Source organism: Glycine max, chromosome 20 (assembly GCF_000004515.6).
Source record: "Glycine max cultivar Williams 82 chromosome 20, Glycine_max_v4.0, whole genome shotgun sequence".
Taxonomy (NCBI): Eukaryota; Viridiplantae; Streptophyta; class Magnoliopsida; order Fabales; family Fabaceae; genus Glycine; species Glycine max.
In genome coordinates, this window is record NC_038256.2 from 45,019,553 (window position 1) to 45,091,641 (window position 72,089).

The following is a 72,089-nucleotide window of genomic DNA, read 5'->3' on the forward strand; positions in this document are numbered from 1 at the left end:
TGCCTAATAAAGGGATATTTTTATATGTTGGAGTCTTTTGGGAGGTACAGATGCGAAAGGGAGGTGCAAGATATAAATGTCACCCATTTATCATTGAGAGATTTTAATTGTGGGCTTAGCTTTCCAATTGTTTGGGATTCGCATTTTTTTTATAATAGGCTTTATTTTATTCCATATATTTAAGAGCAATGGTTAGTATTTGTCAAATATTTAATATTTTGATAATATATTAATCAAATGTAATTTTTTATGCAATTAATCAGAATCAAAACTATTACCTAAAACTGAAAGTAATTTAGACAGTTTATATTTTATTAATATATACAAATAAAAAAACTAATTTCACCACAAATCCATAATTAAATTTTTAAAAATTGCAAACACATAATTAATCATTCAACAATTCATTTTTCGGAACTTATCCTATCTTTTTCATACTACACCAATCCGATATTCGAAGGCCGTAATAAAATATCTAGTTAGGGAACCAATGGTTTTACGTATTTTTTTTCTAAGGAACCTTTTCATTTTTCAATAGTATTTATATTTAAGTTTTTAATAATTGCATTATGAAATTGACTTCTTTGGGTTCGGCGGTACCCTACACTTAGTTGTTGTGTTGCTGTGCACCCGGTGAGCGGTGACCTCTTCCGCTTTGATCTTCTTCTGTCCAGGGTAACCAATGTACCCTAATACCCATTTTCTGTTTCTGAATTTTGAATGTAAATTTATTATCTTTTTGTTGTCGTAGTGTTGGGAAATGAGGTGGAGGAGTTGAACCTTTTGCATGTGCATGAAGCTTGATGCTTATTCGTATATTAGAACTAGATAGCCAATACAAGTTTGTTACTTGAGTTGTAGCTTGTTGGATTGGTCACTTGTTCTATGTTGCTTGCAAAAATCAAAGGGGTATTTTGCAGCTTAGTAAGACAGAATACTAGTAATTGCTTTCTTTTCATTTGAAACTGAACCCCTTCATTATCAGGATTCTCATCGTCAACTTTAACGTTTGAGTGCTTAGTGTTAGTTATCATTCCTACAATTTGTTCTAATATGAATCATGGTTCCTTTCTTTTGTTTGATGCCGATATTAAGCTGGTTACTTGGGTCAAAGATTTCTGGCATCTCTGTCATGGCAACTAGTAAGTGATGATACGTTTACATTTTTCTCTTTTGTTTAGTCTGCATTTTCTGAGGAATTTGTTCGTATTGGTTATTTAAAATAACCAATATATTATGCGCTCTTCTTTTGTGGAAAACATTTTTTCTCCTTTAAATAATATACTCTATGGTTATGTGTTTCCTGCAGGACTTCAGTTTGAGAATAATTGTGAAGTTGGAGTCTTCTCAAAACTTACCAATGCCTATTGTTTGGTTGCTATTGGAGGTTCCGAAAACTTCTACAGGTTCTCATTCATTTTGGACTAGTGAAAATAGTTCCCTTGTTGATTTAAATTCTTTGTGCTTGGTTTCAAATGGATGGAAATTGCCATAACATTTCTCCATATGAATAAATTAGTGGGTTGTTTGATACAGTGCATTTGAGGCTGAGTTAGCAGATGTTATCCCTGTGGTCAAGACCTCCATTGGTGGCACTCGTATTGTTGGTCGTCTTTGTGTTGGTAAAGTTTTTTAGCCCTAGTTGTTAAATCTTAATAAGTGTCACTCCTTACCTTGGACTATAAATTAGTTTGGGTAAATTTTTCAATAAGCATTTCTAGGAAAAGAAAAAGAGGTCAAATGAATCAAACTTCTCCCAGAAGGTACTTCAGCTTTTTGTGTAGTTAAACAAGAGAGTTTCTAAACAAAATTTGATTCATTGAACTTCTTATTTTCTTCTAATATAAGTACTTTTAGAGGAGTTTATTCAAACTGGATCTCTGTCATCGCCTTTAAGTGATGGTTCCACACACTCTTTCTGTCAGTGGCATTTTCTTCCTTTAGTAAAAGAATAAAAAGATAGTTACACTTTTTTTTTGTTTGATCAGCAAAAATATATTATATATATAATTGAAAGTACCGAGGGCGAGCCCTGGTGCAGCGGTAAAGTTGTGCCTTGATGACTTGTTGGTCATGGGTTCGAATCCGGAAACAGCCTCTTTGCATATGCAAGGGTAAGGCTGCGTACAATATCCCTCCCCCATACCTTCGCATAGCGAAGAGCCTCTGGGCAATGGGGTACGAAGTTTTTATATAATTGAAAGTACCAGGGGTACTAGGGATACAACATTAGTGCTAGGTAGCAGCTGGATCCAATGGTATTAGGATCCAAGCTGATTGCCAAATGTACTGTTACACTGTCCAACACCTGCCTTGCTGTCCTAGTTACAAAAAGCTACTGGTAGATTACTAGACCAGTAATTATAATGCATTACAAAACCTTTCTCCAATTCTCTAAGCCAAGACCATACTAGGAACACTGCATCTTCCAACATCTTGGTTCCATTGAATGGTTCATTTAAGAAAATAATCCGATTTCTATGCTGTCAGATAGTCCAGGTTAGGGCTACCCACCAGCACTTCCATCTGGTGTACTGCTTCCCTCCATGTAGTCCATTTGTTTGCTGTATGAAGTGTTGCCTTGGATTGACAGAAAATGCTCCCAGGGTTTTAATCCAAGATAGGGATTCCCACCATAGTTACACTTACATCAATATATTTTATTTATTGATTTATCATTTATTAGATTTAGACCTATCACAATTAGCTTCCCTATTTATTGGTTTGCAGGAAACAAGAACGGGCTTCTCTTGCCCCATACCATCACAGACCAAGGTGATTCCTTTTATTCTGCTGTTTGTTTTTATTCACGGTATTGTTTGATGCTATGTTAATGTCAGGTTATTTCCTGTCAAAACATCTTTGTAACCCAACCAACCACCACCTCCTAGAGAAAAAAAAAATATTATTATTGGTCAATGGTCACCAATTTCTCCAACCTTTCTTTTAAATAGCATTGTTAAACTAATCCAACCTCAATTTTCTGACATTGTAAATGGTTAAACATTTGTGTACTAGATATGCCTTTTAAGTTGACAAAGGAAAAAGCCAGTTAGTATATGAGGTTCTGTTTGTAATTTATTGACAGTTCATCCACAGTATGCCATACTAAGTACGTTCATATTTTGTAATGGCAGTAAGAGTGATCAAAAGTTGGTCCTATAGTCTTTGATTTCAGTATATCATTGCCTCATAGATGCTAGGTTTTCAAAGTTCATTTAATAAAATGATCAAACTTTTAATTTTTCGAAAAAGACTTTTTGGCAGTACTGTATTTTAAAGTGCTATACATGTGATCCTACTCATTTGCCTCCTCCTCAATAGTACGAAAACAAATTTTTAAGTGGTATAGAATTAAAAGCTATTCATTCTTGATTCATGCAAAGTAACTGTTACTGGTGACATTGAATAGAACTCAGCACCAGTTATGATATTGTACTGACTTATGGTATTGATATTTCTGACATGGCTATTGCTGAAGAGCTTCAACATTTGAGAAACAGTCTACCTGATCAAGTTGTTGTTCAGCGTATAGAAGAAAGATTATCCGCTCTGGGAAATTGTATAGCATGTAATGACCATGTGGCCCTCACACACACTGATCTTGACAAGGTATTGTCTTGTTATAAATTATAGCCTTTTCTTTCACATGCTAATCTCTTTATACTAATTTAGGATTGAAATTTGATATGGAGACAATTATGTTTGCATGTTGGACATGGGTGCTGAGTAAAGACATGGCCAACATGTCACATATTTGCTTGTCATTCTGAATGATCATTTAAATTTTTGAATTTGACTGCTCTAAAAGTAAGAAAGTGTATAATGCGAGAAAGTATGTATATACCCTTGAGAATTAAAGTGTCATGTTAACTTAGCCACTTTAAATCGAGGGGTGGATGCACCCCTGCATTTTAACTTCACTGACTTTCTACTTTATCAGGGAGCTAAATCCTAAATTTTTAGGTTATGATCACAACTAATGAAAACTGCAAATAGTTTTTTAAAAAAAGCATAGACAAATTTGCATTGAAAAGTTTGCTGGCACATGTGGTAAGAGTAGGTAACTTGACCACTCTAATCCGATGATTCTGTCTTGCTTTATTATTATTCATTGTGAAATTTTTGTTCAGGAAACTGAGGAGATGATTGCAGATGTTCTGGGAGTAGAAGTTTTCAGGCAGACAGTTGCCGGTAATATTCTTGTGGGCAGTTACTGTGTATTCTCCAACAGAGGTGGTTTGGTAAGTACAAGACATGATGTAATCCTCTTGAATATCATGATTTCAAAATATGTGTACTATATTTGTAAGCATACACATTGTGCAGGTCCACCCTCATACTTCCATCGAAGACTTGGATGAACTTTCTACACTTCTTCAGGTTCCTTTGGTTGCCGGGACTGTCAATCGTGGTAGCGAAGTAATAGCTGCTGGGATGACGGTAAATGATTGGACAGCATTTTGTGGTTCAGACACCACAGCAACAGAGCTCTCTGTGATTGAGAGTGTTTTCAAGCTGAGAGAAGCCCAACCCAGCGCCATTGTCGATGAGATGAGGAAATCACTCATTGATACTTATGTCTAAATATTGCTCATGTTCTACTGCTTGTTGCTAAGATATTCCAGTTTTGTGTCAGTTTTTCCCGGTGAACAGTTTGTGATAGTTTTATCATCTAAAATATGAATGTTTATTTCAATCAAGAATCATGGTTTCCATTAATTGTATGTCATCTTTTATTTCAATCAAAGATATGGATGCTTTTACGTTACATGGACTCACTTTGCTTCGTAAATTTGTATTTTTTTTGTTTTATCTTTTGAAAAGTTAATATTTAATAACGGGGGCTATGTGCACCGTGCACCACTTACTTGTGCGGCATCATTATTATTAGAGTGTTGTTAGGTGCACCCAGCATTCTTTGAAAATGGCCAAATTATTCCTGTCTTCTTTCTCCCTTTATGGATCAAGTTGATTCGTAAAAGACTCACGATCAACTTGATCCATAAGTCTTAAAAATCAACTTACAAATCAACTTGATCTGTAAGAAGCTTATGGATCAAGTTGATTTGTAAAAGACTTACGGATCAACTTAATCCGTAAGTCTTAAAAATCAAAATCAACTTGTGGATCAAGTTAATTCGCAAGCTTTTTACGGATCAAGTTGATCCGTAAGTCACTTGCGGATCAACTTGATCCGTAAGAAGCTTGCGGATCAACTAAAATCTATGTGGATCAAACTCATTGCATATGCGGATCAACTTGTGGGTGCACAAAAACATTTTTAAAAATACACAAGAGTATTTTTGCCTTTTCACATTAAGTGTTGGGTGTACCTATTAACAATTTAACGATAAATATTAAGTTTTTAAAAACTAGTCAATACTTTTAAGGAATCAAAGTAACATGATAATTTAAATTGTACACTAATTCTGTTTTAAAGAAATAAAAAAAATTAAACGGTTTTCATTAAAATAATAAAAAAAATCAACACTTAGTTTATTCTTAAGTTATCCTTTTACAAGAAAAATATAAAATGTATTTGGTCAATAAAAGCATTTGATTATCTCAAATTATCAAGGTAGAGGATAGGGTTAAATTATAATTTTAATCCTCTTTTAATTCTTAATTTTTAATTTTACTCCGTTTATCTTTCTTTTGTGATGACGTTAATTTTCAGATTTTAGAAAATTCATTATTCCGATCCAATCTTCAAATTTGTTTATGTTTATTTCTTTTTTAATTAATTAATTTTTTTAAGTGTTAAATGATAATTTCCACTTTCACTTGACCCATCATTAATTTAAATGAACAACGTATAGCAAAATTAAATATTAAACCAAGGTTTTGGAGAAACTAAATCATAGAAGAAAAATACAAGACTAAAATCATAAACTAACGTATCTTCTGAGGTCGAAGTCCTTTTCAGGAATCAACGCCATGCGCTAAGGACAACTATTTCGAAATTGGCTTTTCAATGACATTTGGCAAAAGTTTCCGACAAGGACAGACTACGTAACTAAAAAAAAACAATTAAAATGTTATTTTTCAGAGTGTTTACTGCTCACATTTTATTATTGTTAAATAATTGTCTGGGACCCTGGGTGCAATTCGGTGAAGGGAGTCATTGCTAGCCTGCATAGCGCATGAACACATTGAACTTGAAACCAAGAAAATACCGAGACTTCACAGATGAACAATATTACCGTGGCCACAAAATCTCAACATGACAGATGAACAGTCAAACTAACTACATGCTCACCAATACTCAAAACTAAAAGAATGGTGATTAGATTTAAATGATCTCCAAGAACATAGCACATCTTCAATTCTTCGCGTCAAAAAACAATGTCAGTGCAGCTATGTTCTCAATCAGGAAGAATTTGCTCACTGTCAGCATCTACCTCGGTCTCAACCTTAGGCTTTGAACGAGCCTGGCCTGCTCCAGGGGCCTGCCTCTTCTTGATCCCACTCACTACATCATCAATCCGCAGAAGCATGCAAGCAGCTTCAATGGCAGTCTTAAATGTTTGTGCTTTCACATTGTAAGCATCCCAGATCTAAAATCATTATAACAAACATCTTAGTATTCATCCAATCATCTATGCTTATCAAAGTAATCATAGAAACAAGACAGAGAATGTAAATCTTGTATTAGGTGGGGGAGGGAAGCAATGGGAAATTAAATAAAAAGGATTTTTTTTTCACTCTGTTATGTCTTCTGGGAATACCTGAAACGTGTCAAGATTCAATTCTAAATAATATGACTAACTTTGGTGGGCAAAATGGTAATTGATGGATTTGGCAATCATTTGCATGATTTACAAATAAAAGAAAATAAAAGCACCTTGCACTCTTTCATGTCAGTGATGTCACCAGTATTTCCATTTATGCCCATCCATGCATTTTCTCCATTTGCATGCTACAATTCCAAAAACACAATGTCAAACATAATCAGAGAAAGAATCATCCGCAACTGTAACAGAAAAAATTCTTACTTTTCCTTGTAGTGCAGTCATAGTGCGGATCACATTTACTCCACAATTTTGTGCCAAAGTACGGGGGATTGCCTCAAAAGCAATGGCAGCAGCTTCATAAGGCCACTGTTCATCAACAAGAACATGAACATGAAAATGAGAATCAATGTAAGCTACTGCCATGAGACAATAATAGAACTAGTAGGCAAAGTACAGACAATGAGTATTACACTCACCTTCTGTATACCTTGAACAGATGAACTCTTCTGCTTCAGTGTTGCTGATATAGTCAACTCAGTAGCACCTCCTCCAGGAACAAGTTTTGAATTTTTTATTATGTTCCTTGCTACAGACATGGCATCCTGTCATGGGAAAAACTTCAGAAAGCAATGATCAAATCCACAAGCTCTGGGTAGAAATCAACACTTTACCTGGAGGTTTCTTTCAACTTCATTTAGGAGATCCTTGCTAGCACCCCTCAATAGTACAGTGCAAGCCTTGGGGTCCTTGCATTCAACAATAAATGCAAAAAACTCATCTCCAATCTTCTTAACTTCAAATAACCCAGCACCAGTACCAACATCAGACTCCTGTAATTCATCCGGTCTGTTCACAATAACAGCACCACATGCTTTGGCAATTCTATTATTATCAGTTTTTCTCAGCCTTCTGATTGCACTAACTCCATGCTTACTGAGAAAATGGCATGCCAAATCATTAAGTCCTTTCTCTGTAATCACCAAATCTGGTTTAAACTTCAATATCTGCATGCAGAGCTCCTCAATGTATTCTTCTTCCATCCTCAACAAGAGACTCCAGTCTTCTTCTTTAAGCATTTCAGCATTTGTTTGATTTTCACCCTTTTTATACTCAAGGGGACAATCAAGAAGAATGATACGCGGATTAACAATCTTTCTTTTCATTTTGCCAGGGGCAACTACATCTTTGTTTATCATAACTCCTTTAAGAACTCTTGAATCCTCCAGCTGCCCACCAGGTACCTTCTCAACCTTAATATAATTTTTAATATCTACATCTCTCAAACCTAGGCCAAGATCAATATCTACTGTGGTAGTAGCATCAATAGCTAAATCCTGAAAGTTAACCAAAGTGGAATATGTAAAATATAATTAAACAGATAAAAAAGTGTTAACCTGTTGCATAAAAACTACAATAATCATTTACATTCAGTCGCATAAAATTATAATCCTATTCACTGATAGAAAATGACAAGGCTAAAGATGAAAAGAAGAGCAGAAATAATCCAAACATTTTGATACTCCTTTATTTGTTACATTTGCATGTATCTAGACAAATTTTATACAAAGAAAATACACTAGACCACCAGAGCTATGAATGTATAAGTAAGGCACCTCAATTATTCAATAGGCCCACCAAATAATTATATGAAGATAACATGAACAAATTGTATTTATAAAATTAGCAAATGAACTCAAGTTTGTGTAGAAAATTTTCATTTCAGATTAAAGAAACTATATGCTTGACAACTTGCAACACCTTCATACATTTTCCTTTCAAGTAACACTAAAAGGATTATGCCAATTTATTTAGGGTAAGGTTATGTACATCAAATTCCCCAACCCCAAGTAGGTGGGAGACTCATGCAGTGAATTTTCACAAGTCAGAATGAAGATAAAAGAAAAAAGAAGACAAATTTGAAATTTAAAAATCTTGCCCATGCAGTAGAGGATACTCACAGCAACTAAATCCCCAAATTGACTAGTGAATTTGGTACCTATGCAGCTTTTGACTATCCCCAGCATTGTACCTCCTGCAGTTTTATTCATGTTAAGACTGTGTCAAAGAAGAAACTAAATATCAGTAGTTATGTATATATATAAGGATTTACTAACTTATACACCTATTTTTTAGCATGAGTGCGTTAACAAGCTATAACTAAAGATTGTCTTAAAATGCACCAATGGTGTAACTTGCTAACGCACACTAAAAAATAGGAGTGTATACGTTAGCAAATGCTAGTGGGGTTTGCTAACGTACACATTCCTATTTTTTTAGTATGAGTGCATCAACAAGCTATAACTATTGAAGTTGTTGTTTGATAATGTTTTATATTTCTAGCTTGTTGTAGAAGCTTGTAGAAGCTCTTAGAAGCTGTCCTGTAATCTGTCACCATAGGCTAGGCTGCAGCCTTCATCATGAGCTATTTTTTTTTCTCTCTGTCAATTCTCATGTATGTATGTGTATATATATATATATATATATATATATATATATATATATATATATATATATATATCAGCAAACTAAGGCTGAGGATCCTTTTTGTGTGCATATTTTCATACTCAAACATTTCAAGATTGTCTTAAAATACACCAATGGTTAGCTTGCTAACGCACTCAGTGCGTACATTAGCAAATCTCATATATACACAATATTGATGAGTCCCATTAGATGCAATAACCCCAAAAAGTTGATAGCAAATCTATCGAACATGAAGTCAAGAAGCTCAATCTAGCAATCCCCCTCTGGTAGGTAAAAAGGCTGTACTGATGTTTATAAGCCTTTAAGCCACATCAACTAAGCCATTTTGTTATGCAAGTATCATCTTAAAATAACAGAGGCACTGACTCACCAAATCAATAATAAAACAATGCCAATTTGTTAACAGTGCAATTTTATTGTATATCCATGGCCTTCCTAATAATTATTTATTACAAATTGCTAGAGGATTCCAGTAAACTCAATTTCATTACTCTATCAGGAAGGTCCTTAAAATTATCAGGTCCCAACTCTCAAACTATTTAAACAGCCTCCTACTTGGACACTTTTGCTACAAACCAGCACAGTATATTATTGAAAAGGCTCAGCTCATTGTAAATTTCTGCAAATCATAAGGAATAAGAAAAGGATGTTACCCTCCTGCACTCCTAAAAAATGAGAAGAATAAAAAGAAAAAGAGAAATAGCAACAAAACTTACGATCATTGGCATCAACGGGCATAGCAATTTTGTCAAGGACAGCAATGGCATCCTCCAAAGCTTTGTCATAAGCTGCAGATAACATTATTATAAAAGTCATCGTATACAATCTGATATCCTTTTAGAAAAGAAAAGAACCATTGATTAATACTTATAGACAGATTACCTCGGCAAATAACTGTAGGATGATAATTCTTATCTATGAGTGCTTCAGCAACATGAAGCATCTCACCAGCTGCAAGGGGGGAGACAACATATAGCCCAATAAATCAAATAAAGATCTGTCCCTCCATTAAGTACACAACAAAATCTAGCATCATCAATCAAGAGCCATGTCTTGTTACCAAACCATGCAAAATACAGCAAAACTGATCGGTGGAATATTCATCCTTCAGTTTCAATTTCATAATAAAATTATCAATCATATTTAAAAGAAAATTTCGGGAATAGGATGGCAAAAGGTATAGAATTAGATGAAGATTCAATATTAAAAAAGAAAGCATCTACAATTCTACATATGCTCAAAACATACCAAGAATGATGACAGACGTTGTTCCATCTCCAACTTCTTCATCTTGGGTGCGACTCAATTCAATCATAGACTGCATCCATCCAAATAATATAGCAGTATTAGAAAATTGCACACCAAACAGCAATTAAACCTTAAAAAGTCAATGCATAGAAAGAAAGCCATGGTTTCACAAAAGAAATGATCAAGACAGTAATATATATCAATATTTATGCATGGCAAGAAAATATCAAAGAAGTGGAGCAAGAGTGATAAGCCATGCCTTTGCAGCAGGATGAGCAAGATCTATTTCACGCAAGATAGCATTTCCATCATTTGTCACCACAATGCCTATTAATTACAAGGAAATTGGGTGTCAGAACCTATACTTAATGCTCCTGCACAGTCCAGAAACAATGTTTACTAAAGAAATAACGTTTTTCTGGTTGCAATAACCTCCTCCACCCACACACACAAAAAAAAAAAAAACTTTCCCAGCCATTGTAGTCATAACTCGGGAAATATTTTTCTTTTCACAAGTAAATATTAAAGGGTATGATTCACAAGAATCATCAATAACTAAGTTACAAAATAATTTAAAAGATAAATACACTAACCTCCTGAAGCATCAAGTAGCATTTTTAACATGGACCTGGGTCCCAAGGTTGTACGAATTATATCAGCAACAGCCTGATAGACATCAATCATATTAGAAGCGTCAAATGAAGAGCACTAGAGAATGGACAAGAAGATGAACTAAATGACTGAATGGATTCAATGTGCTGTTTGGTTTAAATTTTTTCCATTAATACATAATTACATACATTGCAATGTTTATTTTTTTTAATACCTGGCACATCAATGGACACATAGCCCTCTCAAAAAAGGAGGAAACAAAAAGATACTATAACTACTTTAGAATTATACATACAAAACATGAAGAGTTCATCCCAAATATAAGGGCACAGTTAAGAATGCACAAAATTTTGAAACAGAACCTTGGAAAAATTAACTAACCAAAGAAAATGGGGGTATTTACACATTTTCCAACATACGTTCAGAACAACTAGGAAGTCACCCTGTCAAATTTCATTGTCTGATGATTACAGACCCTTCTCCTAAATGTGAGATAAGCTTGCATTATGATTTTTTTTTCTCAAAAGGTTAGTCATCTCTCTTCATGAGTTTCTAAATTCTATTCTTCAATAACGATGGTTGAATTACATATATAGATATAAAATTTTAATTAAAAAGAAGGACCAAACATGCCACTTCACAAACTCTAATGTACTATAGAGTATGACCAACTATATCTTTTAGAGAAAGATAAAATTGAAACTTAAACAGCTACTTCCCCTTAAGGAGTAAGAACAACTGGCAGAAATCAAATCACTGTATGAAGCCTTTCTGTTATGACAGGGCTTTGGATTCTGCCATTGGAAATTATGAGAACTTGGAGGGTGAAAATGGAATACCAGCAGGAACTAAGCAAGGTAGTGGGGCCTTCCTAGGCTGTGAACTAGGCACTAAGGCAAGGCCAACTGGCCAAGCACTTGGACCAGTACGTGAAGAAATACGAAAGCAAACCAGAAGATTTAGGAATCAGGCTGTGCATTTGATTTGCTTTTTCTGTTCACTGAAGAGTGGCTCTCTCTAGTCTGTCTCTTTTCTTGTCCATTTTCAGTTATCATTACCCTTTCCAGTAACAGGATAAAAGTTTTCCATATAAATTTCTTGGCTATCAGTGGTTCTTTAATCTAAATTAGAGAGGATTTGCCCCTTTGCTGTGGTGTAGCATTTTTATCTCTAGCACTATGTGCCATTACACTTTCTTATGTATGTCTCTATGTTCTAAACTCAGAAACTAAGTTTTCCTGAAAGGAGGAATCTCACAAAGTAAAATATCAAGAATACTATCATGCAAAAATCTAAACCAGCATCAGTGTAGTTAGTAGTTTGAAACAAGTCGTACCTTTGCTGCTTGAATATTAGCATGCTGCACCTTGCGTCCAGACTCACGTTTCAAAGAGTCCTCTGTCCAATTGCAAGCATTTTATAAGTGAATCAACACAAAACGGCAAGCTAAAAACGCACCAAATATAACCTGTATTAATTTATTCAACGAACAAAAAGAGGTGCAATAAATGCATGGAAGTTCAGTGGACCACAGAAAAAATGGAAAGTTTAAAAAAAAAAAATAATCGAAAGGAAACGGTACATTATTTGTCATTTACTCTGAAGACGTCCAACTTAAAAAAAAAATGAAGACATACATTGCTTCCAAATTGAAACCAAAATGGATCAATTCAATTATCTTGAAAACATTACAGTGCACGCATGTAATGGTAGATAATAAAAATGGCAGTGTTGTTGTGTTCTTATGCAAAATGAGATTATGAACAAAGCAAATAAATCCACGAGAAAGAAAGAGAGAAGTTACTGAGAACTAGAACCGGCGACTGCATGATTTCAAATTGTTAGAAACTGAAACGCTGCAAGGACACGATTTCAGTTAGAAGATTGAAGTCGGAGAAAGGTGTTGAAAAGAAGTATGAAGAAATGAGATGAGAAAGAAAAATGCAAGCGAGGTAGCTTACCTTGTAAGGAGCGCTGGCTAGGGTTTGAAGGAAAACGATGATTGGTTCAACACATAACAGGTTGGTGTACGTAACAACGTAACAGAGTGAGTGAGAGTCGAGTCTTCCGCCAAACTGTGCCACGGCCAAAATCCTCCAATACTTTCGCCTTTCTTTTCTCCAATTTATTTTTAGCAAAATTATACTAATGGGTATTTATCTTTTTTTCATTTTATTTTTACTATACTATAAGGAATGTTCGGTAGGAGTGAAATTTTTTTATGTCTGAAAATTATATTTTTGGAAATAATGAATCATGGTATTATGTTTTTTTAGAATGAATAAAATTTGTTTGGTTGATCATTCATAATATCATTTATGTAAGTTTCTTATAAATTAAAGAGTTAGATATATTTTTATTGATTATTTGAATTATTTATCATATTATATAATTTTAATTAAAAATAACAATATATTATTATTATGGTGAAAGAAAAATTAAACTCGTAAAAATAATATTCTCATCTCTTCCGTGGAAAAAAAATTCATGAAAACTAATTAAAGATATTATTAGGAAATATTTTTTCCCTCGAATGTTATATTTTAAAAATACATAATATCAAATATGAGAAATTAAATTTCCTTTATCAAATACCCCTTAAGCATAAAATATTTGAGTTTTACTAAACACTAATCTTTATTAAAAAACGTGACTACCTAATTTTAATGAAATTTCTCTTATGAACTCGTTTTGACATTATTTAAGAAATTTGAACTCAATTTCACTCAAACTAGTGTAATGTTATTTTTTTTATTTTATGTAAGCCTTTTATATTTATTTTGTACTAAAACTATCTTTTGTGCTTTAAAAGAGTTAAAATAATTTACAAACTTGTCACATATCATCCGATTATCTTAGAAATATGCTAACATGATCATTAAGTGAGTAGGTGAACTGAGAATGTGGCTTGTAACCTAATTTTGGCTGGTAACATATGTTTAAGTTTATTTAAATGATGTTATCATCAAAACAATTTCTTCTTCTTTTAGGATGTGTTTGGTTGAGAAGAGAGGGAGAAAAAATAAAGGAAAAACTATGAGTCCCATGGAAGACCAACACCTCCTACACTCTACATTAATTAAAAAAAAAAAGTGTGTGTGTGTGTCTCTCTCTCTATATATATATATATGTGTGTGTGTGTATGTATATTTCTATCCTCTCAATTTTCATCTTCTAAATCAAACACACCCTAAAAGTCAAAGTGGTTTAAGTGCTTGTATTTCGGTTCAATATTCTACCTTAAGTAAGGGTGTTAATGAACCAAATTAACTCAAAAATAATTCAAAACTCAAATATATAATCAACTCGTTGAATTTGGTTCATGAATCAAATGAGTTGAACTTGAGTTAAAAATGAACTCGTTAAATATATGAGTCAAACATGAGTTGCATATAGTTCAACTCATCTGGTTTATAAATCGGCTTGATATTTATATATATATACACATATAATTGATTTTATTTTATATATGCAGAGAGGTAAATTTTATTTATGAAAACTTTGGTTATAGTTGTTTTTTTTAGTCATACCTTGTAACCCTACAAATCTAATAGAATAAGTTTAGTTTTGTCTTTATTAAAAAAATTAAATAATCATTTTATCTAAAATATACTAATAAATTAAAATTTTGAAATGTATAGGATTTAAACAATTTGACTACTGGTTCATGTGATTCAAGCTAATGAGTTGCATCGAGCTATGGGAACTTGAATCAAGTCGAATTCGAGCTAAAAAAATTGATGTAAAGCTCAAGTTAAGTCTGACTCATTTCCAATATACTTGAAAGTATGACTTCATTGAGGATAGAAGCTTATTTACAAATCCGTTTATGAAGGAGAATAATCAACAAACAAAATAGTAGCATACATGAATGATTGCCACCATTGTGTTACTCAAGAATGAACTCACACTTGTACCAAACTTGGAAGGAAATTATGGAGGTGTAGGCATATCAATGTAGGTTTCAATCGTGGCCGATTCATTTTTTGTTTTGTTAGCATGGTTGGTTCATTATTGAGTTAGGACAATTTTTAAATGATGTTGATTAATAGATATTTATTTTGTCAAAATTCGTGTCATAGACAATGTTTATAATTAAGAGTGGGTATAAGATTGATTTGACTTGCCAAACTCGTGTTTTAGATGAATTGGATAAACCTAGTATAAGAAATAAATGGTCTTTATTTCAAAGTCTGGACTACAAAAGCCCATGGATAAATGGACCAGTCAACGGACCCAAATGGTAATTTGAAAAAAAAAATATATAATGATAAAAAAATATTTTTTAAAAGATGAAAGTTGTATAGAATTGGAATAAGAAAAAATTGACTTTATTTTTTAAACTATAACTTATCACACTAAAATATATCAATATTTTGAACATAAAATTTAATAATAACAACCTAAATTAAAGATCAAAATTTTAATACAACAAATTAACAATACTTGCACATTAAACTTAAGCGGATTACGTGAGTAGTCCATGAGTTTGCAATAAAGTCAATATAACTATGCGGATTTTTGAAATGAGACCTGTTATCCGCAAAGTCCACATGTTTAACGGATCAATCAATGAATTTGAATTAACATACTCACCCTTATTTGTAGTTTCTTTTAATGGTATTAAAAAGATGACTCTTCATGAAAGATATGTTTTAAATGGAATGATATGTTTTAAATGAAGATGACTCTTAAAAACACACTATATAACAAAATAAATGCATTTAATGTTTTAAAAATATAAAATGCATTAAATTCTTACCCTACAAAGGAACTGAGATAACAAAAAAAAAAAAGACACTAGCATAAAAAAATGAAGGAATTGAGATTATTAGTAACGGAGTCATAAGAAGATTTAAAATTATTTTTTATTTTCATTATTAAGTATCTTAATATATATACTATAAAAGTAGTGTCTTTGATAATTTCCTCCCACGAGTTTAAAAGTGTAATTATATGAATCAAAATACATCACATTAATTACACTTTATGTCTTAGTATTAATGAGTGAATTTTGAATACTCTTTCGATTTTTGATTATATTTAATATTTTGTATGAATATTAAAAAATATAATTAATTTGTTAAATTTTTAAAAAATATTAACTAATTTCTTAATATATTTTTTATCTCTCTAATTATTGACCATTTATTATTTATATGGAGTATTCTCTTTAATTATTAATTAAGGATAGTCTTAATATAAAAAAATATTTAATGTAATATTGGTTTTGTAAGATGATATATATTTTGAAATATATATTTTTTAAAACGTCATATAATTTAGAACGGAAAGAGTATTAATTTATAGAATTAAAGCTTCCACTGTTACCATAGCACCGTTTTGGAATTTAATTTCCCACTGTAAAAGCCAATGCATAGTTTGAAGACTAATTAATTCTCTATGAAAATGCTTTCAATGCGACGTTTGAGATAATTAAATTAGCTTTTGTCCTTTTCCCTCCCCACAACACAACATAAAACTTTTTGAATTACGCGTTCTTCCTTCTCCACAAATAAAACTCTTTGAATTTCAAATGAAGAATAAAAGAATAATTTAGAGACTGAAGCAATGATTTGGGAAAAAGTTCTTTATTTTATGCTAACCAAATCCTTAGTCATCCTTGCCTGTTATGGCAACTTCACTGTGTTCTAATTCTCTAACGTTGATCCCTGTATTTTTTTTTTTTAGTTTGGACAGGCAGACTTCATTTAGACTGTTTTGTTAATTGTAATTTGTAAGTAGGTAATCATAGATCTTTTTTTTCATTAAATAAAAATAGTTTTTTTCTCTTTAGAATTTAAGATAATTGTGAAATTGGTACCTAAAATTTATTTATTTATTTACTGCAGGTGTTTTTGCTATTTAGACAATGTAGAGTGATTCTCATTATAACAATCAGGGAAGTCAGCCATTTTTATTTCAAGAAACTTAAGATGAACGAAAGTAAGAAAGTCTTTTTTATTAATTTTAAATGTAATTGGTTACCTTATTTGCAGGTGACAAAAACTATATGTCCCAGAGCTTAAAGTAAGAAAGTCTTTTCTATTTTTGGTATACATGGATGAATAAGGTTAATTATGAATTACAATATAGTATAAAACTTGCGAAGAGAACCTAGAGCTTAATTCTTTTATTTTTCTTAATTCAAATGGAGAATATATGCTCTAGACCCAGTTTGAGATTGCTCTGGACTTTTGAGTTTGTATCATAATATCCAAAGTCAATAATTTGAAAGTTCCTCAGTAAAGGTGAGAAAAGGTTTTAAACACCTGTTTAAGATTTCAATCCTAATTGGGACTTATTTATATACCTTATTGTGTTTTTTTTACCTCTTTCAAGTGTTTGATTTGGTCTTTGTTTTCTTTTTTATTTCATTTAGGTACTATTCTATATAACAACGTGAATTCTCCATACCTGGTCATTCAAAAGGTTAGCTTTTGTTTCAATTTTATTGTGCAGTACATTTTTCCTTGCATTATTTTCTGCCTTTCATTGCTTATCCATACCCTGGTCATTCTCCACCTTCAGGGTTGCATGCATCTTTAAATACATTTTAAATTGAGGTTAAAATGAGGTAAGCCAATTTTATAAATATTTTGTTTTATGTTACTTATTGTTATCGTGATTGAATAACATTTTGTTTTTAAATTTTACTTAATTTTACATTTTGTTCATGCAATTGTTTGTTTCCATATGATTAATTAGTACTATATTTTCACTTAGCCCTTGTTAGTATTATATTTGGCAAATACATGAATCTGTATTCAAGTTTTTAAACAATAACTTGTAATAAGAATATAAGGACTAAGGGAAAGCAATGGAAAAGTTATAATATAAAAATTATAGAGAAATTACAGTTAAATTAATGAGGGATTGTTTATAGAGAATTAATCATATTATATTTATTCTAATTAATGAGGGAAAGTTAATTTTGGGAAAAAAAAGACATGCACCCAATTTGAGGGACTAAGGAACATAAAAAAAGCTTAAATATTTATTATATTATTCAATCACATTTAAGAATAATGTACTAAATGGGCCTTAAAATAACTGATGTTGACTTTGGATAACAAACACATCCCTTCTTTTTAAAGAGCATCTCTGGATTTGTTTACTCGATTCTTAAAAATAAGACTTTATTTTTACAAAGTTGTTGGTGAGGTAGACATGATGAGATAAGTGTAAGAATTGTTCTTATGCAAGTAATCATTGCTTGTGATTAAAAAAACAAATTTCAAGATTTGTAACTTAAAATCGAAAAAAAATCCAAAATCAGGGAAAATTTTGTATGTGTTGCCTAGAAGAAATAAAACCCATAATTAAAGAAACATTATACGTAAGGTTCTCATCGTTGAGGAAGAGCTTGTCAATATAATTGATTTTGAAGTTATTGAAGTCAAGGAGGATGATGTTGACGCCGAAGTTTTCAAAAATGAAATAACGAAATCTCCATGTAGAAGTTGTAGAAGTGTCAAACTAGTGGTGGAAGGAAAGAATGAGGTTGGTGATGCCAAAGGTGCATTAACAAATAACAATCAACCAAATCAAATCCGAGATAGAAGAAAGTGGCATGAGAAAGAGTAATATACCAAATAAGAAGTGGACAAAACAAAATGTGTATCAAGGAAGAAGAATAAGGCATATTAGAGGAAAAATAACTATTAAGTGAACTCATAACAATACTTAATCTTGCATATTCTATTCAATCAATGTCTATAAAGATGGAAGACTTTTCCAAGACATGTAATATTATGAATTATTTTATTCTTTTTGGACTTCAAAGCTTATTCAATTTGAATGAATGTAACTCATCATTCTATCACATGCTAAATCACGAGAAATACCTCCACCATTAAGTTAGTAAAAGAAATTTGATATAACTTGTTGAACTTACATGATATTAAAGATATTTTTTTTAAAAAATTACATGACTAACTTGTAGTTAAACTCGTCATTGACTTAAAGGTAAAGAAAATATAATAAGATCTTTAAAACTAAGAAGAAACAAAAGAAAATCCAAGAAGAAAAAACGAAATTCGAATATCACGACCTAATATTCTATTGTGTGAATTGTGGAAATCAAATCCAATTCTTAAAAGTTTCATACACATACATCATGAATAACTTGTAACAACCAATTATAGACACACGCATAGAAACAAATTATCAAAAGCAAAAGGCAAAATCACCACGAAAAAAAATGTAACCATTTAAAACAAAAAACAAAGAGATAAAACTTGAAGCCGTGGATTGTACTTCACTCCAAAGGAAGTATGATGATAATTTCCATGTTATTAATCTGTAAAAGAAAAATCATTGAAGTTGAAATGTAATCACAAGAGAGAGAAGAAAAAAGAAGAAGGAAGAAACCAATTGAGTTGAGCCAAATACATGGCATGCATCTATTAAGCAGCCAAATAGATAGACTGTAACATATACGAAAGAAGAAGGGGTATAAATTTTTTAACTTTTTTTGGGATTTTGTAATAATATTATATTTAAATGTTTATTTTACATTGCAAAGAGAGGACAAGGCCAACTCAAAGCTTTGGTGAAACCAGAAACTAAACTAATTTCGATCCAAAGCAAAAGCTATGAATGAATCCTACGACCGAAGACCCACCACGCGCCCTTGACCGCACCAAAGTATTCTAATTTCTATCCTTCATTTCATAACCATCATTATTCATCACCCTTCTCTTTCATTTCCTCACCCTTCTCTTTTGTTTTCTTCTGTTTTTATTTTCGCTCTGTTCTGTTTCTCACTTCTCTTTAGGGTTTCAAAGCCTCCCATTCCAATTCAAACCCTCCTTTCATTCTATTTCCTCACCTCGATTCCCAGTATTCTCGCTCTAGATTTCGGGTCACGCGGTTGATTTCTGATGCAGCAGCAATTTCAATCTGATTGCCGTTTGCAAGGGTTGGATTCGGTTGTGGATAGCTTAGAATCACTTTTTTTCTATTTATTTTTTATTTTTTGACGAAAGAGGAGGTGCAGTTGTGGAAGTGTTTCAAGGTTCAGTAGTGAGTGGCTTGTGATGATTTTGATTATGATTTAGAAGTAACCCTAGGTATCTGTGTATGTTTAGATATTTGGTGATTGATTTGGGAGTGTGATTTTGATTCCCTAGAGTTTTTTGCTTTGTTGTTTTTGGGGGGGAGTGATTACTGATTGGAGAAGAAGGGGATGGAGAATGGTCACGATGGGAAATTGGCCGATAAATTCTCGGGCTTGAATATCAACCAGCACGCTCAACAACACGTGCATGATCAATCTAACCTCTCTTCTAACAACAATGATAACTTGTATCAGGTCATGAAGGCTGTTGAAGCTGCCGAGGCCACTATTAAGCAACAGGTAGTACTTTGGATTCAACACGTGCTTCGTTATAAGTATGATTCATTGGATGGTGCCTGTTCATTATTTTCGTATTAGGTTTTTTGATTAACGTGTTTTGCCATGCGGTCCAAGTTTTCAATGTCTAGATGATGGCTTATTTAATTATGTATTTGTGTGTTGTGGTGCTTGCTGGGCGTTTTTATTTATGTATTGAAAAGAGAAAAATAATATAATTGAATTTGGGTCCTCGGGATATCATTAGGGATAGAGTATGACTGGTGTTTAAGGTTTTAAATTGTGGCAGTGGTCATGGTTCTTCACCATTCTTGCTACCGTGGGAAATTGCAGACAAATGTGGTCGATGCTGCCACAGTTGTGGTTGCGTTAATGCATTGAGGTTATAGACACCCCAAAAGCCAAAACGTTGTGGACCCCAAAAGCCATAACATTGCGGTCGTAATCACGCACAGACCGTTTTTTAAAAACCTTTGTTGTATTTAATAATATAATATGATAATATGATATATAAACCTGGTTGGTCGTCCCTCATTTTTTTTCACTCTTCCTCTCTTCTGGTTTGATTGCTGTCACAATGGGGTTTTAACTTCTATTCTGCTCTTCTAAGGAGAACGTTACTGTTGCTTGCAGTTGCAGTGGTAGTTTTATGTTGGTAAAATGAAATGGTGGCTTCTTCCATGTCATACCTTGTGAGATAGGGTATTAATGATGCAACATGTTTCTTTTGACAGGTAGAAGAGAATAGCCGGCTTAGGTCTGAACTTCTGAGCAAAATTCAGGAACTGGAAAAATATGTAAGTTCTGTATTCTGTGATGGCATCTGCTTGATTTATCACATATTATTATTGGTACTGTCTGTGTTATAATGCGGGCTTTCTTTTTCTATCCATTTGATTGCTTAGTTGTGTACTAATTGCTTTCTGTTTCTCTGCTCTTTGAATGTGAATTTGTTTTTACTTAGGTAGGAATTGCTAATTGGAACCTTTTTTAGCTGAACTGAGGACACTTTTATGCGTTTCAAATGTCCATGTTCTAGATTCTAGGACAATCTTGGACTACTTATATTTAGATATGAGGATAGGACCATAAGGATGGTACCCGGATTGTATATGTGTGCGTTCCACGCTGATATGCATGTTTTGGATAAAAATGAAATTCATTAACTCAAAGAGAAGATAATTACAAGGAGTTTGGAGGATAAGTGATCCTCCTTAATGTAAAAAGAAGACATAAAAACAAAGAGGAAAAAAAAAGGAACTTAAATGGACTAAAGCTTCCCAATCCCTCAACTATCCCTCCCCCATACCTTCGCATAGCGAAGAGCCTCTGGGCAATGGGGTACGCTAGTTTTATATAATTAGTTAATCACCTTATGTTCTTAATCAAGGCCTTATCCTAACCAAGAGATAGTTGGAATTTTCTCTTGGATACAGTTGTTTCTACTCTTACCTTTTCTTATGTGTCCACTCCCCTCATACATCACCCATGGATCCACATTGGCATTCTTATTACCATTACACTACACTTATTTTCTTTTTTTGCTCTTGTTGGTGCTTCACTGCTCAAACTTCACTATGTTAGGGCATCTATAATGCTAGTCTTATAGCTCTTTGGTAGAATTTTCCTTTGGTAGGTGGTTTGTGAGCACAAGTTACATATAATCTCTGAAGCATTTTTACATTTCATCCACCCAGCTTGAATCTTATGTGTAACATGACCATCAAAATCCTAACCACTTCCTAAGATAGACCCTAGATTTAGATGGGCAGTGATGATTTATGGAGCCTGTGTGGACTTCAGATGATTATTGTTATACACCAACAGGGCAACAATGAACAAGGGGCAGAAACTGTTACCATGTGGGAATAGTTCTTGTATTTGAAGAAGTGCTAATTTCCATGCATATGCAGTAATGTCACGAAGCAGATGAAAGAATTCAATTATGTGCTTCATCTGCAAAACCAAGATGTCTGATAAGCGATGCCTTTCCATGAACTTTTATTTTATAATACTTTATCCTCCATTCACTTTGATGATCATTTTATCCTCTTCCCCTGATTTATGACATGGGAAAATGAAACATTTTTTTTTCTAATAGAAGATGAAATATTATTTGAGAGGAGTATAATAGACTCTTAAAAACGGTAATTTAAACCCCTCCTTACTAAAACGTCTATTTACAAATTACACTTTTTAACAGAGGCAAGAAGATTCAGTGGATCAAAAATCACGTTTGGCTGCTCAATGGAAGGAGCAGGAGCACGGATCTTATGAAGCTCGTCAATCGGCTCCATCTATAGGTAATTGAGTATATAAGCTCAATGTTACAGGGCCCTCTTTTCTAGCTGATCTAACCAGTAAACTAGTTGTCCACCAATAACAAACATGAAATGGATGCGCAGCCAGAAGCAATACAGGTGACCATTCTGAGAACAGTCAAATAAATGGAACATTGAGAGTACAGCCAAATGACCAGTTGCCTATGGATAATACTGGCTACTCTCAGTTGTCTTCTCCATCTACAAGGTCAGTCTCTCCAAGCAGGTATGTGATATTAAATATCAATTATAGTGCTAGAGCTACATGTGATGTCATATTTATTCTATATGTAAGTAGTGTTGAAGAAGGGTCGTGTAATTTTAGAATCCTGTATTTGTCATAGGCTTCTACCAGAAGGAGACCTTGATTCCCGATTTAATTCGCCTCGGCAAGGTTTGATGCCTGTGGTGGAAACGAATAGTAATAATAATAGCTTATTGAAGCAGGTACTATCTTCAGTTCTAAAATTTCATATTTAATAAGAGCTCGATATTTCTGGAGTCATGTGTGTATCTATTTAGGATCTGGCCATTAATAAGGTTCGGGAACATGAAGAAGAGATCATCCTATTAAGGAAACGTCTTGCTGATTATTCTGTAAAGGTAAAAGGTGTAAAATAGTTTTAAGCTGTTTAGAGTATATTTTGTCTCAATGTCCATTTTGGTGACTGATCATTTTTCCATACCAGGAAGGACAAATACGGAACGAAAAATATGTCTTGGAAAAGCGCATTGCATATATGCGTCTGGTATGCATGAAATTTTGTTGAAATCTTTGTGAAATTCCTTAAGCATCTTTTGTGTTTTGCATTTTTCCTTATATTTGGTTGAGCTTCTGCTCAAATAAATAATTTGTAATATTGCTGCTAGGCCTTTGATCAGCAGCAACAGGACCTTGTAGATGCTGCATCAAAAGCTTTATCATACCGACAAGACATAATTGAAGAAAATATACGTCTTACATATGCATTACAGGTTATTTTTCCTACTTTTTTCCTCACTATTAGTGTGGTGTGTTAAATTTTGCATGGTTGCTATAAGTATATTTCAATGAGTCTCCATGGACAGTAACTGTTCTGTTTTGTGTTTCAGAATCAATTTTTAAGTTTTTGCATTTTCTTTTTCTGGTCAGGATGCACAGCAAGAAAGATCAACATTTGTTTCATCTTTGCTGCCTCTTCTTGCAGAATACTCCCTGCAGCCTCCTGTTCCTGATGCACAATCAATTGTTAGCAATGTCAAGGTCAGCTTTTATATGTTCCCTTTTTGAAATAAGTAATTTTGCTACTCCTGTATTAGCACTTACATGTATACCCTACAAATATGGCACCTGGATGTAATTTGACTCTCTCTCTGTTGCTGCCAAGAAGAAAAATCCTTGAAGCTAAACTATTGTGATATAAGACCTATGAAGGGTATTCAAAGATATCCATGAATTTCACTCCCCTTTTCCTCATTTTATTTAATATATTATGCTGGACTCTTTGTTTTTTCTTAATAGGATTATATATGAATAGAAAAATAGTTTATCGAATTAGAGAAACAGAACAATGCAAGACTTGAGGACCAGATATTCTCCTAGTACAATAGAATAGATGTTTGGTATAGCATGTTGATGGATATTGTACAGTATACACATGTTGAGTAGCATTTTCCAGTACTAAATCTGCCATATGATCTTTGGTATCAAGCATTTAAAGGGAAACTCTTAAAATTTGAAAGTGTAATTCTACTTGAGTTGTGGCACTGTGCAGATCTGAATTGATCTGTAACAACCTGACTGAAACTTGCTCAAATGTTGTAGACAACAACTTTTTCTAACTATAAAAGCTCTGATGTGACCTGCATCAAGCTTTTGAAGAGGAAAACACAATAATTTAAAACTTATCATGTCTTTTGCCATTTGGATGCTTACTGATTCTGGGTAGACATATAAAGGAACTTATTGTCACACCATAAAACATCCCACCTCAAAATTCATACATTCTGTTATCTGGGCTTATAACATCAGTTACCAAATTTATGGGGGTCTATATTTATTCTCTGTATAACCCACATTTATCAGCATAGTGTGATTCCCATGGTTCAATCTAACTCACAGGTGCCATACTATGAATCAAAGGGTATACCAGAATTTCTGAGGTTGTGGTGTAACAAAAAAATTCAAAGATTTGTAAAACATATATAATAAATAATTAATATTAATAATGCTAATAATTTTAAAATTTTATACCATAAAAAAGTATATAATAAACAATTTCTAAACTCAAATTTTGAAACCCAATTATCAATCATCAGAGTGTTATAAAAAAGTACCAATAACAGGCATCTTGTAAGCCGTGTTGTTAAAAAGCGGCCATGGTGGATTGCGATGACAGATTTTCACAGGGCTCCTTTGAATGGTGGTGGTGTGGCGGGCCATGGTGGAAGAAGTGGCCCTGTTTAATGACAATCAATGAAAACGAAGACGATGGAACAGAGTTGAGCGGTGTAAATCTGATAAGGAGGAAAAAGAAAAGATAGGTTTTGGGTGTTCTGAGTTCTGACCTGGCGCAACCTAGTTTTAAATTTTAAAAACCCTAAAAACCTGGTCAAAACAGGCCCAAAATTTTAAAAAAATCTAAAAACCCGACCCAGCCTAGGACTCGGAACATTAAAAAAACTGACCACCCGCCTAAAAACTCGACTACACAAACAGCTCCTTTCCTCTCTCGAACATTCAAGGACATGCCGCAAGCATCCAGTGACCTCACCACCCACTTCTAGCAACCACCTAGCGATGATCGTAACTGATGATGGGGATCTCTGGGGACGATGATCTCCGGTGTCTGCCTGTCTCCAGCTCCCTCAAACTTGCTCTTGTTTCTCTCTGACTCAGCCAACCCTCAACGTTTTTTCCTTTGACCTCTGTTCTCTTGACGTCTGCAATTTTATTTCTTGAATTATACACACACATGCACACATATACGCTTTGCTTCTGCCATATGCTTCAATGCTATCTGCCATATTTACATGGCGGATTTTCGGCTGGCTGCCATAGTTTGCCATCCGCCATCGATAACACTGCTTTTACACAACTAAATCAAAAGAAAGACTTTTGTTAGTTTTTTCTTTATAGGAAAAAGGACACTGGTATCATTTACTTAAAATACAAGAGACAGTGATGAAAATTACTAAAACTGATTATAAAAACAGATGTTTTTTTTTGAAAAAGATCTTTTTCAAGTGCAACTGTATTCTGTAGAATAAGATACCACTAACCTGTATGTAGTGTTATTGATGGCGGAAGGCTGAAATTCTGCCATATAAACACGCCATTGCGTCTTATGGCGCCGCCTTGGCGGGCCTCCCTTAACAAATTTCCTATGGCGGTTGGCAAAAATGTGCCATGCCATGGCCACTATTTAACAACACTACCTGTATGTCCCTTTTGATTTCTAAGAGTCAATTTACTGCTCACAAGTCTGTGTTTGATATGTTTTTCCCCCTTCTGATATCTTGACATGTCATTCATAATTAGCATAATAAAGTGTTTGTATTTTACCAGGGGCTGTTTGTTTGAATCTTCTCTATCTTGATGAAATGAATAAATTTTTGCAAATGCATTTGAATCTTCTGAGTATCTGAGTTTAAGTATCTGAGATTAATATTGCAAAATGATGGGGAAATTAATGATGCCACACATAGGATGTATCATACAAGCTGGGTGGTTAAAACGGAGAAAGACATCAAAAGTTATTTATGAACAAAACATACCTATCAAGCTCAAAGGAAAGTTTTATCATACTACTATTATATGACCAACTATATTCTATGTGAATGAATGTTGGACTTTGAAGGGACAAGAGAAAAAAATTGGACTCGGAGTAGAAGAAATAAATATGTTAAGATAGAAAATCGGTTAAAGTGGTTTGGGCACATGAAAAGAAGACCACTGAAGCTTTGGTGGGGAGAGTAGATCGCATTGTTCTTAACCCTATGTAAAGGGGTAGAGGGAGATCGAGAAAGAAATTGTAAGAAATTATTAGAAAGGATCTTATGGTGAATGATATTATTGGAAGATACCTGGGAATCACCCAGATTCTGTAGGATCTCGTAATATATAATTATGTAGTTAATGCTGTACTATTTTAGGATAGTGAGTGATTTATGGAACATGCAGATTAGAAAGGATCTTATGGTGAATGATATTGTTGGAAGATACCTGGGAATCACCCAGATTCTGTAGGATCTCCTAATATATAATTATGTAGTTAATGCTGTACTATTTTAGGATAGTGAGTGATTTGTGGAACATGCAGATTAGGCAGGAATCGGTCTTTATTTCTGTCTATTAGGGAGATTTATTTCCCCTGTTGTACCTTAGATCTGTACGTAGAGAGCATTGCCACGCTCCAGGCCCATAGCCTTTGGTGTGTGTTGGAAAGCCGCTGTAGTTGTGGTCACCCCTAGTTTGCATTGTCTTTGAAAGGGCTACCTAAAGAGGGGTTGACCAGAAAGACTGCATGAAGCTTTATATTGTGGAGCCACTGGACGTCGGCTCTTTAAGGGTTGAGATCCCACATCGATTAGAGATATGGCCTAAGTAGTGCTTATAAGGCTTGAGCAATTCTCACCTTACAAGCCGGTTTTGTGGGATTGAGTTAGTTCCAACTTCCAATGGCCTAATTCCAAGAGATATCCCTACAAATTTGGTTTTTAGTTGAAACCAATGATGTGTGATTTATATAGTTGACCTCAAATAGTGGTATAAAGTTATTGTTGTTGTTGCATTTGCTTTCTCTTCCACTATTTGTGGTCAGGAGTAAGAAAGTTTAAATTGTGCACCTCCCTTTTCTCAAGCAATTTCTTGATATCAGACATGGAAAAGTCTGTCAAATCTCTGTATAGGTCATATGATGATACCAATAACTGTCTCCTTGTCTGTTTTCTTCCAAATTCTAGGATCTTGTTCATCTTGAATTCACAGTGAATTCTTCTATTTGGCAGGTTTTGTTTAAACATTTACAGGAAAAACTTCTTCTCACTGAGGTATGTTGGGCATATATTTGAGTGCTTTGTATTCCTGTATGCCCTGTTATGGTTTGGTTTGTAGATAATTCAATCGAATTAGTTCTTAAGTTTAGTTGGATGAGATAGTAGATATTGTTGAAAGTTTGCAATGTTTACTTTTCGTTTTTGCTATAGGAATTGATCTATTGGTTTGTATTTGTTCTTTGTTACAGTCAAAGCTAAAGGAGTCACAATATCAATTGACACCTTGGCGTTCAGATATGAACCATGCTAATGTTGCCACACAATCACAACCTCACTCGATTGGTGCACCTTTGACAACTTCAGTATGTTCATATTGTGATTTTGTCCCTTTTCCTTGATATGCTTAAATAAATTCTAAATAGTTGCATTTTTTTATCAGAATAAAAATGGCCTTGAACTGGTACCTCAGCATATGTACTCTCAAGTAAAGCCTCAGGTCTCTGTTGATGCTCAGGCAGGCACTGAACCGGATCTATTGGGTCGCCACCAGAATGGCTTGAGTGGTGGTGTGGCAACAAGTGTTGATGCTGATGATTTGGGGAGATTTTCACCTCTTGCAAGCAGGTGAGCCTGGTCAAATGGAGACTGCTACTGTGAACTGAATGTATTGGTGGGTTCTGTTTTCATGTAATCTTTGTTAAAGTGGTCCTGATGCATGCAATGTTGTTCCCTTCCATTTGACTGAAGTGGATAGACTATTCTTTCTAGGCAATCTGTTTGGCACTATTCCTAGCAGATGAGAGATCTTATTATTTAAAAATGGAGACTTGTCTTTTCAAGCTGTTCCACAATATGACATACATTTTTAATGGCTCCATCATTATCTAAACCAATGATATCATCATTATTATCAGTGAATATATAGGTTGACTAGATTTCCTATTGTTATCCTTGAAATATCTGTCTTAGAAAAGGAAACTTGCGGTTTGCAGATTGTTGAGATCTCACATCGACTGTATATATGGCCAAAGTAGAGCTTACATATGCTTGGACAATCCTCACCTCATGAGTTAGTTTTTGGGATTGAGTTAGGGCTAAATCAAATTCAAGATGGTATTAGAGCTTAGGTGATCTAATATAAAAATCTACTTGGCCCCTCATAGTTTTCCTAGTGCAATATAAAAAAACCAGTTTTACAATCTCCACACTCTAGATGCCTAATCTAGGCATGAGGTGTTTGTGTTGAGATATTTTTATAAAGGCTTAGGTAATTCTCACCTCATGAGCTAGCTTTTGGGGTTTATTAGGCCTAGACCAAATTTTAGACAGGTATTATCGGTGGTACTTGAAGCTTTCTGCATGTTATGTAGCTATCCCTCCTCAGTTATAGACTATAAAGTAGAAAATTTGATCTTGTCTTACTTCTGTAATGTTGCTAATTGCCAGCATATAATGGTTCATAATGCTGCTCTTATAGTAGATCATCATAGTGTATAATTGGCTTTGGCATCTAGGTTTCAAGTTGGCTTAGGTAAAAGTTTTTCTGAAGTCTTACATGTAGGATTTGGTAGCTCAGTTCCTATTATTGATTATCTTTGTTGCCTGTTGAAGTAAAACTACTCCAGAACAGGGTGCTTAGCTGATACTGATTTTCGATAGCAATGGGTGCCTCAGGAAGGGATATTGTTCTGATTGCATGGGTGTTCCAATATAGATAAAATGAATTCCTGCTTGGTTATCTATCTTGGCTTATTTCATATCACCTGGAATCCATGTGGTCATTCACAGCTTGTTATTAGAATTTGTTGATTAAAATAGAAATTCTCTCTTAGTTTTTGTCTCTTACAATTGGAGAAGGGGCTGAAGGGCTGTAATCTATTAGTGAATCTTTTAATAAAAAATAAATTCTAATTTATATGATTCTCCTCTCTTTCCATTTATCTTTGCTATGCTATCAGTTCCTTAAGTCGAACTAAGTTCCACCTCCAGGAGGCTGGAAGTGTGAATTTTAGTTGTGATATTTCAACTAGTAATGTAACAGTGTGATAAAATTTGACATTCTTTGGGCTGTTGGAAAATGACATCTTTGCTTAAATATATTGGCCGTTTCATTTCACAGGTATTCATCAGCCCCTGATGCATCCACCCACCTGGTAGTTACTCAGGGTGATAACCATCCTGCTCATTATGGAGATGAAATGACCAACAAACAGGTCACATTTCGTGACCCCATGATCAACAATGAAGTTGATGACCCTGATGGAGATGGAACCCATAGTACGAGAGAAACATCTACTAATTGGAGTTCTGGCAACCCTCCTTATACAACCACTGTTGATGATCCCAGTTCTTCATATTCTCCTTATTTACCACCAGTTCTTGAAGAACCTTCTTCTTCATTTTCTGAGGGTAAGTAATCACCTTTTAAGCTTTACAATACATTCAGAGCCTTGCTGTTGGCCATTCCAAATTGAATAAATCATGATGCAGCTGCAGATGAAGATCCATTGCCGGCTATAGAGGGTCTTCAAATTTCAGGAGAAGCCTTTCCTGGAAGGGAACTTCAAGCATGTGGATACTCCATCAATGGCACTACTAGTTGTAATTTTGAGGTGCATTTTATTTGTGTATAATTTGGAACTTGTTTCTTCTTGCTTTATGTACTTAAAAGAGTTTTTCATTATATGGTAATGCTTGATATCTTTCCTAAACATTTGACATTACCTTGTGTCCCTTCTTGTTGGACTACCAGTGGATTCGACATTTGGAAGATGGTTCCTTTAATTATATTGATGGTATTGTTATACTTCTGCGTAAGATTATGTTCTCCCTTTCTTCTGGTATTGTGATGAACTCAGTCATGATTTGTCCAAAATACAGGGGCAAAGCAACCAACCTACCTTGTCAACGCCGATGATGTTGGTACATTACTTGCCATTGAAGTCCAACCTCTGGATAACAGGAAGCGCAAGGTACTTTTTCCCTCTTGCTATGATGGCAGTCTTACACATGTATGCAAAAAATGAGTGAATTGTTATAATGTGGCTTGTATTTATTTATGTTACGGGTTTTGCCTGATATGCAACTTGTCCCAAAAAGTCACTTGGGCAACCCAACAAGGAATTAAGAATTTCAAGTAGCTCTATGGTGGAAATAAGCAACTACTAGTTGTAATCTTCATTGATCGTACAGTGAATTTGAGTATACTGGGGGCAGGGTTTGAGCTTTGAGTGCACTATAGTGCATTATGCTTAAAAAGTAACTTCTGAAGTGGGAAGCTAAAACAATTCATGAATGTGTATTTTGTAAACTGAGTTAGACAGCGTTTGATTTTCTGCTATTGGATATCTAGTCTTTTTTTATACTATATCTCATGCATTCTGTGGTTATAGGGAGAACCTGTGAAGGTTTTTGCCAATGATAATAAAAAGATTGCTTGTGGTGAGTATCTATATCTTAATATTTCTGAAGTTTATTTGTTTCTTCCTTCTGTGTAACTTGAATGATTTACAGTAAATAATTGCAAGTCTGTGGTGAGTTTTACTGTGAATTGTTGTGCATTGGGGTAATTTACTATAGTCTTTTTGTGATTAAGCTCCTATCATTTGTCATGTGTTGTAGAAAATGGGAAAAAATATATAAAAGGGAATGATGGCTGTTGTGACTTGTGAGAGAGAAATTGTTATTTTACCCGACCAAAGTATTTTTTTTATCTGTGGGAATCGAAGATAGTGTCGGGGGGTTTACAACTACTCACACACCTTGCTCAACCAACTGAGTTAGACTCCACCACAGCATTTATAAAAGAGTAAGGGTATGTTTTAGAGTTAGGAGGGAAGGGAAAGGGATCAAGAGAGAAGGAAGGGTCAGTTAAAGGAAATGAAGGGTAAACCTTTATCCTGTTTTGAGTGTTAACTATGACAAGTAAGAGGAAATGGAGAGTTAGTTAAATTTAAATGATTGTATCATTCTTCTAAAAAAACTAACAAAATCAATCCAATATATGCCCATGCATTTTTTTTTATCCTCAAAAATATTATGTTAGATAAAATTCAGTACAAGTCGTACTGTGATTTTTACAATCACCAATGAAGTCTCCCATGCATGACTTGGGATAAGTCGTAAAAGCATGTAAGATAGGGTTTATAAAAAGTCTCTGTTCCCTTTCCCTCCTTTTAGAAGACTCCCAATCAAGGGGAAGGCTAACCAGAAGTTTTACCTTCCCTTTCCCTCCCAAATCCCTCATCCAAACATGCCCCTGGTGTTCTGACATCTTCAATATGAAGTTTACTTCTCTAATTCACAATTTATACAACATCAGATGTTCTTGGAAAGGGGTATTGTGCCATTATGGTTGTTGGGCAATTTTAAATGGAGTGTGTCTTATTAATTTATATATATTTGAGACAAATATTTATAAAAAGGACGGATGTAATTTCAAATTTTATGCATTCATTGGGCTGAAGTTATAAAAAGTAAATTTAATAATAAAGATGTCTATTTGAACAAAAGATATTAGAAACAAGGAGGATAAGATTTCATCCCAAGAGATAAGTTAAAATCATTTTAATCTGAACTGACTTATATGCTTTGGATGTATCATACATGTCTTGATTTCAACAGTGATACAAGTTTTCTTTTGTCTCCTTTCTTACCTTCCTGTTTAGAGCTGCAAATTTTGATGAGTCATCCTAAAATAGTTTATTGAGTTATTTGTTCTCAGATCCTGAAATGCAGAACCACATAGAGAAGGCTTTTTACAGTGGACATGCTTCGTATAGAGTTTCTCATTCGGTAATTTAATGAAAGTAGTTTTCTTAATTGTTATGAATTTCTTTCGAATGTTAGTGTCAAAATATTATTTGACCCATCAGTCTTCTTTATGAAGAACTCCTAACTGTTTTATAAATATTTTTGGCTTGATATTACAGACTAGATATCTTGATATATGGGAGCCAGCCACATTGGCCATTACGAGGGAAGGTTACAGTATCAAATGCAGTGGACAAAGTGGAGTTGTAATCACAGAAAAATTTTCACCGTCCACCACTGTAAGATGTTTTATTCTTTGTTATTCTGTATGGATATTTGGCTAATTTATCATTGATTCTAGGAAATGAAGTAAAATTCTTTAATGAAATGTCCCTTTCCTCTTTTAAAACACAATTTTCTCTATTATTTCCTCTCATGCCAAGACTCTATATATAGGCAAATCTTCGGAGAAACTTTCTGGCAGTGTGGCCTGATGTTTCAGAATAATAATCATAATGTTGTGAAAGCAACAGCGTGTTTAATCTCATGGCAATTGGGTTTGTCTGAGGATATATATTAGCTATCTAGAAGAATGTTGTCAGAATATAATTACAGACTGTCTGAAATTGTAAGAAGCATTATATTGTAAAATATGTGATTGTCTGTTCAACTTTCTGGGTTGTGTTGGATGAACTGAGTTATCTCTCACCTGATAGGTTTGATGGAAACCAAAAAGAGCTAATGAATTTGACAATCAGACCATTTCTGTACACTGTTTATTTCTCTATAATAGAGCTTCTATTAAATATTTAATTAAAGTTCTAAGAAGTATGATATTTCCGAATTTGTGATTGTCTGTTGAACTTTCTGACCTTTGTTTGGAGTTATCTCTCCAGATAGATATCAGTAAAGCCAAAGAGTTCATGAAGTTGACATTAGATAATTTTTGACCTTTTTTATTTCTTGATGATAGAAGTAGTTAATTATTTAAAAAGGAAATAACTGTTGAGAGTTGAGACATATTATATTTAATGAAAGTTAATCAACATTGTTGCTAGCAGCATTCCCTGAGATACTTTGAAAACTGTTGTGTATTTAGAAGACGTGATCTTGAGTGGTTAGCTAATTTTTAGATATCCCTTTTGCATTTACTTCTGTAGGTTATGATTCCATATGGACATACTTCAGAGTTTATTATAATTGGTTCCAGTGGTGATGAACACCTTTTAAAGACAGATTTCAGTGGGTAAGTGTTCTCACAGTTGCTTTGTTTTGTATGAATGTATGTTTATGGATATGGAATAACTTTTGGAGGAATTCTTAGATGCAGTTGGGTTTTTACTCTAATTAAGTAATAATATATAGATCTGGGTTGACTGGACAAGAGAGACTACCCAATGTTTCATGTCCATTTATTTCAGCATTGACTGGAATGCTGATCCCCTCAGGAGATTTCACCATCTAGCTTGTTGTGTTTCATTATCTGCTAATGAAAAGTGATCATATAAAATGGAAACCTTTTCCTTTTTTTAAGCTTAAGCTGACCTAAAACTACAAAATTTTGAACCCTTTTGAAAACACTAGAAAGTCCAATCTCCATTCTCTCTAACAATCTGTTGGATAGAAGGGAAGATATATAGGCCTTTGGGATCCTTGGTGTTTGATAAATGAGACTTTATATTCAGTAGCCGATATGTTTTTGTGCCTTCTTGTTTGTGGTTACTTCTGCATCAATCTTTAAATGTAATACAGACCTTAAGCAGAATTTTAATTTTTTTCTTTCGTAATAATATACTTTTGTATTTTGGTAATCTTTATTACCCAAAGTTCATTGCAATTCTGAGAAGTAATAATTTTAGCTCTTGCTTCTGTTGGTTTTGGATAACAAAGGAAATGCATCTTTTGCTGAGGATGTTGTAGTTTATTTTTTTCTGCAAATAAATGGTGAAGAAATTCTTTATAATATTAGAACAAATCTATTTCTTTTTTAATTACACTTCAGATCCCTACTCCCCAGTGTCAGAACTTCGTGGAACCTCAAGTTGTAAAGATAATTAGTATGGAGAAAGAGAACTAGACAAGTGAACAAACTTGTAATGTGTTACTATTAATTTGCTTACAATGCATTTGGAATCATTATTCTTTAATCTCTAAGTAAAACAGAGAATTACCTCTTTAAGCAAGAGAAGTACCCCATGCCAAGTTTTCAAATGGTTGCAAATTGCAATTTGTAATCTCATTTGTGATTTATCTATTTCTGATTTTTTTTTTTTTGTTTTGCCTTCTGCTTTTAATAATATTTATGTTTCTCCTTTTGCAGTGCTAGAGACACTATTGTGCTCACTTTGAGATTATTCATCCTGAGGAGGGTATATATAAATTTTCTCCTCATTACTGATTAATATAAATGCCATAGTTTATATGCTAGAAAATTTCCATTTGGCCTTCTGTTTAACAAAGCCTTGTCCAAAAAAAAATGTTTTTTTTGGTGTGATGTTATGAACACTTAAAAAATTGTTTTTCTTGCTCAACTGTGGCATGTGCCCTTGCACTCTTACCTATGCATGATAAACCAAAAGAAAAAGAAAAAAAAGAGAGATATGAAGGTAGAACATCAGTTTTCCAACATCATAAATTTTGTTTAGTTTAGCCACTCATTGCTAATGATGAACTCTACTGTTACTTTTGTAGAAATTAGAAATAACTGGCATTGATTGTATCTGTTCCCTGCTTGGGTAGTATGGGATTGTTTAATTAGATTCCTTTAGTTCTCTTTATTTGAAGTTAACCAAGCTTTATAAGGTTATGATTCTAACCTGTCCTTTAGTCTCTGACTGCTTCAATTCGTAGAATTGTATTGGAAAGCCAGAAAGAATATTACTTAACTCCATTTGTTCATGCATTCTGTTTATTTCTATTTTTTTTTCCCGTCCTTTTTCATTTGTTTTTAGAGTAGAATATTTTGAGCCAGCATTGAAGAGCATATAATGAAGGTTTTTTCTGATTTTTCTGCTTCTGCAGCCTGGGGAGAAAAGAAGAGTAAAGAAGAAGGGATTATTCTTTTAACAGGTGAGGGAATGTCAGGACTGCTTGGCTGAAAATCTCTGCTGTGCGTGGAATGTGCAGACCACCGAGATGGGGATTGGGAGTAGTGTTTTGTGTGCTATCTAAATTTTGTTCCTTTTCATATTCTATAATAGGGCAGAGTTAGCTTGAGCTGTAATTGTGAATTTATGCAATCATATTTTTTTTTTTCTTTTTCAATGTTTAGCAATTTTTTGTAGCTCGTTTCCTTGCCATGTAAGTCCATTGTTGTACTGCATGCTGCTCTTGTCATTTTCTTGCAATGTGCCTGCATTCACATGGTTCCCCCCACTTTTATTAACTAAAATGGTCCAGAGGAAAATGATATAGTTGTCGTTTGAATTTCACGGAACTTGTCCCCTATGTCAATGGTCAAATGGTTGTGTTTATTTTAAATAAACACTCCTTAAATTAATTACTTTGTCCAAGGGGTCATGTTAGGGTGTTTTAAAATGGATATGGCTTTGTTAATATTTAATTTTGTAATTCAATTTTAAAAATTATAAAAACTGTATGATTTTCAAGGGACAATACAGAGATAGATAGAAAGAGACAACATAAAAGTCAATTTTGTTTTAAAACAAGAATAATTTTTGTTCATGATGGTGTTGTAGATTGGTTATATGCATTTGGACCTAACATCTTTGATAAAATCATTTTCTAATAACCTCAACAATAATTTGTCTTTGTAGGCATGCATTATTTTGTCGAAACTTAATATATTTCAAGGAATTAAAATTGTATTTTTTTTAAATTTGTAAAAGATACATTTTAGTTCCTAAACACCTAAATTGAGGAACTAAAAGATATATATATATATATATATATATATATGGGACATATTAGGTGAGAGGAGGAGTGTTTTATTATTAGAGATGAGAGGATTAAATAATAGTTCTTAGATTAAAATAAAAGATCTAGATTTAATTGTTAATTAAAATTACATATTGAGCGTAATAGATCCATTCCAAATTTTAGGTACTAAATCATAATTTTTATTTAAAAAAAATAAATAAATTTTATCATGTAATTTAAAATCTTAATCTTGCCAATCCTGATAATTCAAAAATTAAGTGATAGAATATTCATTTCAAAGGTAAGTTTAATGGATATGGATTGTTGTAAAAGATTTTATATTCTCAATCAATGTAAAATTAGTTTTGGTGTGACTTTTAGGATGATCATTATCAAATTATTATCACACAATAGTTTATAATTGGATGATATTGTAATTTTCTTTTTACACGATACTTATATTTTCTTTTAAAAAACTTATTGATTTTTTATCTTTTAATAATATGGAGATAATATATCCTTTACACTTCTACAAACAAATTAGATTATTTTTAAATTTTGTTTATTCCATTTTTTTATTGTCAATACAAAGTGTACATGTCCCTTTACGTTAATAAGTGGAGTTGAGTTACAACCTATGAATCCACTTAATGTTCCGTTTGTATTTGTGTAAAACTCTGTTTTTTCCAGCTAAACATCATTCTTGTCACTAGACAAAACTAAGTGTGCACCAAACAATCTTCACTGTTAAAAAATGTATCGAAGAAATCGTGTTATGATATAGAACTCAGCCGAATTTAAGTTGACCAAATAAAAACAAATTTCCCCCCTAATCTAAGCCCAACCAAGATATCTCCATTCTTCATTCGGTGGAAAATGAAAATCATAATGCGCAGTCTAGGATTAGTTTTCAAATAAAGCCTTGGAATTGCCTTTTTGGGCACAGGTTTTTTTCGTCATATATGATGGGAACTATCCAATAAAAGAAAACTACAATATCACCTCTTCTTTATTATGAACAACAGATTACTCCTCTTCAACTGCAAGTGGACAACGGCTGAAACTTTTATGTATCACAAAAGCATACCAAACAACTTTTTTTTTTTTTTTTGCCTCATAATTTATTTGTGAATGGAACGAATAGTTAATGTTTATCAACTTTAAGATCCTTTTAAATCTTTTAACCCTGGACAATGTTGATGTACACTATAATCTCCTTTATATACTGTTTTGCAACTCAATAAATATATTTTAAAACAATACAATATCCCAAAAACTGCTTGAAATGCAAGCATTTTTAAAAAAATATTTACGACAATTAATTTGAGGTTTGAGAGATGAATTATTAGGTGCTTCTATATATATTTTACTTTGTGAGCAAATCGAGAGTATGATAAGCAAGTTCTATTGGGATGACAATGTAGAAGGGCATAAAACCATTAATCCAATTTGGCTCTGGGTAACCCATCTCGGAACATAACATATCAATTTTACATGCCTTTTGAGAATCATAGACCAAGTTTCACATGGAGGAGCATGCCATCCTCGAGGTGGGTGATTGATGGATGGAGAGTAGGGAACGGTAACAACATTAGAGTTTGGATGGATAAGTGACTTCTTTATGTGGTCAATCCTAAAAGGTCCATATATAGAGGTGAAGATACAGGACAAAGTCTTCTTATGGTGGAAGACTTAAATTGATAAAAATACTCGTTAGTGGAATAGATATATAGTTGATGTTCTCTATCTTTTCTCATTCTAATGTGGTGAGAATATTGTAGATTTCCTTATGAAAAGCTAGCATAAGGATGTAATATTGATTTGGCATCATATCACAGATGGTTTTTATTTAGTGAAGACGATATAATCTTTTTATGGATAAAAATTTCCATCTTAAATGTTCTTCTTTAGTTAATTTATCCAATGATGTTAGCCGGAAAAAAATATGGTTTATAAGTACTATCCCTAGGTGTAGGGATGTAGTGTGGAGAGGTAGCTCCTATATACTTCTGATAAAAAAAATAATAAAGGTTTTTTTTGAAAGATGAGTTTAGGTTGATCTAATTTTCCCAACAATAAGAGATTATTCTTCATGCTCTCTTAGTTTAGTCAAATACGGTTTATATCCCCAAAAGAAATTCACCTTAAGAATTGAACTATTTGGCTTCAATGGATACAAGAATATGATTTTAAACAACATGGAGGGAATGCATTAGCACTTAAAGTGCTTTGAGCTATCTGCTGGTTTAGTAGAAACCATAGCAATCATTGAAGCATATATGGTAGGCAAGATAGCTAATATATGAGCCATAGAGAGAATAGTAGAAGTGGTAATTGTTTTTTGATGATGTTGTTTGGTTGGATGAGTTACCTTGTAATTTACAGCCAATATTCGTTAACTTCATATAATATTTACATCTTAAGCTAAAATTAATATTGTTTCCTAAAAATAGAAATACTTTAGAGATTAATGCTTATTATTTCAAGTAATGAAGAATCTCTGTACAAAATAAATAAATAAAGAATTCAGTTCTCTTTTATTATTATCTAAGATTTGAGTACTGTAAATAAAATTTATTAAACAATGTTTTATTTCTTTAAATAGATTCACCCATTTTAATATCCATGCTTGTGCGTATTTCTTTTAGGTGTACTGTGAATTTTCAATTTATTTCCGAACCTTCAACTTCGTATACCTGTTGACCGAAATTTTAGAAATGTAACTTAAATAGTAAAGAGTAAAAAAATACATTAAATTATTATATTGGGTTGTTTTTTTTCCGGTAGTTAAATTTGTTGGGGTTTAAAGTAACAACCGAATAAAGTAAAGAATAAATTAATTACCTTAAAGTATATAAAAATTATTAGCTTATGAAGAGAAATAGCTAGTAAAAAGAGAGAGGTGGGGTGAAAGAGTGAATATTCAAAGATATTTAAAGGGTGGAGTACGTAGCAGCAATGTGTATGGACTGTGCTTACATCCATTCCCTTCCACTGATGGTGTGATCTGGATTAGAAGTAGCTAGGTGCCTCAAAAAGAATCTTTATTTCTCCAATAATGTTATACATGTTTTTTTATATTATTATTATATCACCTTTTTAAAAAATAAAAGAGATATTTTAATATATATATATATATATATATATATATATATATATATATATATATATATATATATATATAGGAGGACATAAAAAAATTGACTTGTCAATAATAAAGTTTTTATTTTTTTTACTTATCTTACTAAAGCCTATTAGTGCATAGTCATCAAATGTCCCATCCCAGGCGCTTTAATTAGATTGGATAAATTAAAGGAACCAAAGAATGCATAGTAGTTGCACACTCATCATATGTATATTTAATTTATATATATTGTAAAACTAGTGGATTCCACGAGCGTATGAAGGTTCCAAAAGAATAATAATTCTTCGAAGACAACATGTATGATACTGATAAATAGGACCTATATATATATATATATATATATATATATATGTATGTATAGATAGATAGGGAACATAAGTATCTTTTTTATAAGAGAGAATCTAGGTTGAATTGCCTAAGATTATTATGTTATAAATGATAATTTTTACTTTATAAATATTTAAAATAATTGTATATTTATTTTAAGGGAAACAAACTTATTTCATTTGATAAGAATAATAGAAGATTCAAATGTGGCAATACAATCATGATCCTGGATGCAAACATGAAATCTAGAGGCCCTTGTGATCCTATGAGTTATTAGATTAGTTTGTCCCGGCTTGAATTGGATATCAAGATAAGATTGCTTCTATAACTAGATAACAAGAAATGGAAAGGATTGAGACCAGTTGTTGCCGAGTTCAGATTGTCTGTAATCATCTTATAGTCTGTTTCAAAAATGACGTTTTGCATTTGTAGCTGAGAAATCCATTCGATAGCTTTATGAAAATTTCTGCCTCTGAAGCATGAGGGACACGAGACAATATGAACGAGCCTTTAAGAAAGCTCCATTGGTGTCACGGAGACACATTAATTGCAGCTCCAAAGCATTACAATTGGAATAAGAAACAACAATATTATTAATAACTGGCACAAAATCATTACAATTATTATCTGATTGGAACAACTAATTGGAATAAGAAACAACAATATCACATTTTCCAGAATGTCCTTGAACAGTGGACCTATCATCTCGTGTTAGAAAGGAGATAAAATTTGTTTTTTTTCCTAGTAGTTGCAGTTGATCAGTGGAAGAACTTTGAGTTTATGTCACCATCCTTCAGCCAGTAAATTTTTGCTCTATGTCGCCAGAAGGATTCTTCTCGAGCAATGAGGTTGCATAGCTTATCATTGACTATAGAATAGAGAGAAGTAGCCTCAACATCATTTGATTGATGGATGAACTCAAGCTCCTTGCGACATGCTTCTATCTTATCACGATTAATGCCTCAAATACTCTTTCCCCACAAATTCATATCATTAGAGCAAGCTTCAAGTTTCTGGATGAGATCTCTAGAAAAAGTATTATTCCATCCATCGTTTAGGGTTGGTTGAAGAAGCCAGCAAGAATTTTCGAAACAAAAATTCTTCTTGAAACATCTATGGCTTCCAACATTCAGCTTGATGGTGATTGGCGAATGATCTAATGTGGACGACACTTGATTCAAGAGTTTGAAATTAGGAAATAAATCTATCCACTCCAGTGTTGCAAGGCCTCTGTCAAGCTTCTCTTCAACGCCGTGGGTGAATTAAAGCATCTCGAAAACCATGTAAGAGCCAAGTTGGTTGGTCCACGAGCCTAATTTCCTCATCATCAGAAAGATACACCAAGGGAGAGTGGTGTCATTAGCCAGAAAACGAAGCAAATCCCAAGATTCCTTCCTCTTTTGACAGCTTGCTTGATGAACATGCACGTTAATGAAATGACAAGAGAAATTAATTAACTAACATTCCAAGGGCTTCCTCCAAAGATGGACCAAGCCTCCACTTCTTCCATTAGAGTTTACTACAAAATAAGAATCAAAAGGAAAACAATTGCATATTTAAAGTTTGAATTTTTTAAACTAATAATTAAAACATCTTCTTAGCATTATTTTATATTTAATAAAAATTAAAATAGAAATGAATTCAATATTCTGAAATATGCTTTTTTCTTTAGTAATCATCTTCTTTAAAAAATTCATTAGACGAATTTAGAATGATTTTAAAATAAAAATACTAGTATTATTTTAAATTTGATGTTAAAGTTATAAATTCAAAAGTGATGGTTAATTAATTATTTTTTTATAAAATAACTAATAAGTATTTTATTTCATTGTATGAATATCTTAAAATTTAAATAATATTATATAAAAATAATCAATTTATAAAGCGAAATATTCATAGTTCAATGTCTTCACCAAGCCTTTCCATACACACTCCTTGTATTTACCATGTAAGGCGTTTGTGATGTTCGCAGTCCAACTTGTGGGGAGGATTAGCATGTGTTAAGTCCACCGTTATTCTATTTGTTAATTACTTAACCGACCAGCAAGATTTAGTTAATTAAGAGATTAAACTCCTTTGCCTTTATTGACTCCTGTATGTAAATCACGCCAACATGTTAATTTATGTAAATAAGATTTGAAATTATTGTCAACGACATTCACATTTTTTTTTTTGAAGGACCTAGCTAGCCACATCTTAAAATTATAAATACTTAAAAAGTTAAATATTTGAAGTTAACTTTCTTTCTCAAATTATAGAAACGAATATATATAGCATTCTTACATCACGATAAAGGAAAGAATAATTCTTATTTGCTATAAAATTTAAAACTCACATTCTGACATCATCCCCTACAATTCTATATTACCTAGTTATTACTTATTACCAAGTTATTTTTAGGACTATGCAATACATCATTTTTTTTTGTTACTATGTAATATATCAGGTTGATTTGCATCATTCCCCCACTAAGAAAAGTGCCTTAGATGAAGTTGCTGATTAATGGAAATTAATATGAACTATTGCGGATGTGATTCACTTGACCTCAAGTGGTTTATACCTAATTAAGTTCAAATAAAAAACCTCATTGAAAAAAGTAAATCAAGCAAACCTCATTAAATAAAAAAATATAAATTTTCAAATAAAAAATAGCGCAAATATTTTTCCAATCCTTTGACATCTTCTCTCTCTCTCTTTTTTTTAGAAGTGACGAGGTTTTAATATATACAAGCAGGAAGGATTAACTTATTTCAAAAATAATTTTTGTTTTTTTTAATTTAATAATTATAATAGATAATTAATCTTAACAATTAAATTTTAAGAAAATAAATTACAAAAATAAAGAATAATTCTTTTAAAGTTATTCTTCAAATTTAATTCCTCTTCATATATATAGTACGGATGCAAAAATTTTATTTAGTGAAGACAAAAAATGTTTGCAATAATTTTATAGAAAAAATTATTATATTTTTTTACAAAATACATATATCATAACAAAAAAATTCAAAATATCTATACTTTTATAGATTATAATTATTTACACATTTTAATATTATAAAAAATATTATATGATTTTTTCATTGTCAAATTATAAAAAAATTATAAAATTAATACCAGTTTATTCTCTCTTTTATTTTTTATAACTTTTTTCATTCATTTATAAAATAATTATCTTATAGTTATAACACTAAATTGTTTATGGGAACAAAATAAAAATTATTATATATACTCTTATAAAAAAATTGTGGGAGTAATTACGTCCGTACCCTCTAAAGTATATATATATAAATAAATAAATAAAAGGAGGAATCAAATAATATTAATATAAATTTGATAATTATTCATCAAATTATATTTATATATTATCAAGATTATTTATATCAAATTTTATCAAAATTAAACAAGAATAAGAAAGTAATCAAATTATTTATATTTTTATTATATTTTAAAATTAATATTTATATCACGTTGATTTTAATTTATATGAATAAGATAAAAAATGATTTTGAATTAATATAAAATTTTGTATATATAATTTACATAAAAGAAACTTTCACTCCAACATAAGTTTTAAAAAAATATTATTCAATCAAAAATTATAAAATAATATAATAATTATCAAAATTATATCGGTATAATTTAATTTCTTTTATATATATATTGATTGTATTTCTTTTAAGAAGTACAATGAAAAAATAATTGTTTTATACTAACTTTATCTTGTTTCATATTAATTACTTCCTTTATTCAACTTTTATCTCATATTTTACTTCCACCTTTTATTAGATTATACGCGCGTTTACATAAACGACCAGCATGTTTAGATTTATGTTCGCCTTAAAAAGTTAACGTGTATCTGTCAAAGCTACTTTCTCTTGCTTTTTCTGCTTTCTTTTGTTTATTTGGATGTGATTGATTTTACTACTTTTTTTTATAATATCGATTTCACTACTTTACGTGTGTTTCAAAAGCAAATCCTAATATTTATATAATTGGATAAAAATTATAAATATAATCTTAAATATTTTAATACATTTTTCAAAATTTTAAGAGACAAGAAAAAAAAATTAATGGGATAACAAATCAATAAATGATTAAAGTGACTGTAATGTTATTGTAGTTGTATCAGAGATAAAAATTAATTTAATTGATTATAAATTAGTTCAAGATTAATTAGTTGGTTACAAGTTAGTTATTAGTTTAGTATGTTACAAGTTAGTGTAGTTAGTTACAAATTAGTTACAAGTTTAGTTGTATAAGACTCAATGTATTCATGTAAAAATTGATTTGTTCATTTGAACATTATCCAACGTAATATTCAAGTTTTTCTTTTCTCTTCTTTTCATCTCTCTACCTTGAGTTTTAACATGATACTAGAGCAATACCACCCACCACCCATACTCTTAGAGATGGCGTCTTTGTATCCTGGTTCCATTAGTGTTGCACAGGTTTTGTGAACATAAAGGATATGAGTGGGAAACGAAAGAGGAACTAGAACAATTTCAATTTGTATGACTAGAGTAAATTTTTTCATGTCTAGCACTATTCAGTTTTTGCCAACAAGGTGTTTGATTAAACACTTCTAAAGATTTTGGCTTATTGTTTCAGCCTTTTAGACTTGTTTTGATGATCTTAGCTTCTATCATGTGTGGTGGTTAAGTATTGTTCATCTGTTAGCTTCTATCATGAGTGATTAAGTTTTGGTTATTGTTAATTCACAAAGTGTTTGTGAAAAGTCCTCATAGAAGACAAATTTTGTGATTCTTCTATTTTGTTGATGTAAGCTTCTGCCCGTGATGATTAAGCATTGTTTAAGTTTTTGTCATGGATGGTTAAGTATTGAAATGTTGTTTTGCTTCTGCTCTTGATGGTTAAGCCTCGTTGGTTCTGCCAAGTGGTTAAACTTTGAGGTATAGTTTCTACTTGGTGGTTAAGCTTTGATAATTTCATGGATTAATAGTTTGATTGAGCTTCTGCCAAATGGTTTTGTTGTTGATTTCGCTTGATGATTAAGCTTTGATGCTTGCTTTGGACTCTTGGAAGAAGATTGAGAAAGTCAAAGTTAGTTGAAGATTTTTAGAAGTTTTTGTTTCTGACCGATGTATTTTCAGCATGTTTAACTATATTTCAAGTTTTCAAAATTTTTTCATTTCCTTTAATGTTGATATATTGTTTTCTCTAAGTTAGAAGTGTTTTCAACACCTTCCAGCTTACGAGGGTATTAGAGATGAAAATTAATTTAGTTGGTTACAAGTTAGTTAAATATTAATTTAGTTGCTTACAAGTTAGTTATTAGTTTAATGTGTTACAATTTAGTTTAGTTAGTTACAAATTATTAATTACAAGATTAGTTATATAAGACTTAATGTATTCATGTAAAAATTAATTTGCTCATTTGAATATTATTCAAAGTAATATTCAAGTTTTTCTTTTCTCTTCTTTTTATCTTTGAGTTTTAACAAGTTGTGACTTTATTTGATAATAAAAATTATTTTTTAAATAATTTTTTTATATTTAAACCTTAATTTAAAGATACATGATAATTGATATCTAAACCGATATGAAACTTCAATGCAATGCCACAAGGGGGAAAGGGGAGGGTGTCAGGGAAAGGGAGACGTTGCTTAAATATGCTGAACAAACAAAATCTGCATCGTTCATATAAAGGGAAATTAAATAACATGAACTTTAATTTTTTTTATCATTAAAAATTGAAATTAGTATTAAATGATTTATAATTATTCACAAGTTCTATTCAACTAATTAAGTTAAATTTTCTTGACACCTTAATATATTAGTTGAATAAAAGACTATTTACGTAAAACCCAACGAAAAAAGTCGTAAATAAAATGCAACCAAGGCAAACGAATATATATAATAAATACGGAAATTATTAATAGGCTATTTCTTAAAATTACAGTTAATTATCGTTAAGAAGTTCGTCTTCGTGTACGTAACTTTAAACGGGGTCCTTTTCCTAACATTAATTAACCAACTTAAGTTCGTCTTCGTGTTCGTAACTTTTGATCTGTATTCCTAACTCTACAACCAAAAAAGAAAAAAAAAATAATCCTTTCTGCCAAATTATTTATATTCATAATCAAATGGCAATAACTTAAGCTCCATTAGTAGCGCTACCACTAAGTAACCATGGGCATTAGAAAAGTTTAGTTCTTAGCATCTTTTTGCCATTTCATTGTTCCACTTCCGAGAAATTAATTGTGCATGGTTTATTATATTATTTTCCGCACTCAAATAATTATTTGAAATTATTTTAATTAATAATAAGTATATTTCTATTATTATTATAATACTAAATAAAATAAAATAAAATCGTTGTTTAATTTGTGCAACACCTCTACAAAAAATCGACCCCCACTCACGTCATTTTCCTTTATAAATGCAACATCTTAGTCCAAAACTGACGAAACTTGTATTCTGGTGGGAGAAAGAATCTGGAAAGTGTCATTGCAAAGAGAAGCAGCTAGCACTGAAGCACACACACAAAACACAAATATCCCTTTAAACTTGTTGAGAGAGATATTGAAGAAAATAAGAAGCATGGAATGGAGGAAATATTATTTGGATGTGGTGCTGGTACCATTGGGATTTCTTATAACCATTGGTTATCATGTTTGGTTGTGGCATAAGGTTCGAACACAGCCTTCTTCCACCATAATCGGAATCAATACTCATGGAAGACGCTCCTGGGTCCCTGCCATGTTGAAGGTATTCCTTCTCTTGTGTCCATCAAAACATTAACAAAAAAAAATTAATATTATAATTTGATTGTTTCTTTTCTCATTAACTATTTTCTTTTGTTGAAGGCTAGCTTGAATATGATGGAGTTAATTATTATTCCTAATTCTACAACTTGATATATCCCATGTTCATATGAATTATCATATATACTAATTAATACTCTCCATATATATATATATATATATATATATATATCTTTTTGAATATTTCTAAGCTAAGTATAGTCAATTATATTTCTAATTTAAAGTTGTAAACTACTCTCTGTTTTTATGTCCTTGTTGAAGAGTTTAATTTCTTTGTTTCTGATAGGCGCCAAATATTGAAACCATTATTGATCTTATTGGCTTGTACGTGTGCATGAATCTAGTAGTGGATCGGTGGGTATTCATGACATGACCAAACGACTTTTATTTATGATCTACCTCTGCCTTACATTTTTTAGCGATAATAAAATTTGATATCACATCGATCTGTTGCCAATCAAAGCCTCACTCTGCTTCATACTAGTTATGTCTCTAAATTAATAAAGTTTTGTGAAAAAAGTATATTTTACAAGTTAAACGTAATGTGTCTTTGGAATATTTTGGTCTAGAATTGACTGTTGGATGGTTATAAATTATTTTCAAATTTGTTTAAGTTATCTTGGGTTAATCTTTCTAAGCTAGAATTTTATGTTTGCGATTAAGGGTACCGGGATCTTTCATCTTTTATTCGATTTTACTGACCTTGCTTGTATTTGTAATTTTTTATTATTAAATATGGATATTGGGCATGTTAAAACTTTTAGTTATATTGAGAAATGAGCTATAAATTTGACCGATACAATCATATATAAATAGTCAAAATAAAAAATTAATTAGCAGTTATACAATTATTTAAATATAATATAATGATTTGTATTTATAATTCTCAAATCTCGTAATAATAAGAGTTTTCATTTAATATACTTTATATATAGAGAGAAAGAAAGAGAGAGATAAATGAAGTAAGTTTTATTTCAAGAGTTATACAAGAAGTAGTTTAATCTTTGAACTTGAAGAAAAATATGCAACAAAACTGTTTCAAGCACTCCAAAGGAACTAAACACCAAAATTTCAAATTAAATATACAGTTCACCCCGAATTAGTCAAAAACAAAATCAGGACACCAAAATCCTACCTTGATCAGATTCATAATACAAATCATATTAAATTATTCATGCCTAAACATTCATTACAAATTAACCGAATAGATCAGGTTACAGATAACAATATTAACATTCAAATCTGTTTTACCTTTTTCACTTTAATCAAACTTTTTATATATGCTGAAAAGTTGTCATCGTTGTTGTTATTATATTATATAATTCTCAGCAGTCAAAAAAATATTATATAATTCTCATGTTCTCACTTTGTTTGTATTTGAAATATTTTCTCATTTTTTTATTTTAATTCATCATTAAACTTTTAAATGTTCACATTTTTGCTTAAATACTTATTGGAATATTTATTTAAAATCTAGTTGTTCTATTTTATTTTATAATTAAGTTATACTCCAATAAGCATTTCTTAGGTTTTTGTTTTGAATAATTTTAGATAAAATAATTTATTTAATGTGTAAAATGTGTATTAAGTTCCTTAGTTTTTTTTTTTTTGTCAAAATTAGTTTTAGTTTTGTATTTTAAAAATGATGATTCTTTTGTTCATTAAAAACGATTGTTTTGATCCTTATATTTTTTTTTTATAATTGTTAAATCTCGTCTTTCATCTTAGTTTCTAAATTCCACAAAGAGAAAAAAAAAATACCAAAAACATTGTTTTAAAGTATAAGAATTAAAATTATTTGATTTACAAAATTTTGAATAATTTCATTGCTAACGCTTGCTTTTTTATTTTTAATTCTAAAGTTGAGATGTTTCAAAATATGTATATTTGTTTTAAGAATGATTTAACTATGAGTTAGGCCCAATGCACGCCAAGCAATATTCCACTTCAAGCTTGGGGGTGGGGGGAAGAGACTTTATGACTATTTTTTTTTATATATGCTTAACTTTATGAATATTTGTGTATGCTTAAAATTAGTTTTAAATCAACCAGAGTGAAAGGTTACGATAAAATTAACAATAATTAATCAAACAGGATCAAGTTCAAAGATATTGTGCTTTAGTAAATGGATTCCAGGGCCCTGTCTTTGCCGTGATGCTTAGAATCTTGAAATGACAAACATACAAATATGAATATTCGAGAGAATCTGCATAAAACTGGCTGCCCTAGGATTTGGGATTTTTTTTTTATGAGAATGTTCCATCACTTTCATATAAAAGTGGCTTAGTAACTTCATATAAAAATAAAGTAGGGTTAATGACAGCCCATTTTGTTTCTGTGGTCTAGCTCGTGTTGATTACGAGCATAAAGAAAAGACGTCATTCACATACGTTTCTCACCACAATCTCCACGACGCAAAGTGGGTCACCCTTTTTTTGAAGACTTAATTGTTCCGAGTGCTTTAATTAATCAAGTACTTTATATATTTTTCTTTGTAGGTTCATTATATTAATTGAGGATACTTTTTTCTTTGAGGGAGAAGCGAGGATACTTATAATCAACATTATATACCGCATAAATAGTTGGTAAAAGAAAAGAAAAATATGATTTTAAAACTTTAAAAAAATTATAGGTGCCGCTGAAATTAATAATCTGTGTCTTTCTGTTTTGTTTTTCTTCTCATCAAGCATGCTAGCTTCAAATATACTGCACGACCTAAACCTGTAGATGCTGTGATGATCGTGTACAGAAACTTAATTAGAATATACTATACCAAGAGTACAAATACACTATTAATTATTCAATTATAGATTATTATATATGACAAAATTGCTGGTTTTAATAATGATTATTTTAAAAATTATATCTTAGAATGATTTCTAATTGGTCAAGTGTATGAATATAAATCATATACGTACAAAGGATAATTCACAGAAAGCAACATTTAATTTTGTTCATGGCAGGACATTGAAAAGAAGAACATCCTGGCAGTGCAAACTCTTCGAAATCTGATAATGGGATCAACTCTTATGGCCACCACTTCCATTCTCCTCTCTGCAGGCTTGGCAGCTGTGATAAGCAGCACTTACAGTGTGAAGAAGCCTCTGAATGACGCTGTATATGGGGCCCACAGTGAATTTATGGTAGCACTTAAATACGTGACACTCCTAACCATATTCTTATTCTCATTTTTCTGTCACACTCTGTCGATTAGGTTTTTCAATCAAGTGAGCATCCTCATTTGCACACCACAACAAGATGTGATCATGTCCTCAGCAGTGACCCCTCAGTATTTGACTGAGCTTTTGGAGAAGGGAACTATTCTGAGCACTGTTGGCAACAGGCTTTTCTACTCAGCACTCCCTCTTCTGCTTTGGATCTTTGGGCCTGTGTTGGTTTTCATGTCTTCTGTGGCAATGTTACCGGTGCTTTATAACCTAGACTTTGTTTGTGGGAATAATAATGGGAAGGGAAAGATCATGAAGAATGACAAAGGGGAGGACTATGTTTGATGTGTATTGAGCTAATTAGATCAAAACATTAAACAGATAATATGTTTATGTACGTAGGTCTTTAGTTTGGTGCATCATTTACAACTTTTAAGTTGTAAAGGTGTTGTATTCTACTCGCACAGCAGCCACATGCATGCTGAAGCGTTTCCTAAAATAATAATTCAGCTAGCTAGCTTTTCCAACGTAGCTTTCATTGTCCATGATTAACATTATTAACCCTTTAGCTGTTTCCTGATGGAAGCTTTTATAAATCTTATGGCACTAAAAAAAAGACTAGCTAGGACCACTCATTCAATATTTTTTTATGATATATTTCTTTTTCTCTTTCTATCTTCATTACATTATTCTACTTTATATCACATATTTCTCTCTCCTCTTTCACAATGGAAATTTAATTTGTTGTATAAAAACGATTTCCATTGAAATAATAATAATAATGTTAGATACAAGCTATCCACCCTGCGGTTTTGGTCTTTAATTTGTCTGGACTAGTTGACAGATTAATAAGGGGTGATTTATGTGAACCACAAGTTTAGATCACCAAGAGTCTTTGTTTAAGAGAATAAATGTTTAAAAGTTAAACCATTTAAAAAGAGAATGACTTAAATTACAAAAAGTAAATAAAGTAATTAACCTGTGAAGATACTTAAATTACAAAATAAAAACAAAACCATTATGATCCATGAATTTCAGGGTTGGCTGGAGATGCTACTAATATTTTCATATTTATTTATTTTTTCATAGTAGTACAAGTTTAATTTTGATGTGTTGCTAGTATAAATTTTTTTATATTATTAATTACTAAAATTAATGATAAGTTTATTATTAAAATAATTAATATAAAATGAATTTATTATATAATTTATGGTTTTTTAATTAATATAAAAATGGATTTATTATATAATTTATGATTAGATGATAGTAATATAAAATTCGTGCATACTTACGCTATCCAATCAAAGTTTTAACTAACATTTGTTGATATTCGATCTTATGAGACGTCATCTTTTCCCAGCCTTCTTATCCTTAATCCTTAATTTAGATTTTAAGTTTTAGACTAAAGACCTGAGTCACAAGCCATTATTAGCCATGTGTCCCAGAGATTCTTATCTATATATACTTTCGAAGCATAATATGAAAACTCGATCATTTTGATAATCGATTTGACCAGAATATGACTTAATTAATGTTTAAATAAAAAGTATATAAATTTTAATGCAAAATTAAAAAATAACATAAAAGCATGAACATATGAGAATTATTACAAAGGTTATAACATAAAATTATCAGGCCTGGGTCAAATATAAATCTATGCAGATTTACATATGTTTCATAATTGGTAGCTTAAACCTGTACAGCTAAACAAATGCTGATACAGGTTGCAGATAACTCTATTTTTTTTTTTTTACATTTTATTTTCTTCATTTATTTTACATCTTTTGGTTTTCCTTCTTTCTCTTCATCATACTACTTATTACAATTATTACATTTTCTTAATTCTCTTTTATCTCTGGCTCCTTTCTAATAATTGTATGCACGCTATACGTAGTTTCAATACATCCTTATTCAAGTTGCACACTTGCAATAAACAGTGAGGGGAATATTTCCACAGTATCTAGCTAGTTCGTGCATTATTAGCTGGTTGGGTTATATGCAATGCAAGATTCCACCTGAATTCTGAGGCAAGGTTGGAAGAGGACGAGAACCATATATTGGCACTTAGCCGAGATTCAATTTGCAAGGTTCAGTTGGGAAGAATATCCTCTTCAGTTTTGATAAAAACCAGATGAAATCTCAGCTTTTGTTTTATTTTAATATTTAATAATTTTAAGAGTAAATTAAACTAATACTCTCTAAAATTTTGTGAGATTACAAAAAAAAATTCTATATTTTTCAGCCATCATATCCATTTGTGGGGGGGCATAACTCAATATAAATTGATTTTTAATACTACATTTTAAATTATGGGCGGGGACAGATGTAAGTACGTGGGTGACTATGGGGTAATTGCCTCCTACAAAGTAAATTTCTTACTTGAATATATTAAATGATTATTATTTTTACTTGCACAAAAAAATAAGTGTTGTCTCATAAAATATTTTTTGCAAAAAAAGAATGGGAAAGATTATAAAAGATAAAAGAAAATTAATAAATTGGTACTAATTTATCCTTTTAAATTTGTGAAAGCTTAAATATTTTGATTTTTTTATTAGGAGATTGTATATTTTATAAAAAATTATAATACTTTTTTGTCTATGAAAGTATTATAAAGTATTTCTTTGCCTCGTTAAAAAAACTTCTGAATCTGCGGCCACTAATTATGGGAATAATTTATAGTTACACATGTATATTATATTAACTGGCTCATACGATTTTGTATAATTTATTCATGTCCGTCTCCTCTTACACCTAAGTTAATGGCTGATGCTCTCGGGGTGTTTTTTCCTAAGACAAAGCTAGTTATTTTGTGTTTCCGTTTTCCGTGTTTTAAATTTCCCACTCAAAAAAAATTTAACTCATATGATTGTTTTTGAAAAATATTACAATAACATCCTTTTGCATATAAAACATTAGACTTAATTACACCAAATTTCATCCACTCAATTTAAATAATCTAAAGAATAAAATTAATTCACTTAAAAAATGCTAATTAGTAAGTTACATGAGATGTCTTTATTATTTCTAATTAAACTAATTGATGAAAATCAATTGGTGATAGCACCAGATAATATTTCCTATGATATTTGTCATCTTATCTTCATCAAAATGAGATATTGAATTTCGTAAAAACAAAACATCTTTGGATGTCTTTTTTTGCTACAAAAGCAAAGCTTTATCAGGTTCAGTTTGTTGTATATCAATTCTTTGTCAATTTTATCTTCATCAAAATGAGATTTTAAGTTCCAATTGCTAAGTTAATTCAACTATGCTAATTCAATTTGGGCATTGAATGATGAGAATTTTAAACGGGACATTCCAATTTTTTCCAACCAGTGCCCAATGCATTAAGGATGAGAACTACCATGGTGTAAATATTTATTAATTATTATATTTGTTCTTATAAGAAATAATATAATTTATCAAGATCAATAAAAATAATTAAATTAGTTAATTTTAATTAATAACGTTAAAACTTAATTTTATTTTAAAAATACTTGTGGACCTAAATGATTTAAGTGATAGATATATTTAATGACAATACTCATAATTCAAGAAATATATCATTTTCAATCAATGAGTATGCATGACTTATATGACTTATATTGTTAATAACTCAATAAATATTTTTACTTTCATTGAAAATAAATGAATATTTTATTAATAGATTTCACAATAAATAACTAAGAGTATAAAAAGAAAATTAAGTTTCTTATATAAAGGACGAAAGATCATATTAACTTAATTTATTTTCTAAGTGACAAAATTTTTAAAATATTTTATTTTTTATTTTTCATTTTAATAGTTTAAGACAATATTAATTATTATTTATATCAACTATACCCTTATTTTATGCAATTTTTAATTACTTTATACCTTTATCATGGAATTAAAGAAAAAGTGAAGAATACTAAATGATAAAAATAAATTAAAAAAATATATTTTTAATAAAATTATTGTATTTTTAAATTTTATGTTACAGACTTAAACAACACTTTAAATAGAACCAAGTAACAATATTATTTGTAGTACTTGGAATGTTGGTTCCAGGCTGCTTAAAAAAGAAAAGAATGTTGGTTCCACTCCAACATAAAAAAAGGGCTTTTAGTTGGATACTGTTAATTTGGGTTTTGTTAGTGACACCCGAGTTTGTCTAAGTATACACCTTTTAGTTTTTTTATACAAAAACAAGTATATGTTGTTCACCAAAAATAATGGAAACCAATATAAAATAAAACACGTTTTCATTTTGTACGATGAACTTAAATAATAGAAACATGTTTCTATTTTGTATTAAGATCTCACACCTTCTAATATAAATAAAAAATACGTTTTCATTTTCTGTGGTGAATTTTGAAAATAAATTATGCATATACATGAATGCCATCATCAATTTAAGTACAAAATAAGTCTAACATAACATAAACCAATATAAAATACAATATAGTGAAACAAATTGGTGGCAATCACGAGACTCACTTATTTATAATTTTTTTTTTTATCATGGTTGAGTTAAATTGGTGATGGTCTCTTGTCTTGGAGGTAGTTGTTGACTTTGGTTGACTCAAACTTGTCATAATCAAGTTGATGCAAGCAAGCTAAGATCTCATCATTGGATTTAACCAGCGTAACATATAACTCAATAGGCTCAACATTATATGATACCGGACAAAGATGGAGAACATGTATGCCTCATCTTTTTCGTATTCAATATGCTTTGTGCGTACAGTGTGTTGATAAATAACATCAGCCACCTTAATTTTTGGTACATTCAACTCAAGCTTTTCATATTATTTTTCTTCAGGGCATCGAGTGTGATGCGCTTTCATTAATCCTAAATGATTTTGGGAATCACATTGAAACGCTATCCCTTTAGAAGTTCTTGTAATCTCACCATTGTAGTACACATAAATAAGATGAGATCTTGGCCTTGGTTTAGCTATAAGGTTGGGAATGTTTCTTTTTCCTTTTCATAATGGTGTATGAATACATTGTCATGTATCTGTATCTACTCAAAACATTGAGGTTGATATATACAGGTTCGAGTACCTCCTTGTACTCAATTTCAATAAATTTCTTTGATTTATATAAACAAAATATAACTTGGGAAGCTCATTTTTTATTTCATATCGGATGGGTTAACAACATACTTTATTATACAAATAAAAAATAATCACTAAACAAAAAGTGAAAACCTAATTTCTATAATAAGTTTCAGTCAATATACAATAAAATATGTACGAACAGATGATGCAAGCAATGTAGAATATATATTTTTAAAAATTGAATCATTTCCCTTCCTTTCATCTCACTCGAGAGTAGAAATGTATTTATAAATATTCTTTCAACTCTCTTTTATGTCAACAAAACAACCCTTCTTTTTATCTTTATTGTCTCCATTCCATCTAAAACATCCATCGCACTAGCAGCAGCACCGCTGCAACTTCCAACCATGACAGAGGACCACGAGAAAGCCTTCGCCTTTGACTTCGACAAGAGCTCTTTGTCTCCTCCGCGCTCCCTTCAGTGTGAGATCTTTTCTCAGATCCGGGTTTTCTTCGTGTTGTCTGTGTGGCACATTTGGGTTTGGGATTGGGATAGGGTTTTGGTGAAGAGGTCATAAAAGAAGGAGGGTGAGTTTTTGAGGATTACTCTACAAATTTTTACCAATATCTTAATTTTCTTGAGGACGGCACAGTATGCATTAGTAATTAGTGATTATATTTACATACTATTTTTCTTACTTGAAATATAAATGCAACAAATTTTTCATACTTCAAATCAAATAGAAGACGTGCTTAAATATTAATTAGAAATTTTATAATTAAATGGAATATGTAGTTAAATATTAACCGTTAATTACTAAATCACTCCTCTCACAAAAATAAAGTGAGTTGATGGTACAAATGGGAGAATAAAAGCATGAAGCTTTATATGAAACTTGTTTGTAATTCAAAAATATAATTAAGATAGTGGTCACTTATTGAAAATATAATTATAAAAAATTTCAATTGAATAAGCGATAGATATAAAATAGTACTCTTAAATAAAATTATAATTCTCCATGTAAATGAGTTGAACAAAATTATAATCTTTATAAATATATTTTAACGTCAAACTTACCAAAATTTAAACTAACTGCGGTTAAATAAATTTAAATTTTAAACTTAAATTAATTAATTTAATTAAAAAATAAGTTTAACTAAATATTTAATAAATTAAATTCAAAAAGCACACAAATACACCTCAACATCAACTCATTCATAACAGTTATTCCATATATTCCATTTTACTTGTCAAATTTTTAAAGTATTTGTTTTCTTATTTATTTATCATTTTTAAAGTTCAAGATCACCTTAATTACAATTTTATCAATTATTCTCTTATTTGTCTCTTTATCTTTAATTAGTTTACACATGCATTGTGAAATGAAAAAAAAAGGATAAAATAAGAAAAAAAAGTATTAGGAAAACAATCTCTAACAAACCTCTCTTAACTCACTCTTTTATTAGATGTGAGATCCACTAAATTAAATTTTATGATTTTTAATAAATTTTAACTAATAAAAAAATATGTATTAAAAAAAATGTGTTCCTAACATTTGTCAAATAAAAATTTTTACAACTATTTTAATAGAATTAAAAAAAATTATTATCTTTCTTAATTTCTATCCAACAACCTTAAAAGAAAGATAAAAAAAAGAAAGAAAGAAAGAATGTAGTACAACTCATTCATAATAATCCTGGTTACTCACATTTTCCATATTTAAAATAACAATAATATATAAATATTCACTTATTTTAAACATTTTCTATATCTATTTCTCCCTATTATATTATAAATCCTATCATATATATCTATATTTTCTTTCTTTTTTCTCTCCCTCTATAAGTATCTTTTAGCATAATGGTGTTGATTAACATTTTTCTATTTAAAACTGTAGTGGAATCCGTGGTCCCCATCATGATTTTGATTTTTGCTACCTAATTACCAGTACCATATTGACAATTTGGTGAGCAAAATTCAATTTTCACGTAGAAGTCAATAATGGCAACGTTGAAGATGTACATGTGGTGCAATAAACACGGTCCTGTATGTCCGTAAATATGGTGCTGCATGTATGTCCTTTTCAATTTTCACGTTGAAGATTTTTTACACTAATTCATTTTATTTAAGAAAAATATTTAATTTAATTAATCATATTAAATTAATTAATTATTTGTGTTATCATTTCAATTTTTTATTTATTTTTCTATCAACATAATTTTTATTAATATTTGAAGAAAAAAATAATTAAATAAGATATATAGAATTTTTTTTAATATATCTAAAAATTAGAAAAAAGATATGATAAAAAAGAATAAATAATTTTTTAAAGAAAGGTTTTATAATTAAATACAAATGAAGTATCAATAGATTCATTATATATGATGTGATAGGCTTTATTAATATCCATTTAATGCTGTGTCCCAAGATATCTTTTGGAATCATTTATATTATACATTATTAATTTATCAATATATTTTCTGAAAGTGAAGAGATCATTATATGTAGACAATTGATCACATGGATGATACTATGTGGGAGCTGACAACTCACTGCCTGTACAAGGACTAAGGGCTATTCATCAATGAGACTTCGTGAATATATATGATCCCGGTTGTTTGAGTTTTCGATTAATTCTTAGATATTTAATTTCTACAACACTCTAATATATGTTTTTGGTCTTTTGTAAAATTCATAGAGTTTCTGTAAAATAATTTGCCTATTTTTCATCGTTATCATATAATGTGTCACTTTTTTTCTCAAACAAAATTTAGATGTCTAAACCTACATATATAACTTATTTACATTAAGTTATATTAAGTTATATGTATAATCAATAAAAAAAATTATATTTGCATCTATTATACACATAAATAATATAAAAAATTATCATTGTAGGTTTGGGTATATCAAAAACTTGCTTCAAGCCAAAAAAATAATTTATTATATTTTTATGAGAATGAAAAATAGATAAATTTTTTTATAAGAACGAAATTCAAACTTTGTTAATTTGATAAGAATAAAAAATATATTTTAATTTTTTTATAATTATTGGCATAGACAAGTGTGATAATAATGAAGTGAATTGACTAGAATTTTTAATCATGATAGATTAGAGGTGGGAAAAGTGAGTACAATGGTTTCTTGTAATATACATAATATTATAAATTTAGGTGAAATTCAAGTAATATATATATATATATATATATATATATATATATATATATATATATATATATATATATATATATATATATATATATATATATATATTTTAAAAATACAAATCGTAAATAGAATCAGACTTATTGATTTGAGTACAAAATCATCAAAATAAATTAAAAAATTATTAATTTGATTTGATTTTTTAATGATTTTAATTTTTATTTTAAATTTGTTTAAAAATTTAATCACCCATATCTATTTTCATCTATTCTTTTTATCTCTCTTTTCATTTCTATTTACAATTATTACTTTCTCTTTGTCTTTTTCATCCACTCATGCACTCCTAAAACATTAATTATTTTTCATAAAATTAATTAACTAAAAAATAACAGTGCTATTATTATTTCATAAACATTCTTATAAAATTTTTGTAATATATTTTGTACCGTAAGAAGAAGGTAAGTTGTTATCTTCTATCACTAGTCACATATAGACTTAAACATAGATGTCTCTTTTTGCAGGTAATCTCACATTATCGTCCAAGGAATATCAATCAACAGAAAGAGATAGGGATAGAAGATGAAGATAATTAAGGAGCAAGAAGCTCAGACATATAGGTAAGAACATATTTTTCTTCTTCTTATATATGTTTTACACCACTGGTTTTATTCTATACTTGTATGACTTTTTCTCACTTTTTTTTTATGATAGAAATTAGAGAAAGGGAAAATGGAAGAAGCTTACCCTCTTTAAAAGAAGCAAGCAGCTACTGAAAAAAAAAAGCCCTTTAACGACGGTTAATAAAGGTATTTAAGGACGGTTATAACCGGTCTTTATATTCAAGCGCATAACCTCAAAGCAAAACCATAACCATGATGAGCTCTAACGCAAACCTTGACTCAACACAACACAACACTGATGGGAACTGGGTAGTCCATATTTGGCACACGCTTTCGGCGACTGAGGCTGATTTGGAAAATTCTCGCGTGGTTTGCGTCTGCGAGGTACCGGAATCGTTGCGTTGCAGCAAGAGGGAAGCTTTCATCCCTCAGTTTGTGGGGCTTGGTCCATACCATCATTTCCGTGCTGACCTCATCATGACCCCGAAAAAGAAGTTGGCCGCAGCCAAGAGGGTCCTCAAAGACCTCCTCCCTTCCGACATGAACCAATTCCAACTACAAATCTCAAACTTAGGCTCAGAAGTTACGACTTTCTACCACCCAGATGTCAAATCCACATATAATGATCATACCCTCTCCTTCCTATTAACCGTTGATGGCTTGTTCTTGTTGGCTTTCATAACCAGCAGTGGCCACCCTGATGCAGAATTCTCTAACTTCTTAACCGGAAACCTCATGATGCTCCTTTTTAACGCTGCTGGTGTAGAGTTAACCAAGACTGTTCTTATCAGGGAAGTTTTCATGCTCGAGAACCAAATTCCCTTTCATGTTCTTGAGCAGATCAGTGGCAAAAAAAATCATTCAATCAGAATCAAATGGTCATGAGGGTCTGGGCTCAAACGTGGTAAATTTCTGTAAACAACACTGTCCAGTACTAGTCAAGGTAGAAGTGTTCGCTAACAACACTGTTCATTTGTTGGATCTCATGTACCATTTGATTGTACCTAGGCCTCAGTCTCCTCCTCAGCCCCTCGAGCCTGAAGAAGCTCAGCAAAACCCTGTGCCTGAACCTCAGCCAGCAACCGAACCCAATCACGAACCTCAGCCAGAGCCCGTGTTTGTGAATTTGTGTGAGAACATTGGAAGACAATTCTCTGGAAGCTGGCAAAGTCAAATACTTACAATACTAGCGGTGTTTATATTCGTGACTCCATTCTTAATTGTGGTAGATCTTGTTTATCTCATTGTGATGAAGCCATTTTTGCCGGAGCCCGAGCCCGAGCCCCAGCCCGAGCCCGAGCCTGAATCTCAACCAGAGCCCGAGTCACAGCCCGAGACCGATGAATTTCGGTTCGGATCCTGGAAAGACCTTGGATATCTTATTGTGGGCGAATTAATCCTTCCGGCATATTTTATTTATCTCATTCTGAAGCTATTTTGGTGGGTGATAAGTTCAATAATTCGAACAATTATAAGGGCGCTGAGTTATTTATTTGGTTTGGTTAAAAAGGCATTTCGGCGGAGTAGCTTTAACTCTGCGTTTGGATGGTTACATGATGCTCTATCCAACATGGAAGGTAGGGTTAATAATCCATTACTGAGACCCTTGACAGAAGCGTTGGCACATCTTAAGGAGATGACAGAAGAGCGGCAGACAAGAGATTCGGACGAGGGTGCTCCACTAGCTGATCAAAGGATTCCATCCGCAATGCAACTCCACAATGCTGGGATCTTCTTCAAACCAATTGAAAGTGACATCTCATCCATTAATTTCGATGACGAAAACTGCGTGTTTTACTTGCCTAGTATCAGATTAGATGTCAACTCAGAAGTTATCATCAGAAACCTCCTGGCTTACGAGACATTGATTAAATCCAACACCCCTTTGGTCTTCACAAGGTACGTTGAGTTGATGAGAGCTATTATAGACACTCCTGCGGATGTGAAGATTTTGGTGGATAGTGAAATCATTAAGACCGAGTTATGGAGTGAAAAAGTCGCGGAACTTTTCAAGGGGTTGAGCAAATCGATTAGGCCTACCATGACTCCAGACTTGGATAAAGTGATTCACAAAGTTAAAGCCAAGTTCGACACTACGCAGAAGCGAATTAACTGGGATGTTATCAAGCATATGTCTGGGACATTCTTCACAATTCTTGGGTGTTTTTTATTTTTGTTTTTCACGGGTGTGCAAACTTATTGCTCCGTTGTTAATTGCTCCGGTACCTCAAAACATGTTAAACTACCTAAAGATGGGGAATCTTATGGTAGAAATAATTATTTCATAAGCTCTATGTAAGTTTTTCATGATTTACAAGCTAGTTGAATCTGAGTGTGTGGTCGCTGTCCTTATGGTTAATTAATGTATCTCGTATAGTTATTCTGATTTTTGTATGTAATATTTTAATGCTTCATGTAACTCGTTGCAAGGAAGTGAATTAATTCTACTAGTACTTACCAGTAAATATGAGTAGTACTATTACATTGAAAAGGATGGTTGTTGGATGAATAAAGAAGTCAAAATTTAAGGGTGGTTATTGGACGAATAGTCAAACCACCCATGCATCCGAGAATTATAAAGAATACCCAACATGCATATATTCTATTAAAATTTCCGACTTCCTATTTTTTTATAAATAAATATTATTTTCTTTAAAAGGAGTTTCATTTTAATAAGTGAGTAAAACAATTTCACCATGTGAGTTTTATAAGTATTCGAGAGTTTTTCGTGATTTACAAATTGAGTTTACAAATATGCACGGTTAATAACTTTATCTTTCTAACACATTTTTTCTTATTTATTAAAATTCATGCGATTTTCTGTAATTTGAAATTAATTGTTAGAATTCTTTCATAAATTCTTGTAGATTACTATTAATTGTAACGTTTCATGTTGGAGAATATTTAAAATTGATTATGAATTAAATTAATTTTTAGTAGCTTTTACATTGAATTCAATTTTTTTTTTTACTGAATCTTATTTATAACTTGATTTTATAATAAAAGTATTCAAACATAAAACATATCACTTCAAAATTAATTCTATTTAAAATTAATTTTTTCAACATTCATCCAAATACACACTAAAAATGTATACCAACACACATATATTCTACGAGAAATTACACTGATAATTTTCTGAGGCTTCCTGGATTTATATAAACTTGTCTATTTTCCATTTTATACTATTTTCCTTAATTGTTTAATATATATATATATATATATATTAACACCTTTTATACATTAGACTAATCCTTTTAATTAATTTTTTGAAAATAGTCCACGGTATTCCTACAAGGGAGGATATTGTAAATGTTATCTTTTCTTCTCAATACAAAATTATTTAATATTTTTAAAAAATATATTATAAAAAATATTTTTCTTAAAAAATGGAGAAATGCACCAAAAAATATCTTCAAATCATGACAGATGGGGAAGGAATATTTTTCATACGCTACGCCCACGAAATTTAACAAGTTTTCCCTATTTATCTTCGATCAAGGAAGTGAAAATCACGCAAGTTTTTTTTTTCATTTCTCTCTTTCACTCTCAGCTTCCTAATCTATCCAATCAAAACATAGTGCAGTATAGTAAAATTATTATTCTTATCTAAAAACAAGTCAATTGTATTTTAATAGACATTTTTTATATGCAAAATTTGAATTCGTAGTCTTATTATAATGAACCAAATATGCATTACTTTTAATTTATCCACACCTGATCATTGAAAGTACTTTTTTTTAATCAACTTTACCTAACCTAAATGAATGACTTTCTAGATAAGTTCTCTTTTCTTACATCTAAAGAAGCGAAAGTCATGTAATCTTTCACATTTTAGTCTCTCTCTCTCATTCTCTCCTTCTTAATTTACCCAATCTAAACATATATATAGTGTAGTATAGTAAATTAAAGTATTATTATTTTATCTAAAAACAAGTAAAGTTATATTTTCGTAGAGAATTTTTTATGTATTAAATTTGAATTCAAAGTCTTATTATAATCTAATATGCATTACTTCTTATAAGGGATCGGAGAAGTATCATTTAAATTTTTTTGTTTCAAATCATCAAAAATATTATTTTTTTTCTACAGGGTGAGATCACTGGTAACAGGGAGAAGGTTAATACTAAAGGTTACCTCAGCAAGAAAGGGATGCTCCAATTATTACAAGTGAAAATTCCACCTGTTCTGGAAAAAAAATGTCACAGTACAGCAATTATAGAAAATTCTACGACTTATATATATATATATATATATATATATATATATATAATATTATACGACATATTAGTTGAAAGCTTGTTACAAGAAATTGGCAAAGATAAGGACAATTATTTTTTTGTACGTAACACAAAAAAAAAATCTTATAATAATTGTATATATAGATTAAGTCAACTAATCAGATAACCTAAGACTTTAAACTACTTGGTAGCACCTATCATGCGCATTACTACCCTATCATGCGCATTGACGTTTTTACCAGTTTAATTAAATTCGGAGAGAGACAGTGTGAAATGACTAAAATAATATGATTTCTTCTGTTTTTCTATTTGGTGGGGAGAAAACCTATAATATTAACCTTGGAATATCGAACGTGAGCAATCCTTAATTAAACATTTGACGTCATCACACGCATAATTTGTGATGTTGCTACTACACATTGCAAAATAAAAAAAAAGGACAATATTATCTCATTGTCCAATTAGGGTAGTGATATGTCAATTTTTTTAAAAAATACTATGGTGTAAGCTCTAGGTAGTATGTTGACTCTCTTTATAGGATAGTGATCGACTCTTAGGTCGATGAGTGATAGATCCTCTTCTTTAAAGGATCATTTCTTACCTCACCTCCAAAATCATGTTAGAAGTCATTGGTATAATAACTTCCTCTTCGTTCTAGCTCAGTTGAAGCTGAAGGATTGTGCACCTTAACTTCATGGTTGCATAGGCTGACCGTCTAATTTTTTCATGCTATCATCCTTGAGGTTGAGAAATTTTGTACCCTCTTGATTGTATGTCAACTATCTTTATAATATTGGTGATCGACCCTTAACTTGGAGGTTGACAAACCCTTTTAAAAGGACCATCTCTTATCTCACCTCCCAATTAAAGCCACGTCACGTATCACTAGTACAATTGTCTAGGGGTAACTTCGGAGAACTTGAGATGATGACTAAACAACAATATGGGAAAAACCACCCCCTAGAATATCGGATGACGCTCTAGGCAGAAAAGGGGGAAAATTAATGTGAAAATTGGACAAAAGAAAGACATATAAAACACACTTAATGCATTAACTAAGTCTTCCAAACCTTAAAAAGAACCTATACCGGAACACGTATTAAATTGTTATTCATTCCTCACTACAAATATTTTATTAACATTCATTATTTTTTTCATCACATTATTTTACCTATTATAATATCAACTTTATGGTAAAGGGCTATAAAGAAAGCCATCACTTATACGAAAACACTACAGCAAAAACCACTTTTAGTGGCAATAAATATTTCTTTTAGTGTCGATAAAAATTGCCACAATTGTTTTTAACGAATCTTAACATATACTCAGCAAGAAATGCACATGCAGAGATTCGATACATAACAGGACGGTCTAACTCAGACAGTACAAATGCTAACTTTTACACAACAAAATGAACAAATACAAGAATAAACCCATGATCAATCAAAGCCCCATAAATTCACGCACATAAAAGGAAACTTCCAGGGCTGGCATTCCTCTGCGGAAAAGAGAATATGAAATCTTTCTGGTACCCTTTTAACCACGACCAAACAAGAAACAGAATTATCTGAATCAGAGTCTGTTTATCCAATTGCTTTCCTTGGAACACAGTTAAATTTCTCGGCTGTCATAGGCTCCAAGAAACCGTAAACCAGAAAATTGGTCACCATTTTCTCACCCTAACACCTTACAAACCATGAGAGTGTTGCCAATAATATGTGCTGCTGCCGATTCTGGGAGCACCGAATAGAGGCCAATAATTGGTAACACCATTTCCATACTTGTTGCACCTCCCCACATGTGCATAAAATGTGTGACATCGTTTCTACCATATATGCCATGGAAAAACGGACAGGAAAGATCATGATTTGAGCAATCGCGGACCTTTTCAATGTAATGAGCAAATCGATTAGGCCTACTAAGACTCGAAAGTTGGATGAAGTGATTCACAAAGTTAACGCCAAGTTTGACAGTAAACGGAAGCAGAAAAGGGTTGTCAAAAAGTATACGTCTGGCTCATTCTTAACAGCTGCTGGGGTCTCTTATTTTTGCTTTTCACGGCTCTGCAAACTTACTGCACCGTTTATAGCTGCTCTGGTTCCTCAAGACTTGGTAAATTGCCAGACGAAGATGGGGAATATTATGGTAGAAATAATTATTTCATTAGCTCTTTGTAAATTTTAGTGTTCATGTTTTTAATGATTTACTAGTTGAATGTGAGTGTGTAGTCGTTGTACTTCAGGGTTTAATTAGTGTATCTCGTATAATTAGTGTGATTTGCGTGTGTAATATTTATTTAAGGTTTCATGAAACAGGTTGTCGAGTTATAGTATTAAAAATACAAGTGGTGCTATTAAAATAGAAAACTTAGCTGGCTAGAATTATGACAGAATTTAGCAAAATTTAAGGATGGTTGTTGGATGAATAAATGACTCAAACCACTCATGCATCCGAGAATTAAAAAAGCACAACATGCCCCAATGTATTCTATTAAATTATTTATAAATTTCTGACTTCCTAATTTGTTATAAACAAATATTCTCTTTTTTTACAAGTAGTTTCATTTTAATAAGTGAATAAGACAATTCCACTATTCAGAAAGAAAAAAGATTCTTGTATGTTTTAGTCTTCGAGTTTTTAATGATTTACTAGTTGAATGTACTTCAGGGTTTAATTAGTGTATCTCGTAATATTATTGTGATTTGCGTTTGTAATATTTATTTAAGGTTTCATGAAACAGGTTGTTGCAAGGAAGCGAGTTATATAGTATTAAAAATACAAGTGATGCTATTAAAATAGAAAAATTAGCTAGCTAGAATTATGATAGAATTTAGCAAAATTTAAGGATGGTTTTGGATGAATAAATAACTCAAACCACTCATGCATCCGAGAATTAAAAAAGCACAACATGCCCCAATGTATTCTATTAAATTATTTATAAATTTCTGACTTCCTAATTTGTTATAAACAAATATTCTTTTTTTTACAAGTAGTTTCATTTTAATAAGTGAATAAGACAATTCCACTATTCAGAAAGAAAAAAGATTCTTGTATGTTTTAGTCTTCGAGTTTTTAATGATTTACTAGTTGAATGTACTTCAGGGTTTAATTAGTGTATCTCGTATAATTATTGTGATTTGCGTTTGTAATATTTATTTAAGGTTTCATGAAACAGGTTGTTGCAAGGAAGCGAGTTATATAGTATTAAAAATACAAGTGATGCTATTAAAATAGAAAAATTAGCTAGCTAGAATTATGATAGAATTTAGCAAAATTTAAGGATGGTTTTGGATGAATAAATAACTCCAACCACTCATGCATCCGAGAATTAAAAAATCACAACATAGCCCAATGTATTCTATTAAATTATTTATAAATTTCTGACTTCCTAATTTGTTATAAACAAATATTCTTTCTTTTTTACAAGTAGTTTCATTTTAATAAGTGAATAAGACAATTCCACTATTCAGAAGAAGAAAAAAGATTCTTGTATGTTTTAGTCTTCGAGTTTTTTTGCGTGTGATTTACTAGTTGAATGTGGATCATATGGTTAATAACACTCTTTTCAACTGTCTTCTTCAAACATATTTTTTCTTATTCATTAAAATTCATGTTATTTTCTTTAATTTGAAAACAAGATTCACCAAATAAAATTATAAAATTATGTTTAGTAAGACATGCATTTTAGTTGGATTTTAATTTTTATAAGTTTAAAAACTTATTTGACCTTATAAATAATGTTTGGTAGCTAAACAAGTTTTTTTTAGTAACTAGTAACAATTTTTTATGTGCTACTTAAATTAATATTTTTTTTAAATAAAAATTTAGTTTCTAACTTTATATATTTATTTATTTCTTGTCCTTATAATACCTATTAAATTTTTGCTTTAAAATTTTTAAATAAGGTAAATTTAATTATATTTTTAAGACATTTTAACCATTACACAAAGCAGTATAATATTTACTTAGGTGTGTTTTTACTATTTTAACCTCATTTGGAAAATATTTTAAGATATTGTAAAATATTAGTAGTGGAATATACAATATGAAAAATATAATACTTGAAACCAAACAATATATTCAAAATAATGATTTATAAATAAAAACAATAAGAGTTTAAAATTAATTAAAAAAATTATAAAGACCCCAAAATATATTTTTATCAATCAAATTAAATTGAATTTTACATATAAAAAAATATCATTTGAACGTGCCATTATTGTCATTTTACATTTATCAGTTGCTTAAATAAATAATTTATCAAACCTTATAATTTGATAAGTTAGCATAACAATTTTTAGCTATCAATTAATTTTTTAGCTTGTAATTAACTTTTCAAATAATTTTGCTAAACATAGTCTAGGACGTGCAATTCGTTGGTGCAACTAGTGGTGATATGATTCCTCAAGAAATTAAGAAGAGAGAAGACAAAAAGTATGTGTAATTTTTAGGTTTGATTCGCCCCAAATGAACCCTATATATAGAAATTGGATGCAATATATAATATGTTGGCGAATCCTCTTTAAGATATAATGGAGTTCTTTGATATGGATTGCACACCCACAATTAAGCATATCATCAATGACAATTTACAAAATAATAAGAAAGGAAATGATTTTTTTAGGAGTAAGAAAGGAAATGATATGAAAGAATCTCGTGAATTTTGTGGCCATGGTTTTGTTGTTTTTTTGTATGTAGACTTGTTCTATTTACAGACAACCTCATTTCTTTTGGTGAAAGAATTTGATATTTCAAAACTTGTTCCATTGACAGACCACCTCATTTCTAGGTATTTAAATTTTTTTAATTGGATTTTTAATTTTATTTTTTAATTGAATCTTTTTCATCAAATTCTGATTATGAAAAAATAACTACAAACATAAATTAGAAGTGCAAACAGTGAATTGATATTTTTAAAATATGTGATAAGTATAACTAAGTCCATTATAAGTATTTTTAACAGAGTTTAAGACTTTTTCACGTCAATACCCAAATATTCTTTCACAATTTAGTTTTTAATAAAAAATTATTTAATAAACCACAAGTTTGTTGAGACATCTACACATTTTTTTTTATAAAAATTCAAATTAATTATGTAACCAAGAAGTAAACGTTAGTGTTGATTATGTTTGCCAACACAATTAGTTTTTAATTTTTTTTTTACTAGTTGAAATACTTATAAGCATTTCACAGTTTGATAAACAGATTTTTTTAGTTTAGAATAGTATATTTTAAAATACTATAGTTTTTTCTCTTTTATTTTTAATATATTTATCAAATTTTTTTTACTATCATTTTTAAAATAAATCAGAGTTTTATTAAATTTTTTTCTTCACTCATTCATATGTTTGAAGTATGCCTGTTTATCACTCTATTTTTTTTCCAACGAGTCCACTCTCTTTTTTTTTCAGGTAATTTTTAATCAAATAATTTTTATTCTTGATCAATTGTAATTATTTTTTTGCAATTGATGATCAAACTTTCGTATTCTTTTTCTAGTGGTGTGGCGGTTTATTTGTCGACAGTCTTCGAAACTTTTCGCAACTGATAATTTTCTCTCGCAATTCATAATGAGCGTATATTTTTTTACATATTGGGTGTGTACTAGCTAGGAACTAAAAATGCAATTAAAATAATTTATACAAAAATAAAAATGACAAGAGTCTAAATTTAATTAAAAATAAAACTATAATTTTATCCCTAATATAAAATTAGTATATATATATATGCATATTCTTATAAATACGTTCATTTATGTTATTTTATATTTTTTTATCTATTTTAATAATTATTTTTACTCAACACTTATTAATAATTTAATAAATTAATTTTTCAATTAATTTTCAATCATAATTATTTCTAGTTAACCTTACGTTTGATAAGTTATTTTAATTAATTTATAATTATTTCATTAACTGAAAAATTTATTTGACTTGATTAATAAGTTTTATTTAATAGTTTAAGTTTTTTTTTAAATATTAACTTGTAACTTTTTATATATTTTTTTTATTTTTAAAAAATATTTATTATTTTTTCTTATTATCCTTCTAAAATAAAACAAAATTTTATTATTTATTTGTTTTCTTTCACTCAATTCTCCTACACATTTTTATATTACACTATTTATTTTAACCATTATACTATTTATAATATTTTTATTATTATTTTAGTATTATTCTTCACAAAATTTACAATGATAGATATTAGATTTATTTTATTTTGTTATTATTTTTTTAATAATTTTATATTAAACAGTATTTTAACTATTATGTTAACATAATAAAATTATAATGTGTAGTTAACTGTTTTTTTTTTTAGTTGATTTTAAAATTGAAAGTATTTTAAAATATAGTATAAGATTAGTAGAAGAATACATAATATAAAGAATGTAATAATTGAAACTAAAAAATGAACGAAAATAATTTATCTATAAATAAAAATTACAATATTTTAAAATTAATTGAAAAAAAAATAAATTATAACACCTCTAAATATATTTTTATCAATAAATAAAATTAAAAATTATATACAAATATCATATAAATATATTTATTTTTATTATTTTATATTTTTCAACTTCTTTAATAGATAAGTTCATCCAACATCCTTATCATTTAATAAGTTAGTTTAAAAGTTATCAACTACTAATTAACTTTTTAGCTTTTATCTACATTTTCAGCTTTATAGTTTTTCAGCTAATTTTCTCCAACATAATTTCATTTATTTTTTATTAAAAATCTTGTTAATTAATTACGTATATATTTTAGAAAAATAATTAATATAAAATGACTTATAAAAAAGGGTTAACGGTGATTGTGACTCCAATTAATCTAGAAAGTTTAACTTTTTAGATCACTTATGATTATAATATTTTTTTGTGTAATGATCACACTGAGATTCATATTTATATACTGTCAAACCCTCTCCACTTGATCGATCCTAGTGTTTCTTACTATTGCAATGTAGAGAGTCATTTTGGCATTAATTTTAAAACTGATCTAAACAATGATATCTTTTCTTCTTTTTTTGTCAGCAAAAATAATATATTATATAAATAAAATAGGCCGTAGGTAACAGCAGTACCAGGAACCGGGTACAAGATCAAGAAGCATAGCTTATAAAAAAATATCAACCATCTCATAAGCCTATCCGTGGTTGATTTTACTTACGCTTGCTAAATATTAATCAATCTAAAATGTCAAAAACAAACAATATTAAAAGCTTTTTTCCCTTGTACTAGTGATTTATCCTTAAAACATTGTTCATTAAGTTTAGCTATCATTGATGTTGAATTGTTGGTTAAAAAAAATTGCTTATACATATATATAGATAACCTAAAATATTTGATTACATGAGAGAGATGGTAACATTAGTCGGCATTCATATTTTCTTTTGCATGTTGCTTATATTTTAAAATGATGGTAGCTACTCCGGCCGTTTGAAAGTACGATGAATTTTTATAGTAATTTAATTACACTGTTCAATTAACTAAATTATATTCTCTTTATAAATAGTCACACGTAAGATTACAAATATAGAAGTAACTGTTGCAATCAATTAAAAGTAATAATGTATATGAACACAATGAGGCCATTTTTCCATCTTAATACAGTCTCTCGTGTCATTCGTATTAGTATTTTGGATGGATGGCTATTAATTAATGTCATTAACAACTCTGATGTGATACGTTAACTATTAAGTAATATTTTAATTGTCTCGTCACGTAGCGTTCACATTACCAAAACTAAAATGAAAAATTTATATGTTATTACACATATTAGTTGAAGCTTCTTGATGATGTTTAAATTAAAAATTGTTAAGCATAAAAAAAAATTGTTAAAAAAAACAGGTAAAGATCGAAAGGGACAATTTATTTGTTTGACTTAATAAATACATTTTGATATCTTTGTTTAATCCATATTTTTTATCATTTCATTTTAAAATAGAAATGTTTGATTCTCTATGTTAACAATTTCATAATTTTCGTTTAATTCTCTATTTTATCTATATTATATTATTTATTTTATTTTGATTCAATTAAATTCTTGACCTAAAATATTCATACAGGATAATCAAGAATTTATTTGATTAATTAAAATTTAAAAAATAAAATAAATAAATATAAGAAAAATTGACAATTGAAGCAAAATTATAAATTTTTTAGAATAAAAAAAGTAAATATTTTTATTTTAATATATTAGAGTCAAAATTATGAATTTGTCAAAATAGAGTGATGAAAGTTATATTTAAGCGAGCCTTAACAATTTTTGTACGATGAAAACAAATTTCATATATATATATATATATATATATTATTGGGAGATAGATAATGTGTAAAATGACTAAAATAATTTGAAGTCAAATTTTGTAGTTATTTTTGTCCAACTAGGAGGGAAGAAGACCAATAATATCGACATCGGAATAACAAACTTTAGCAAGCCATAGGTACGTGTTTGACGTGGTCACCTTTTTTGACGGCACTACCACACGTTCAATTACAAAAAAGACTATCTCATTATCATGGATTACATCATTCTAAGGAAAAATTATCCTTGGATAACATTTACCTATTTGTGTGCATCGCATATGTTTTATAAGCAGGTACATGCAGGAGCATAAGTGAAGTAAAATGGGTTTATTTTATAAATACTAACGTAAATTTATTTGCTAATTAATAATATAGTAACACGATTGTTTTACTTTAAAAAAAAACAGACACACGTTAAATAAATCTTATACTGATACGTGTGTGCCTTGTTTACTCTATTTAAAATTTTGATTATTATTACTGACAACACGTAAAAAGGTAAAAGAGAGTATAAACATAACATTTAATTTATAATTGGTTATTGATGATGCAAGCAATGCAGAATATATTTTTTTAAAAATTGCATCATTTTCCTTCCTTTCATCTCACTCGAGAGTAGAAATATATTTATAAATATTCTTTCAACTCTCTTTTATGTCAACAAAACAACCCTTCTTTTTATCTTTATTCTCTCCATTCCATCTCCTTCACTCTATCATTGAAGCTCTCAAATTTTATTCTATTCCACTCTATCAAACCAACCTAGTTGCAATATACTAACATATTTTCCCTGCACTCTACATATATATACCGAGTTACCCTCACACTTAAAAGAAGCAAAGCAGTAGCTAGCCCAGAAATTAACAAGAGCATAACCTCAAAAGAAAGCCATGGTGAGGTCTAATGCAAACCTA

General features: G+C 30.7%; 5 protein-coding genes and 1 long non-coding RNA gene across 10 annotated transcripts; 5 read left to right on the top strand and 1 right to left on the bottom strand.

Moving 5' to 3' along the window:
• Positions 1 to 574: 574 nt before the first annotated feature.
• On the top strand, positions 575 to 4,771 carry LOC100777602 (eukaryotic translation initiation factor 6-2). The gene is made up of 8 exons (XM_003556365.5): positions 575 to 675; positions 1,096 to 1,142; positions 1,310 to 1,406; positions 1,537 to 1,622; positions 2,731 to 2,775; positions 3,482 to 3,612; positions 4,134 to 4,244; positions 4,330 to 4,771. Exons 2-8 carry the CDS (start codon positions 1,133 to 1,135, stop codon positions 4,585 to 4,587), a joined length of 738 nt encoding a protein of 245 aa, XP_003556413.1. The 5' UTR covers positions 575 to 675; positions 1,096 to 1,132; the 3' UTR covers positions 4,588 to 4,771.
• A 1,371-nt stretch (positions 4,772 to 6,142) lies between these two features.
• LOC100778141 (T-complex protein 1 subunit gamma) lies at positions 6,143 to 13,304 on the bottom strand. 2 transcript variants are annotated; one of them, XM_003556366.5, is made up of 14 exons: positions 13,043 to 13,304; positions 12,886 to 12,937; positions 12,418 to 12,479; positions 11,063 to 11,135; positions 10,729 to 10,796; positions 10,470 to 10,539; positions 10,104 to 10,172; positions 9,938 to 10,009; positions 8,696 to 8,769; positions 7,409 to 8,071; positions 7,214 to 7,339; positions 6,999 to 7,103; positions 6,848 to 6,922; positions 6,143 to 6,560 (listed from the first exon to the last, which is right to left on the bottom strand). In XM_003556366.5, exons 2-14 carry the CDS (start codon positions 12,908 to 12,910, stop codon positions 6,369 to 6,371), a joined length of 1,674 nt encoding a protein of 557 aa, XP_003556414.1. In that variant the 5' UTR covers positions 12,911 to 12,937; positions 13,043 to 13,304; the 3' UTR covers positions 6,143 to 6,368. The 2 variants fall into 2 exon arrangements, with proteins under 2 accessions (XP_003556414.1, XP_040869367.1); XM_041013433.1 differs by having other exon boundaries at positions 12,886 to 13,304.
• Positions 6,962 to 17,506, top strand: LOC113000798 (uncharacterized). 2 transcript variants are annotated; one of them, XR_005890354.1, is made up of 3 exons: positions 6,962 to 7,145; positions 7,909 to 7,974; positions 16,934 to 17,506. It is a non-coding gene; the product is annotated as an uncharacterized lncRNA (long non-coding RNA). The 2 variants fall into 2 exon arrangements; XR_005890353.1 differs by lacking the exons at positions 6,962 to 7,145; positions 16,934 to 17,506 and adding exons at positions 7,687 to 7,762; positions 8,550 to 8,832.
• Positions 17,507 to 19,604: 2,098 nt separating this feature from the next.
• Positions 19,605 to 35,811, top strand: LOC100796032 (uncharacterized). Of its 3 annotated transcripts, none has more exons than XM_041013414.1 (22): positions 19,605 to 20,442; positions 21,174 to 21,236; positions 22,643 to 22,742; positions 22,845 to 22,986; positions 23,105 to 23,207; positions 23,301 to 23,363; positions 23,450 to 23,509; positions 23,631 to 23,735; positions 23,893 to 24,003; positions 27,750 to 27,791; positions 27,986 to 28,099; positions 28,177 to 28,361; positions 29,857 to 30,146; positions 30,234 to 30,349; positions 30,490 to 30,532; positions 30,618 to 30,709; positions 31,130 to 31,178; positions 32,461 to 32,531; positions 32,669 to 32,788; positions 33,650 to 33,735; positions 34,810 to 34,858; positions 35,511 to 35,811. In XM_041013414.1, exons 1-22 carry the CDS (start codon positions 20,272 to 20,274, stop codon positions 35,553 to 35,555), a joined length of 2,220 nt encoding a protein of 739 aa, XP_040869348.1. In that variant the 5' UTR covers positions 19,605 to 20,271; the 3' UTR covers positions 35,556 to 35,811. The 3 variants fall into 3 exon arrangements, with proteins under 3 accessions (XP_040869348.1, XP_003555542.1, XP_006606408.1); XM_003555494.5 differs by having other exon boundaries at positions 19,606 to 20,442; positions 23,283 to 23,363; positions 30,228 to 30,349; XM_006606345.4 differs by having other exon boundaries at positions 19,606 to 20,442; positions 23,283 to 23,363.
• A 10,440-nt stretch (positions 35,812 to 46,251) lies between these two features.
• On the top strand, positions 46,252 to 50,464 carry LOC100778681 (uncharacterized). The gene is made up of 2 exons (XM_003556367.4): positions 46,252 to 46,569; positions 49,589 to 50,464. The coding sequence occupies exons 1-2, from the start codon at positions 46,402 to 46,404 to the stop codon at positions 50,135 to 50,137; spliced, it is 717 nt and encodes a 238-aa protein (XP_003556415.1). The 5' UTR covers positions 46,252 to 46,401; the 3' UTR covers positions 50,138 to 50,464.
• An 8,031-nt stretch (positions 50,465 to 58,495) lies between these two features.
• Positions 58,496 to 61,064, top strand: LOC106797559 (uncharacterized). Its single transcript, XM_014772358.2, has 2 exons — positions 58,496 to 58,623; positions 58,718 to 61,064. Exon 2 carries the CDS (start codon positions 59,453 to 59,455, stop codon positions 60,923 to 60,925), a length of 1,473 nt encoding a protein of 490 aa, XP_014627844.1. The 5' UTR covers positions 58,496 to 58,623; positions 58,718 to 59,452; the 3' UTR covers positions 60,926 to 61,064.
• Positions 61,065 to 72,089: the final 11,025 nt, after the last annotated feature.

Excerpts from the sequence above, each read along its gene's own strand:
- LOC106797559 (XM_014772358.2), top strand. The coding sequence starts at position 59,453 with ATGTTCTTGAGCAGATCAGTGGCAAAAAAAATCATTCAATCAGAATCA.
- LOC100777602 (XM_003556365.5), top strand. Across the intron at positions 3,613-4,133 it reads CACACACTGATCTTGACAAG|GAAACTGAGGAGATGATTGC; the intron begins GTATTGTCTTGT and ends ATTTTTGTTCAG. Across the intron at positions 4,245-4,329 it reads TCTCCAACAGAGGTGGTTTG|GTCCACCCTCATACTTCCAT; the intron begins GTAAGTACAAGA and ends CACATTGTGCAG.
- LOC100778681 (XM_003556367.4), top strand. The coding sequence starts at position 46,402 with ATGGAATGGAGGAAATATTATTTGGATGTGGTGCTGGTACCATTGGGA. Across the intron at positions 46,570-49,588 it reads GGGTCCCTGCCATGTTGAAG|GACATTGAAAAGAAGAACAT; the intron begins GTATTCCTTCTC and ends TGTTCATGGCAG.
- LOC100796032 (XM_003555494.5), top strand. The coding sequence starts at position 20,272 with ATGGAGAATGGTCACGATGGGAAATTGGCCGATAAATTCTCGGGCTTG. Across the intron at positions 27,792-27,985 it reads AAAAACTTCTTCTCACTGAG|TCAAAGCTAAAGGAGTCACA; the intron begins GTATGTTGGGCA and ends TCTTTGTTACAG. Across the intron at positions 28,362-29,856 it reads TTTTCACCTCTTGCAAGCAG|GTATTCATCAGCCCCTGATG; the intron begins GTGAGCCTGGTC and ends TTCATTTCACAG.
- LOC100778141 (XM_003556366.5), bottom strand. The coding sequence starts at position 12,910 with ATGCAGTCGCCGGTTCTAGTTCTCA. Across the intron at positions 10,797-11,062 it reads GCTACTTGATGCTTCAGGAG|GCATTGTGGTGACAAATGAT; the intron begins GTTAGTGTATTT and ends TGTAATTAATAG. Across the intron at positions 7,340-7,408 it reads AAGTTGAAAGAAACCTCCAG|GATGCCATGTCTGTAGCAAG; the intron begins GTAAAGTGTTGA and ends TTCCCATGACAG.